General features: G+C 37.6%; 1 protein-coding gene across 2 annotated transcripts; it reads left to right on the top strand.

Moving 5' to 3' along the window:
- Positions 12,803-62,841, top strand: CRISPLD1 (cysteine rich secretory protein LCCL domain containing 1). 2 transcript variants are annotated; one of them, XM_001926603.6, is made up of 15 exons: positions 12,803-13,217; positions 14,199-14,518; positions 38,325-38,443; positions 39,075-39,207; positions 40,882-40,997; positions 42,226-42,326; positions 44,281-44,421; positions 44,855-44,915; positions 45,007-45,073; positions 45,278-45,408; positions 47,363-47,406; positions 47,500-47,572; positions 54,040-54,115; positions 58,145-58,275; positions 61,724-62,841. In XM_001926603.6, exons 2-15 carry the CDS (start codon positions 14,261-14,263, stop codon positions 61,773-61,775), a joined length of 1,503 nt encoding a protein of 500 aa, XP_001926638.1. In that variant the 5' UTR covers positions 12,803-13,217; positions 14,199-14,260; the 3' UTR covers positions 61,776-62,841. The 2 variants fall into 2 exon arrangements, with proteins under 2 accessions (XP_001926638.1, XP_013852122.1); XM_013996668.1 differs by lacking the exons at positions 12,803-13,217; positions 14,199-14,518; positions 38,325-38,443; positions 40,882-40,997 and having other exon boundaries at positions 39,140-39,207.

The following is a 72,089-nucleotide window of genomic DNA, read 5'->3' as shown; positions in this document are numbered from 1 at the left end:
AAATTAAATAGCTTAAAAATTCCAAAAGAATGATTCCTGATTAAATGTATGCCTAAGCTATAAACATATTAATATTAAGAGTAAAATGGAACTTCACCAAAAGAGGTCGCCTTTGAAAAGAGTTTTTTAAAAAAAAAATGAATTGTAGGTAGAATTGTGAAAAGGAAAACAGTGAAAGAAAGGGTATATTGTACAACTTTGAATTATTTTTCTTTGTGTTTGCATTCCTTTAATTCTATTCCTATCCTTTGGTTTAACAAAGCAAGCCAAAGGCAGAGTTAAAACAAATTGTGAGAAGCCAAAAGTGGAACAGGAAACCTGGTTTGATAAAGCAAAGGCAATTTGTTCAACATGTGGGAGCAGTGCTTCATCCTGTTAATAGATGGTCTGTGAGCTGAATTGTTACTAACAGATAAGCTATTAATTTAAAGTAGAAATTGAATCCGTCTTATGGGATTTGCAGAAGTAATGGTTTTTCTTACATATTCCTTTCCAGATGTGCTTTTTATAACTACAGGCGATCTTAATTTTCAAATACTCCAAATGTATAATTAAAGTTACAATTTCACCTCACATTTAAAGTATTAAATCTTGAATAAACTTGGAGAGACTGCTGCTTTGGCAAAGCGAGAAACGTGTCTTGAATTCTTCTGATTCCTTCTTCAGCCGCCCTGCCTGCCATCTGGAGAACAGCCATTCTTCACATCTCAAAACATGTACACCTACTTCTTCCTTCCTGGCACAGGCATGACCCTCCTTTTCAGAACATAACTTCCTTTATATAACATTGTCAAGAGCAAAAAGCCTTTGTACTTCATTTTCTCTTTTTAAGTATCAAGAAATATGCCTTACCTTGGATTTGAGCTTACTATTTGAATGACAGCCTGTTGTTCATTTTGTCTTTCAAGTGAATATACTTTTTTTTGCACCATCAGACCATTCCAGACTTAAGACTCCCACTCAGGATTGAACCCATCTTTCAAGGCTGTTTTTCTATCATGGACAAAACCATGATACAAATATTTCTTAAAATATAACATTATCATAGAATTGACTGAAACAAATTTACTTAGCAAATTTTTAAGTCAAGAAATTATTTAGAAAAGTGATGCAATTCATCTAAAGCAATCTCTAATTCTAGTTAATCATGGAATAACATGACACAGCCTTCCATTCTTATTTACTCTGATTGGTTAGATTGTGTAGACACCACTACTTATGAGTGTTTATTGTTTTGTTAAGACACATCAGTCAGCATTTTGCCAAGGCTCGCAAAAATGTTTTCAAGTGTTAAAAGTCACAAATGAGGGTATTTAGCCATGAGCAAGATTTAGAAACTTCAAAACAAAATGCTTGGCACACATGTTCTCAATTAGATTGCTACTTCTTTTTTTTTTTTTTTTTTTTTTTTTTTTTTTGTCTTTTTGTCTTTTTGTCTTTTCTAGGGCCACTCCCACGGCACATGGAGGTCCCCAGGCTAGGGGTCTAATGGGAGCCATAGCCACAGGCCTATGCCAGAGCCACAGCAACGTAGGATCCAAGCCGCGTCTGCCACCTACACCACAGCTCATGGCAATGCTGGATCCTTAAACCACTGAGCAAGCCCAGGGATCAAACCAGCAACCTCATGGTTCCTAGTCGGATTTGTTAACCACTGTGCCACGACGGGAACTCCTAGATTGCTACTTCTTAACTGCTGTTCCCTACTTCCAATTTTTGCATTCTAAAGATTCTTTTCTTACACCTGAAGGAGAAAGGAGCAGTGGGGTAGGGGCAGGAGAGGTGGCAGGGAGAGACATCAGGGTAAGTACATTAGCTTTGAGGAAAAAATTTAACATCCAGTGGTATACAAGTCACTTTATCTTTCTGAATGTCAGTAATACACATACTTTACAGGATTGGTATAATTTTTTGTTTGTTTGTTTGTTTTTTTGTCTTTAGGGCCGCATCCACAGCATAGGGAGGTTCCCAGGCTAGGGGTCTAATTGGAGATGTAGCCACTGGCCTAAGCCACAGCCACAGCAACGCCAGATCACAGCAATGCCCTGATCCTTAACCCACTTAGCGAGGCCAGGGATAGAACCTGCAACCTCATGGTTCCTAGTCGGATTCATTTCTACTGTGCCATGATGGGAACTTCAGGATTGTTATAATGTTGATATGTTAAATATAAAAGTATGCATCCATGAGTCTCTTGCTGTGGTAGTTCTGTGAGGTACCCAACATTAAAATCTTTGGGGTTATTGAGTATTCAGAAATCTGGCAAGTTGACTCTGGTCTTGGCTGGCTTTAGCTGGAGGAGGTTGGACCCCACCACCTAGACTGGTTGTGTTCTACCTAAACTAAAGGAATAAAAACCATCTGGACATGCTTTTCTCATGACAGAAGGCAGAGACCCCAGAAGGAGGGTGGAAATTGCCAAGGCACCCAAAGTCTTAGCTTTTACTCACATACAATTGAGCAAAGTAAGTTGTATGGTCAAAGTTAAAGTCAATGGCAAGAGAAAGATTTGCAGGCAAATATAGTTGACTCTTGAACAACTTTAAGGCCCCCCAACCCACACAGTCAAAATCCTTCTGTAATTTTCCAGTTGGCCCTTCCAATCTGCAATTCAAACAACCCCAATAATGTGGTACTTCAATACCCATTTATTGAAAAAAAAAAAACAAAACCCTGTATATAAGAGGACCTGCGCAGCCCAAATCATTATTTAGGGTCAGCTGTAATTCAATCTAACAATAGCTGGAGTATGCATCATTTTCAATGAATGCTTTAAGAAATAATGAAAATCCTGGAGTTCTCATTGTGGCTCAGCAGGTTATGAACCTGACTAGTATCCATAAGGATGAAGGTTTAATCCTTGGCCTTGCTCAGTGGGTTAAGGATCTGGCATTGCCAGGGGCTGTGGTGTAGTTCATAGATGCAGCTCGGACCCTGTGTTGCTGTTGCTGTGACCTAGGACAGCAAAACTGTGCTCCAATTCGCCTCCTAGCCTGGGAAGTTCCATATGCCACAGGTGTGGCCCTGAAAATCAGGGGGAAAAAAGTCAAAACCGCTTACTTTAAAATGTCACACTTTTGCACCTAAAACATCACATTTTTACACCCAGGCTCCAGAAAGTATATACTACTTTTAATTCTGCTTATTATGAGCTTCTTCTGAATAGATGTTGCTAAGTATTTCTTTAATATAAAAAAATTCATATTTTAAAGGTCCAAATATCTGGATCACCAGTGTAAGTAACCCTTCTACTTTAAGAATGGTATCTCCTCTGCCCATTTTTTTGATGGGGTTGTTTGTTTTTTTGGTATTAAGCGGTAGGAGGAGTTTATAAATATTGGAGATTAATCCCTTGTCAGTTGATTCATTTGCAAAGATTTTCTCCCATTCTGTGGGTTGTCTTTTTGTTTAGGGGTTCCTTTGCTGTGCAGAAACTTTTAAGTTTAATTAGGTCCCATTTGTTTATTTTTGTTTTTGCTGTCATTACTCTAAGAGGTGGATCTGAAAAGATGTTGCTGTCGTTTATGTCAGAGAGTGTTTGGCCTATGTTTTCCTCTAGAAGTTTGATAGTGTCTAGTCTTATATCTAGGTCTTTAATCCATTTTGAGTTTATTTTTGTGTATGGTGTTAGGGAGTGTTCTAATTTCATTCTTTTCCATGTGGCTGTCCAGTTTTCCCAGCACCACTTATTGAACAAGCTGTCCTTTCTCCATTGTATATTCTTGCCTCCTTTGTCATAGATTAGTTGGCTGTAGGTGTGTGGGTTTAATTCTGGGCTTTCTGTCCTGATCTATATGTCTGTCTTTGTGCCAGTACTATACAGTTTTGATGACTGTTGCTTTGTAGTATAGTCTGAGGTCAGGGAGCCTGATTCCTCCAGCTCCATTTTTCTTTTTCAGGATGTCTTTGGCTATTCTGGGTCTTTTGTGCTTCCAAAGAAACTTTAAAATATTTTGTTCTAGTTCTGTGAAAAATATCCTTGGTAATTTGATAGGGATTTCATTGAATCTGTAGATTCCCTTGGGCAGTATAGTCATTTTGATAATATTGACCCTTCCAATCCAAGAGCATGGTATGTCTTTCCATTTTTTTGTGTCATCTTTGATTTCTCTCATCAGTGTCCTACAGTTTTCAGAGTACAGTTCTTTTGTCTCTTTATGTAGGTTCACTCCTAGGTATTTTATTCTTTTGGATGTGATAGTAAACAGGATTGCTTCCCTAATTTCTCTTTCGGATTTTTCATTGTTAGTGTATTGAAATGCCATCAATTTCTGTGTATTAATTTTGTATCCTGCAACTTTGCCAAATTCATGGATGAGCTCTAACAGTTTTCTGGTAGAGTCTTTCGGATTCTCTAGGTATAGGTATCATGTTATCTGCAAATAGTGATAGTTTTACAAGATCTAAACAGACAGTTCTCCAAAGAAGACATACAGATGGCCAAAAAACACATGAAAAGTTGTTCAACATCACTCACTATTAGAGAAATGCAAATCAAAATCACTATGAGGTACCACCTTACACCAGCCAGAATGGCCATCCTCAAAAAGTCTACAAACAATAAGTGCTGGAGAGGGTGTGGAGAAAAAGGAACCCTAGTACACTGTTGGTGGGATTGTACACTGGTGCAACCACTGTGAAAAACAGTATGGAGATTCCTCAGAAAACTCAAAATAAAACTCCCATTTGATCCAGCAGTCCCACTCCTGGGCATCTATCCAGAGAAAACCATGAGTCGAAAAGACACATGTACTCTGATGTTCATTGCAGCACTATTTTCAACAGCCAAGACATGGAAACAACCTAAATGTCCATGGACAAAGGAGTGGATCAAGAAGAAGTGGTACATATACACAATGGAATATTAATCAGACATTAAAAGGAAAGAAATACCAGCATTTTTAGCAATATGGATGGACCTAGAAATTATGCTAAGCGAAGTCAGTCAGACAATGAGACAACAACATCAAATGCTATCGCTGACATGTGGAATCTGAGAAAAGGACACAATGAACTTCTTTACAGAAAAGGTACTGACTCAAAACTTTGAAAAACTTTTGGTTTCCAAAGGAGACAGTTTGGGGGGTGGGGGGATGTGCTGGGGTTGTGGGATGGAAATCCTATAAAATTGGATTGTGATGATCATTGTACAACTATAAATGTAATAAATTCATTGAGTAGTTAAAACAAATAGCATCTCCTCACGTCTACAATACATTTTTTTTTTTTTTTGTCTTTATAGGGCCACACCCACGGCACATGGAGGTTCCCAGGCTAGGGGTCTAATAGGAGCTATTGCTGCCGGCCTATGCCAGAGCCAGAGCAATGCCAGATCCAAGCCGTGTCTGTGACCTACACCACAGCTCACGGCAACGCTGGATCCTTAACCCACCGAGGGAGGCCAGAGATCGAACCCACAACCTCATGGTTCCTAGTTGGATTCGTTTCTGCTTCGCCATGACGGGAACTCCCACAATACATGTTCTTACTCTCAACCTTGGCTTTCTTTCCATGTTTTAGGGTGTATGGAAATTTAAGAGTGTGGATAGACTAAGTCTATATAAAGACAGGACAATTTCTTGAAAGCGTCATGATTTGAGATGAAACCTTGAAAGGAAGGAGCAGAGAGAGATACATGCAACAAGTGAGAAGGATGTTATAATTTGGTGGTGAATTTGGGCAAAGGGCACAAAGACAGGAGTGTTTAGGAGACAGTAAGATGCCCAGAGTAGGTACCCCAGTGAAGGGAACAGCATGAGGCAAGACAGAAGCAGAAGAAAAAGATACCTTCTGTGAACAATGCATTTGCGCGGTATTGAGGTCATGAATGTTTCAGATCTGTTTGTGAAAGCTGTTTATTCAAGCATGTTTCTATTTGTCCAAGTTTTCTGTTTATTATTTATAAAGTTATTATTTACAAAAAGCATTATTTGGTCATTGTTTCATTTTATTTTCTTTTAATTCCAAAGCCCTTTGGAAATCTGTTAATACCCCAGCTTTTTCTGGGAGAAAACCTAGTAACAACCCATAGCAAACAAAATGTAGCAAATTTTATTCCGTATTTTCAGTGTTCCCCTACAAGTTATCTAATTAAAGTTATGTCTTTAGAATTCCCACGTGCAGAGGTTTGTCTTTGTTGTGGCATGGGCTCCATCCCTGGCCAGGGCAGTGGGCTAAGGATCCAGTGTCACTGTACCTGTTACTTGGATTCCATCCCTGGCCCAGGAATTTCCATACATCCAGGGTGCAGCCAAAAGAGGGAAAAAAATGCATTAAATTAAATTCTTAATCTCTCTCATTATCTAGTGAAATAATGTTCAACATTCAATTACTACCTACACCTATACATATATGTAATTTGTATATCTTAAAATTATGTAGGAAATAATTTAATTGTGCAGAGTATGTAATTGCAGAACATCAGTGATTTTAATTTTTCATTCTTGTTAAATATGATTCTTTTAATTGCCAGTAAAAGTGGGCTGCAGGGTTTTTGCCAAGTGTTTTTTCAGGGGTTAGCTAATGATAGTTGAAAAAGTTTTCATCCTCCTTTCATTAGGATGAAAAGCCTGTCTCTGACATTAATGCTGAAGATAAAAGGGGAGATAATTTTCCTTTTATAGTGCTTGCCTTTCAACAGATCTTCCTGATAAACCAGAAAGGCAACCTCTAGTCCAAGCACATTGTGAAGCCTTTCTGCAGATTTAGAAAGAAAAGTGATCATCAAAAGATGAAATTGCAAGATGGAACTCAGGCCACCCTGAATGGACTTCAGAGATACTTCTTGAATTTAAAAAGTTTTTAGCATTACCTACTGTTGTGGATATTCTGATTTAAAGAAATTAATATACAGTGTTTCAACCAGGATGGGCAGTTTTCTATTAATAAAGAGTTCTTTCCAGTTTTGCATCTACACATCCTGCTGTGATCCACAATACTGCAGATGCTAAGAATACACACACCCCCGGTTCCTCATTAAGGGACTCATGGAAATACAAGCCAACAATAGGTAAAACAGACACAGCTGAACATCAATCAAGTAGAGCAATATTCTGGAATATACTTTTTAAATAACCATTTGACTTCTCTCTCATTTAGGAAACATCATTTTCCTATAAATTTAGAAATGATAAATTGATAAGAGTGAATGGTGTAGAAGTGGATTGCATTCTTTTCTAAGAAAGAAAAGTTTACACACATAAACTCTGTCAATAAATATTGGAGGGCTGTATTCCTCAAACATTTCCACTGAAGAGCCACTAATGGTACTGTGTCTGGATATATTGCAGATAGCAGTTATACTGTGCCTGGTTTTCATTTTAAAATTAATCTGAATCACCTCTCTGCTTTAAAGATCATTTATGACATAAACATCAAATGTTTGTTTCAGTGTAAGATACTTTCTGTTAAAGAAAAACCTCCAGGTCTCTAGAAAGTCATCTCCAGTATGATGTGGAACTTTATTATTGTGTGATTTCTAGTGTTCCTGCCCACAGGCTTGTACAACCAGGAATATATGTGCACTTTTCTGGGCATACAGAATATTCCCAAAGTCCAGATTCAGTTGTTCCTTTAACATATATTGTAAATAATACAAAAGTTACAGAAACATGATCTCTTTTTTCAAGGAGCTTTTAGCATTGTAGGGGAGTTAAGACAAATACACGAATAGCCATAATATATACATTATAGAGATGGATAAGATTTAGAGGAAAATAAAATTGAGAAAATGGTTGACTGAATCAAGGAAAATCTTTGTGGAGAAGGATAGTTAGAGTGTGAATATGCAAAAAAGAATGAATGGAAGAGACTTTAACCAGTGAAAACAGTACTGAGAAAGGCACAGAAGCATGAAGAAAAATCATTGATTTTTTTTTTCAAATGCATAGAGGCAGTGTTGCTAGTAGTAAATAACTTAAAAATAAATCATTGCATTTAGTGATTGCAGATTAGATTTCAAATGGATGACAAAATAGGTCCTCTGAAAATCTAAAAAGAAGCTTAAAATAATTAATTTCCTGTACATCAGAAGACAGATTAAAGAGTTTTCAGGTTATGGCATCAACTTGGATCTCAGCATTTGTATTTTTAAATAATCCGATTAAAGCATCATAACTCTAGATTAAAGAACAAAGACATTTTTCTATCTCTTATTTTGGAAATTTACATTTATTTTCCAGAACAAATTCTCAGAGAGTTTTAGAGTGATGACTATAAGATATGCAGGCTTTTCATATAACCAATGCAATCTTTCTTTAAAAATTCAATTGCTCCCTTCTCATAACATAACATAAAAATCCCTTCCAGATGGATCTAAGACCTGATTGTAAAATGTAAAATAATAAAGCTAGAAGATAACACAGGAGATTTTCCCCATGACTTTGGGATAGGCAAATATTTATCCAACAGATCACTAACCATCAAGGAAAAGATTGAAAAATTTGACTTCATTAAAATTAGGACATTCAGTTCAAGAGAAATGATCAAGAGAATGAAAAGCAAAGAAAGGAAATTTATAATACACTTTATATGTAAAAAGGACATATTTACAACACTTTAAAAAAGATACATACAAATCAATAAGAAAAAAGCATATGACCCAATTTATCCACTCAAATTGTACATAAGTATATGTTAGGAACCAGCAGTTCCTCTCTGAGCTAGAACAGGCAATAAACGGTGTGTGAATAGGAGTTCCCACTGTGACACAGTGGGTTAAGAATTCGACCGCAGTGGCTTGGGTCACTACAGAGATGTGGGTTTGATCCCCGGCCCAGTGCAGTGCATTAAGGATTCAGCATTGCCACAGCTGTCACAGCTGTGGCTCAAATTCCATCCCTGACCCCTGGGAACCTCCTTATGCCATGGGTGCTTTGAAAAAGAAAAAAAAAGGGTGTGAATATGTGTACAAAAATACACACACAGGAATGTCGGGAGGATGCATCAGGAAGGAAGTACAAAGGCATTGTCTAGGAAATAGTTGTGTTCTCTATTTGGATCTGAGCGGTTAATTTTGTAAAGTTTCACTGAACTGCACACTTTAGATTTTTGCACTATAATGCATGTATGTTACATTTCAAAAATAAGGTTTAAAGAATTGATTGCACACGTGTAATTAAAGTAGAAAGCCTTATGTGTGACTAGCTTGAGGCAGAGACAAATGGTTGCTTTGAATAAAAATAGAAACTGTGTGCTATCATAAACAGAACTGAGTATTTCATCAGCTGTAAGAGGAAAATTCACTAAGCATTGCCAAAACATTATAGATTGTTTTATCATGTGTATAGCCAGTTATTTCTATCTTCTTTTTAAAAATTAAACTCCTAAATTGTACAATACTGTGATTAAAGCCCAACGAGTTTATAAAATAGCAACTATAAATCCTGTACTTTAGTTCTTATAATAATAATATTTAACTCTTATTGAATTCTTTCTATTTATCTGTTTTAAGCACTTCCATGGATTATCTCATCTTAATACACAAAGTGAAATAGCTACTAGTATTATTTCCCTTAAATGGAAAAAGATCCAGGGCTGGTAGAACCGAAGTAGTATAATGAAGGTCCTAGGACTAGTGACATTGTCATGAAAATAACTCAAGCAACTTAATTTAAAATTACATGCTTTAAAACATTGCACTACAATGATTCCACCTCCCCAAATACAACATGAATTCTATTCTTACAACTCCCAGTAGAGAATGGGCTGACTAACAATGTGGTAATAGAACAGGCAGTATACCTCAGTTTGGTATTGAGCTTTGGGGTCATGAAACTTTACAGTGGATAAAATACCTAGATATGACTATATACCTGATTTTGGAAGTATGGGTATAAGAAAAACACATTTTTGTAAAGATATTTAAAGATAATTCTTAAGTATGTCCACAAACATAATAATACCATCAGCGTCATGGAGAGAACATGACATTGTCAGAGGCAGATATCTTCTTTGTAGAAATGTATCTGCTGGAATGCTTTGAGCTGTAAGTAACTGAATTCCCAAGTCAGTGTGGCTTAAACAATTAGTCTCTTATGGCTAAAAATGGAGGCTAGGGATCCAATGATTGCTCAGTGGCAGGGAAACTCGGGAACTATCTATCTTTCTGCTCAACCAAGATGGTAGGTGTGACCTCAAGCCTGTCCCTCTTTGCACAAAGCAGGTGCATCTTTCAATTTCACAAACTTATACATCAGTGCCCAAAAGGACATTTTTAATTTTTGCACCTCTTTTTATTATGAGAGAAACCCCTTGCTAACCCTTCTCTTCACCCCTAAACAGATTTCCTCCTTCCTTTCAGTTGCCAGGGTTGCAAGGCATGCCAATCAATGACTGGTAGCAGGGAATGTGATGATTGCCTTTGACCAATCAACATTCACCTCCTAAGAATGCCAGTTTGGCAGGATGCGAGAAGGTAAAACTGGAGCAAATTGGAGACTATGGGCTTGGAAGAAAGGAGGTGGAAGGCTGGTTTTGGGTTAGGCAACCAAGAGTGTCTGCCACAAGAAAGTAGTAATGCTAAAAACAACCATGGTTTTACGAGTAACAGCCTTAGCCACAAACCATAGTGCCCCTTTTACATGAATTCTGTAACATTTTCTTCTGTCTACACACAGATTTCTCAACAAAAAATAAAGTATCCTCTTTGAGTATTCCAGATTATTGTGCTTGATTGCTCTTCAAAATATTAAATCAGATATAACATGACATATTATTGAAGTGTTAATATGACCTGCATTACCGAATTGGCAGACAATAGAAACACTGAGACAAGGAATACCAACTTTTTTTCTTTTCTTGCCTGGAGAAAGTTTTGGAATTAAAACCTTGAAACCAAAGGTAATTTACTTTAACATAAGCCTTTAGGTGTCTGATTTGTATACTGTATGAAAAGTTTTATAATGGAAACGTTCAAGAGTCAATGCAGTTAACTTCATTTTCTTAGCATCTTAACTCCCTTCTTCCCAACTTAAATTCTCTTTGAAAATGTTTTAAGCAATATTATTACTTTTAACCCTTTTGCATTTGATACTCAGTATATTTTCAATACCACATTAAAATTGCAGTAGGGAGTTACCATGGTGGCACAGCGGAAACAAATCTGACTAGTATCCATGAGGATTCCGGTTCGATCCCTGTGCTCACTCAGTGGGTTAAAGTGTGTGTTGCTGCGGACTACACGGAAGATTCCAGAGGTGGCTCTGATCCCGCATTGCTATGGCTGTAGTGTAGGCCGGGAGCTATAGCTGTGATTCGACCTCTGGGCTGGGAACTTCCATATGCAGTGGGTGCACCCGCTAAAAAGCTAAAAAAAAAAAAAATAAAAAGTCAAATAAAATAAAATGAAATTGCAACATATAAATATGCTCTTTATCTGATGTAACAAATGATAGTTCTTTTATTATTAACTTCAGTATCTTCAGTTTTCAGGAAGGGAAAGCCAATGCATGAGAGTTGTAAATAACTATTTGAAACGTACAAATGCAATAGTCTTTTGTGTCTAAACTGCTATAAAATTGCAAAACGATACCTTTTATGAAAGTCATATGTGCACCAAAGCCTTTCATCTTCTCTGCTCTTCTGATTGGTTCTGTTTCCCTTTTGTTTATTTTCTTTACTGTGAGAGGAAGCAAGGTCTCATGTTCACCAGAGGCTTGGATCTGAATTTTGATAAAGTGTAATTGGATGGTGGAAAGAGACAGGTAGCAATTTGGAATGATTTGGGTTATTACTATTAGAATGTTTTATTTTATGTGATCATCTGCTATATACACTAGCATTTAGAGACTACAAAAAATTGAGATCATGGCTCACTACAGAAAGGAAGCAAAGGTCAATGAATTAAACCAATGTTTAATGAAAAACGTACCTGTACGTACGTTAATTAGGGAGTAGCACGTTAATTAGGGGGAGTCTCTGTGAATTTAAAATGAGTAATTTTCCTACTTGGAATTATAGCACATACAACAGGGAAACTGACTTATTTCATTATCAGTTCCAGGTTTAGGTTTTGAATTCCTGTCAAGGTAGCTTTGATAAATTAATTGAGGCTACCCTTTATATCAACCCCATAGCTGTTTACATCATTAAGGAAAAAAAGAGTGCTGTGGTCACCTTGGATGCGATATATCTTATGGATAAAGTGGAGATCTCAACGGTTACGCAATCTTGGGTCACAGATCATTCAACATTATGTGAAGCCCTTTCTCCATTTGATCATCATCATCAAAGTTTTAAAGGAGCCAAAAAGAACTTTCCAATTCAAGGTCTTAGAAACGGAAGTGATCCCCTGGAGAAAATAATAGGAAAAACCTTCTGCTTCCCATCCTGCCCCCAGCCCAGTCCCCCATCCTAGTTCCTCTTCTGAGTCTTCAAAATCCAAGGTGTTAATCCCACCTCCACCCCTTCCGCACGCTCTCTGGGGCAGCCCTTTTCTGCAAGGGCTGTTAAAGTTATTTAGTATCCGTCGGGAAGGAGCCAGCAGAGGATCTCCGAAAGCAGATCTGAGCTGTGAGGGGCGGGAGGAGTTGGGGCCCTCCTTGCATACGCCTCCCACCGGGTCCAGACCTCCCACGTTCGGGTCCCTAAAACCCAAAGCACACGCACAAAGGCCAAGCGTTCCGGCTTCGCTGGGCGGGGGGTTGAGGAGGTGGGGAGAAGCAGGGCGGCCGCTCCTCGCTCCCGCCGCGGGCACGGGTCCAGGGTTGGATCGAGGTGGGAGTGGGCGAGGAGGGGCGCTCACGTCACGTGCGCGCGCGCTGGGACCGCAATAAATGCCCCGGAGCTCGAGTGAGCGGCGGAAGCGCTCAGCGCCTGGCTCCGCGCGCGGCGGCTGCACCGAGCGGGAGCGCGAGGTCGCCTCCAGCTTTCGACGCTCAGCCCGGCCCCTGTCCCCGCCCCTCGCTCCCGCAGATAACGCTCGGGGACGCTCGGGCGCCCACCCCGGCGAGCTAACTAGGCTGCTGCCTTTCACTGCAACTTCAGGCTCTGGTGCTGGAGGCTTTGCCTGCTCCTTCCTCTAGGTCCGAGGGGAGCTGCAGACGCCGAGGTTCGCACGCCTCTGCAGTCAGCTTCCTCGTCGCCCGGGGACGTGCGGTGTCCGGGTCCTGCCTGAAGCGGGCTGTCTTTGCGCAGCCGTGTGTGCCGGCTGCGGGCCGCTGCGGGAGGCCGGCGGTCTTACTCGGCTCCGCTCTCCTAGGGGACTTCACACTGGAGAGGTAAGGGCATTTCTATATCCGCAGCGTTGAGTCGTCAGGCTCCCACCTTTTCCTGTCTACTTTTTCTTTTTCAAAACAAAACCGTACCCACCAACTTGCAGAGAATGGTCAGATGGAGAGGGGGAAGGCGGGCTGCTCAGAACGCCGCTTTGATGAAGATTTGTGGGAGCTCGTGGTTGTTGGTGACTTTGTGAGTTACATCTCCCTCTGTCGCGCGCTTTCCGTTTGGGTTCAGTGAACTCTGTGCGCCTGCGGTGTGTGGGAGGAGAAGTGCTGAAGCTGACCTTGCACTGTTGCCTTTATCGGGTGCGGGACACAGATTAGGCACATACTTTCTAGGAAATAATGGTTGAATTCTTGACGTGTGTCTGGATAAGAAGGACCATACCCTGTCACTCTAACTGTTCACTGGCATTAATTCACTGCTTCCCCTAGAAGTACCCATGGGTATATGGATGAATAACATTTTGCGTTTCTTTAAAACATTCACCCTCAATTTCATAATACTGTGGACGTTCTGAATGTATGTGAACTAGAGGTGGGACACTGAAATAAAATAATACCTTAAAACATGGACCTCTGGGCGGATTGATAAAACATTTAAGGGACATAATATCCTTTGCAGGCTGTATGTGATGTATAACCATTTAAAGCTTTGTAATTCAGAAATTATTTTCAAGCTTTGACTTTTCTGGGCTGCTTTTGCCATTTATTTTTGGCCTCATGTGTATTATCTTGGAAAATTTGTCTATTTTCATTATTATTTTCATAATGCTTTTTGAGAAACAAGACATCATGGAAAGTCCTCTGGAGGAAGAATGGGTTGGCGAAAAAATTATTTCAAAAAGTGCGTGTCCATTTGGTGGCATTATGTAAACAAATCAAACTGGCTCACTCCCTTTGTAACTGTTGTATTATTTTTGTTATTAGAAACAATACCTGCGGGGATTTTCACCCTAATCCCTCTTCATGTCGTTATAGCCAAAAGGAGTGGAAGAGCCTGTCTTGGAGATTTTCCCGAGGAAATCCTGAGATCATTCATTATGAAGTGTACCGCGCGGGAGTGGCTCAGAGTAACCACACTGCTCTTCATGGCTAGAGCAGTTCCAGCCATGGTGGTTCCTAATGCCACTTTACTGGAGAAACTTTTGGAAAAGTACATGGATGAGGATGGTGAGTGGTGGATGGCCAAGCAAAGAGGGAAAAGGGCCATCACAGACAATGACATGCAGAGTATCTTGGACCTTCATAATAAGTTACGAAGTCAGGTGTATCCAACAGCGTCTAATATGGAGTATATGGTAAGGACATTTTTCAAATGGTATGTATATAGAAATGTTGAATGATGCTTTTAGCCTCCATGATTAATTTCGCTCATGCTAGTCTTTCATCTTTTATTGTTTGTTTTGTTTGACATTTAAAAAAAGAATTTCTTTGAGAGTATCTTCCTCTGCATATTTTTATCAGTGCTCCTTTCATTATAAGAGCTCTCTGAATTTCCTAGTAGAATTATATACCACTAGAAGTCATGTTCCTACTAAGTGTTTTAAGTCATTCTTAAGAGAAAGAAATTTGTCTTGAAAATGCTCAACAACTGGTGCATTTACTTTTAAGTGACTTAGTGGAGTAATTGCTCCCTAATTCCTAACTGATGGAACCACTTATAAATGGTGGATCTGAAAAAAATCAAGGACCCATAATTTGAAGAAGCTTCCTGTATGGTTGATATACATATAGATAAATATAGATATGTATCATTTCTAATGGGCCCTTGTTTCTTAGAGTATGTAAATGATATATTGCAAAGTGTACATTTCTGGGGTTTTAGGTTAGGGAATACTTTCGCAATGACTTTTTTTTTTCTTCTGAATTTATTTGGGAACTTTGAGGAGTAGAAATAAGCCTGGGCAAAGGATTAAATAAAAATATGTGACTTATCCTTAATAACCTTATATTCATTCTTAGAGTAAATTAGCAAGTTTGGGAAAAAGAATTACTTTTAAAAAACTATTAGTTATTACTTTTCTAGGAATATAATGCATTAACATTAGGGTACTTCATGCCCTAAATATTTAAATCATTTTTCATAAAACTATTATGCCACTTACATGAATTAGGAATGCGCTAGCAAAGACCAATAATAAATAACCATTAGTGACAGCAAATTTAGTGAACATTAAGGATAATATTTCTCCTTTGGATACATTTCAGGGTGCGGTTCATTTTAATGCATTCTATTTGCATTCTACTTTTTCCTTTTTTTTTTTTTTTCATTTACATAGGTTTTGTTGAGTATTCTCTATTTTGGTAACTTTGATGAAACATGGAAGTTGTAGATTCACATTGCCCATTACAAAACATTTCATTATATTATTTTAACCTCTACAGGTTTTTTTTTTTTGTCTTTTTGCTGTGTCTTGGGCTGCTTCCGTGGCATATGGAGGTTCCCAGGCTAGGGGTCCAATTGGAGCTGTAGCCACTGGCCTACGCCACAGCCACAGCAACGCTGGATCCTTAAGCCACCGAGCAAGGCCAGGGATCGAACCTGCAACCTCATGGTTCTTAGTCGGATTCGTTAACCACTGAGCCACGACGAGAACTCCTTTTTTTTTTTTTTTTTTGCCCTAAAGAAAAGAGAACTCATATCAGAGATTAAGTATCAGCGCCCAGCAGTCAGGCCATCAGGGATTGAATTCTGGTGCTGATGCCCACCAACTGTGTGACTTTGTATAACTTATTGATCTCTCCTTCTGTTTCCTCCTGTCTAGCCCATGTACTCACCTCAGAGGGTTGTTGTGAGGGATTTGTGAGGAATGAGAGGACCTATGTAAAGTTTAGCTCATTAGCAGGAGTACTGTGATTTTGCAGGGTCTCTGTAAATGTTACTAAGACCTATAATTTTTATATCACCTCATATATATATTTTTTTGTCTTTTTAGGGCTGTGCCCGTGGCATATGGAGGTTCCCAGCCTAGGGGTCAAATCAGAACTGAAGCCACTGGCCTACACCACAGCCATAGCAACGCGGGATCCAGGTGGTGTCTGTGACCTACACCACAGCTTACGGCAATGCCAGATCCTTAACCCACTGAACGAGGCCAGGGATCAAACTCGTGTCCTCATGGATGCTAGTTGGGTTTGCTAACTGCTGAGCCACTATGGGAACTCCTATACTGTTTAAATACAATGAGGAAATTGTTAGTGCTTGTCAAAACTCTGTGCAGGATACGACACCTGCAATGCCTACCATTTCTGACTTTTGTATATATATTTTTATATATTATGTATTTTTGTATATATATTATGTGTGTGTGTGCACACACACATAATATATATATATGTTTTTTGGTCATTTTTGGCTGCCCGGAGGCATACGGCGCTCCCAGGCCAGGGATCAGACCCAGCCACAGTCATGACTTAAGCTGCAGCTGCGGTAACGCCTGATCCTTTAACCCACTGTGCTGGGCTGGGGATTGAACCTGCCTCCCAGCACTCCCAAGATGCCATCGATCCCATTGTGCCATAGCAGGAGCTCCCTTTTGTATATTTTAAAGTGTTTGCTCAAAGTACAAAATTCTATGACTTCATCTGTGACTTTCAAACAGAAAGAACCAATTATGGAGCCTTTCCAAGTAGGCCACTGTATGCTTGATCCATGTGGATAGGTATTCAGTTGCTTTTTATTTAAAATAAGGAATAACTTGGGAGTTCAAACCCACAAAAAGAAATCTGAGAATATTTGTGTGTGCTTTAAGTAATATGGAAATAATGAAAGAACAGGTCTGTGATTCCTTTTTATGTCTGACTTCCAAAGAAAATAACTGCCTATTGTGTGATGTCTGGTCTAGGGTATTTATATGAGTTTCTTTTTAGTTTCACTGGTTTCATTCTATCCTTGAAATGTAGATTCAGAAACCAGCCAGGGTTTATGTTGTGTTGCCCTTAGAGATTCAGCGCTGGAACTGTGTCTTGGCCAATAACTAGGCTGCAGAGAAGTCCATTGCCCAACTGTAATACTGGAACGTATTTTCTAGAATACACATTTAAGGGGAAGTCTAAAAGAATAATACTGTTTTACTTGAAACACTGTTGATTTGAATCTTACACAGTAATAACGTAAATGCAGATATTGATCAACCCATGAGAACAAAATTTGTTCACATAAGGGTTTAAAATGTATTTATTTTGATAAAACAAAATTAAAAACTAAGGAGCTATTGCCTATAAAATATGCAATGCCCTATGATAAGTGCCTTTGGCCACTTCTCCTCTCCATGTCATATTCCATTAAATGTTCGAAGAGCCAGTTACCATATTTACATTTGATGCTTATTTTAGTCTAGTCTTTGTCCTTGAACCAACGGCAGACAAGCCACATCCACTTTTATTAACATCACATTCCTACCCATACCCTTATGCTCATTTAGTTAATAGGGTTTAAAAGTGGACGCTGGAAGGCCACATCTCTCCTTGAAGGGTTTATAAGCTGATTAAGAAGAAAGAATAGACACGTTTGAAAATTTTCAAGTCAGCAAGGCCATAAAATTCTTTGTTTACATGTATGATTAGTGCCGAGGGACCACAGAATGGCAGAATATTCCTAATGGAGAGAGTTAATCAGTGGAGATTAGGTATGTTGTTCCTGGAAGGAGGTCAGGACCACCGGTTGTGGCCATGAGTAGCAGGCATATCTCAATTAGAAGAGGAAAGAACAGTCGTGGAGTGGCTGGGGTGACAGGCAGGCTGGTTGTAAGGAACAAGAAGCAGAGTAAGTTGATGAAAGCAAAGGCCAGCAGCAGAATCAGGAAGGGGAGAAATGAGTTACTAATTATAGAAACCAGCAATCCTAAGGAGAGAGATTATCAGCATTTGATTCAGGATAGTTTTAGAGTTCCCTTGTAGCACAGTGGGTTAAGGATCCATCATTGTCACTGCAGTGGTTCAGGTTGCTGCTGTGGCACCGGTTTGATCCCAGGCCCAGGAATTTCCACATGCTGTGGGCATTTCCCCCTCTCCCCCAAAAAGAAAAAAAAATAATTCAAGATAATTTGAAAATCTGGATCTTTTATATCATCAAATGCAGCTGTTGTTGAAGGGGCAGTGGAGTTTTGAGAAAAATCACTGGCTTTGGGCCCAGGTTCACGTGTTGTCTGTGCTGCTTACTAGTATGTGCAGTCTGACAGTCAGCAGCCATTCTAGGCATTATTTTTCTTATTGGTAAAATCAGTGCAGGAATGTAACCACCACCAGCCCCCTCCTTGGGCCCTAGGCTGCAATGAGATAAGACGTTTGATACTCTTGAACCTACTCTTACTTTTCCTCAAGCCGTTCCTTTCCATGGATTTTTTAACTCCATCACTTGGTTCTTTTATTTTTCTGGTTATTTCTTCAGCATGTCCTTGTTTCCTGCCTATCTCTTCAAACTTTGTTCCCCACAGTTTTACTTTTGGCTTTCTCCCTTCCTGCAGCATCTACTCCTTTGACTTGAAATACCGTTGGTATATTGACGGCTCTGTAGTTTATACAGTATCTAAAAATGGCAGGTGTCATTATATATGCCAATTATATAAGCCCTCTTCCAATATTATAACTATTACCGTGTCTTTTAGAGAACTGTTGACAGATACTCTGCTGGCATGGTTGATGGCTGTGCCCCTAGTCATGTGGTTGAGATTAGGGGTAGAAACTTTGCATGGTATTTTTCCAAATGGAGAACTAGATCCATTTGGATACCTGTCCCTTTGCTGAGCAACCAGAGGCTCCAAGCCTCCGTGGTGTATGTTGATGCAAAAAATAACTTACTTTCAATTTGTCACCTATATTCTTTATATGGTCATGCTTATCACTGGAAATCAGGTTTTTTTTTTTTTTTTCTTCTGTGCTTCAGTACTGCAGATAATTCCAGAAATGAGACAGGGAACAAACTAGTTTGCTGAACAGGCTGATGCTGTCTCAGTTCTGCTCTGTTTCTAATCATCTGTAGCTTGAATCCAAGCCTGAAAAAGTGATGTTTAGCTTGTGAGTTGCTCTTACAAAGCACCTCTCATAAGTCCACATTTTCTGGCATCATTTGCCGTCAGTGACATAAATCCAGAATCAATGCAAATAATGAAATGTTGGCCTCATAACTCATTTACTCAAAGCTCAGTGTTTACACATTTCATATCTTGCTAAAAGTGGCAGAAATTCACTGCAAGTAACATTTTATTGCAACTCGATTTAAGCTTGATTTTGGACAGATTAAACTTCAGAGGTCCATTAAATAGCCAAGTAAATTTGCCATCTATGCAATTAGATATAGGTGGTCTATTTTGGAACATAAAGTTCGAATTCATAAGAATTTAGGTGGTATTGAAAGCCATGAGGAGAGTGAGGGAATGAGTGTAGATGGGAAGAGATATTCAAGAAGTGAGTCCTCAGCATACTTTGCAGTGTAGATGTAGGGAAGGTGAGGAGGAAAACCAAAGGGAATTGAGAATTAGGAAGAAAACCAGGGAAGCAAGACGAAGCCAATTGAAGACGGGCAGAAAGGATTATCATCTCTGTTAAGTGTTGCTTATAAAGATCAAGTAAAATGAGGACCCTTGAACTTTGAGATATGGAGCCATACTGGAGGTCCGATGAAACAGTTTGGGTGGCATCATAATGGTCCAAGGAAGAATGGATGGGAGAAATGAGCATGTTTGTTCACCCTCTCATTCATCTAACATGAACCACCTCCTGTGGGCCAGGCGGTGTCTGCAACCTTAACTCTTAACGATTTTCTTTCTTTCTTTCTTCTTTTTTTTCTTTTTTGGGTCTTTTTTAGGCCACACCCATGGCATATGGAGGTTCCCAGGCTAGGGGTCAAATCAGAGCTGGCTTACACCACAGCCATAGCAACACCAGATTCAAGCCGCATCTGCGACCTACACCACAGTTCATGGCAATACTGGATCCTTTACCCACTGAGTGAGGCCAGGGATCGAACCTGTGACCTCATGGCCTCATGGATGCTGGTCAGATTTGTTTCCCCTGAGCCACAACGGGAACTCTCTTAACTCTTTTCTGACCGAAAGTTTTCAACTTAGTTTTAGAAGAGGTAATTCGCTAGGTAACATATCCCAAGTTTGTAATTGTGGTCAGAAGGAAAATGCATTTTCTTTTCTTTTCTTTTTTTTTTTTTTTTTTTTTTTTTGGTCTTTTTGTCTTTGTTGTTGTTGCTATTTCTTGGGCCGCTCCCGCGGCATATGGAGGTTCCCAGGCTAGGGGTCGTTCGGAGCTGTAGCCACCGGCCTATGCCAGAGCCACAGCAACGCGGGCTCCGAGCCGCGTCTGCAACCTACACCACAGCTCACGGCAACGCCGGATCGTTAACCCACTGAGCAAGGGCAGAGAGTGAACCCGCAACCTCATGGTTCCTAGTCGAATTCGTTAACCACTGCGCCACAACAGGAACTCCGGAAAATGCATTTTCTTTTCATAATTGTTTTTGCAGTTACCTTTACTGAATGCCTTCATTAAAAGCAAAATGTTCATTTATAATTATTTATAGTAATTTATACTTACCATTGAGAGTGACATTTAGTTCAAGAACATGTTTTGCTATTGTTCAGCTGTGTTCTCTCACATACTGCTTCCAGGAATTTATACAACCAGGTAATTATTTATGATGTAAAATTCAAATTTTCATATTTTTGATGATTTTTACTAATGAATTAAAGTTTATAAAACTGGCATAAATCTGTCTTATCTATTATTATGTATGATACATACTTATATTACACAAAATATTTAGTTCATTGGAAGAAAATGTGAAAATTTAAGTGGTAATGAATTATGTGGTGAAGGTATTACAATAAGTTTGTTTAACCTTTATTTTCCTAAGTATTTGTTACCTTCATAATTTTAAGAAGTTTCAGAAAGGCATTTGTAATTATAATTTGTTATTCTCATTGAGAAATCTGTAATTAAAAAAGCATTTAAAGGAGTTCCCATCGTGGCACAGTGATTAACGAATCCGACTAGGAACCATGAGGTTGCAGGTTCGATCCCTGGCCTTGCTCAGTGGCTTAAGGATCTGGCGTTGCCATGAGCTGTGGTGTAGGTCGCAGACACGGCTCGGATCCGGTGTTGCTGTGGCTCTGGTGTAGGCCGGTGGCTACAGCTCTGATTAGACCCCTAGCCTGGGAACCTCCATATGCCATGGGAGCGGCCCAAGAAAATGGCAAAAAGACAAAAAAAAAAAAAAGCATTTAAATCAGCAAATACCAATTGACCTTTTATACCAGGCACCATTTATGATGGTAGAGAATACATTAGTGTATAAAAAGTTTTGCAAGTTAATGACAATGTAACAAAGTGAGATGAAAGAGAATGATAGAGGGGGAGCAAGTCCTATTGAGTTGAGGAAGACCTCTTTGAATTAATGGCTTTTGAGCTGGGAGCTGAATTACAGGAACAAATCAGCTAAACAAAGATGCAGAGATACAGGGAGAAGGAATACCAGGCAACAGGTCTTTAAGTCAGGAATGAGGTAGGAGTTTTCAGGAACCACAAAGAAGGCCAAGGTGGCTGAATTTTACTTAGTAATGAGGAAAGTGCTAGAAAATGAAGTAGGCCTATAAGCAGAGGCCAAAATTCCTTTGGGACTGTATTGGTGAAGAGACATTTGGATTTTATTTTGAGTGAGATGGAAAGCCATTGGAAAATTCCTTACAAGGGACTGACCTGGTCTTATTCCAGTTTCTTAAAATTACTCTGTGCTATGGAGAGAGGGCTGAGCAGAGATCATAGCTGAAAGCAGAGAAATAGTTATGAAACCATTTGTATGTTCTGAGTAAGAGATGATGGCGACTGGGGCTGGGGTGACAGTGGCAAAGAGGAGAGGGGTGAGTAGTTTCAGAGTATGTTTAGATGGCATTGCTGATGGGGGTTTTTGATAGCTTTAATGTGAAGGGTAAAGGATAAGGTGGCATGTTCTCAGGTTTTTACTCAAGCAAGTTGGTGGAGAGTTGAAGCATTTGCTGAGACAAGAGGAGGAACAAAAAGAGAAGGTGAGGATGTAATCAATAGTTTCTTTTTATCCAAGTTTATTTTGCAGTGCCATGTTGTCCTCAGTTGAGGTTAGTGGTCAGAAGAGAGCTGGGACTTGAGATAAAAATGGAAATTATGTAGATGCTGTTAGGAACCATCCAATCTTAGATGACCGAACCAAACCATCCAAGGAGAAGATTTTTATGGGTGAAAGTTGAATGCCTTGACTTGAGCCCTGGTCCATCAATAGGCAGAGATTGAGCAGAAAGAAGAAACTAGCAAACAGGAAGCAGAGAACAAGTAGTCAGTGAGGTTGGAGGAAAGGCGGGATAGACTGGAGTCTCCGAAGCCAGAAGAAAGTTCAACAGCTTCTGTATTGCTAAAAAGCAGAGTAAGGTGGAAAGAAAAGCCAACAATGGTTTTGTGGACATGGAGGCTGTTGGTAACTTTGATGAGATAATCTCAGTGGTGGAATATGACCCCTGAAGTGGAAAGAAGAGAACAAGAGGTGGGTGAGTTGAGAAGTAACTGTAAGTAACTCCTCAAAATACTTAACTTTGAAGATCAGAGAAATGGATCTAGCTAGTGCTGCAGGCATATGTGGGCATGGTTTTGGCATTCTTTTTTAGAGAATATGCTTGTAAGTTGATGGAAATGCTCAAGTTGAAAAAGCACTTGTCACAAGAGGGAGAAAATACAACTGCAAAGTCAGTTCATTTATTCTAACAGGAAAGGCTGAGGCTATAGGTTTGCAAGCAAGCAATTTGGTGTATTTAATGATAAAAGGGAATTTTCATGTGGATGCTTCTGTTTTTCCCAGTGTAGTTTGGAGCAAATGAGATTGAGAGGGCAGGAATGAAGAGATGTGAGGGTAGGATATTAGGAAATGGTAATTTTGAAGCTACTACATAGAGATCTGTGAGGAATCAAATGTATGGGATGTTTTGTGGTACTTTTAAGTTCATTTGGTTTGCAGTGCTCTAAGTTACAAAGTCTAATAGATAAGGAGGAGGTATGCTATAGTATGTAGTAGTAAAGTATTTCCAAAAAGCAGGAAGATTTAAATAATATATTTTTTTTGGTTTGCCTTAGGTTATACCACTCTTCCTAGCTGCTTCATGTGGTATCACCTGCTTGGCCTCTGATGACTTGACTAGGCAGCTCCAGGAGATGTGAAAGAGGTTAAAGACATGTTAGCTGGGGGGGGGGGTTTGATTTTTAAAATATTCAGATATTACATAGTATGGATCAAGTATAGGTACAGATACAGACTAGATGATGTGTCCTGAGGTTCAGATTGCAGACTGAAGAGTAAAAGCAAATGGTGTATGGGAACTTGCAAAATTAAATTATGGGAGTGACCCAAATATGTAAGTTGGATTAGTGGGTTATAAAACTCAACAAATATATCTATGATCCAGTGAAGCTTACTTTTATTTTTAACTAAGTAACAGAATCACTAAGGTGCAATTAAGCCAACTGCTGACATATAGCTTATTGGGACAAAGACAACAGGTTTTCTTTATTAGAAGCTCATTGACCTCAAAGGCAGAATATGAAGATGGATAGTTTATTTAGTAAGTTCTCCATGCTTTATATTTTAAGTTTTTAATCAAAGATAATTGTGAAATCAGTCATTAGGAAATTAAGGATAGCAAGTTTTTTTTTTTTTTTTGTGGGAAAGCAACTAGGTATGATTTTGAGAATAGAAACAAGGGGTGCTTTAGTCTGTTGCCACTCAAGCTCTCATGTGCATATGAATTCCCTGAGAATCTTGTGAATGTACAGTTTGATTCAGAAGGTCTGGGTGGGCCCCAATATTCTACATTCCTACCAAGCTCCCAGGTGATGTGGCAGTGGTTGTCTGGGAACCACACTTTGAGAAGGAGGCTTTAGGCTCTCGGGAGAAAGTGAGGTCTAAATTGAGGCATTAAAAATTAACTCTAGAATCCAGATTCTTTCTCTTTCATATCAACTCTCATATTTACGTTCTCCTTTTCGTAAGGTAGCAACTCTATTAATGCAGGAAAATAGAAACTCCTTCTCACTCCCTTTCATGAAGTGCTTGGAAATCAAAAAGGTAAACTTGAATGGTAAGATTCTCAAAGGCTTAATATTTAAATCCATCTCCTTGGAGGAGGGGTGGAAACATAAATCTCAAAATTGTTAATGACACAGTTCTGCAGGATAGCGAAAAGTGAAGTGCGGTCAATGGCAGGATAAACTCTAAAGACCATATGAGGGAGAAGGGAGCAAGCAGAATTTCAAAGTTGGCAAGAATGGGATTTGGGAGTGAGGGCTAGTCAGCTAGATGGGAAAATGAGCTATTAGATCAGATCTAAGAATGAGCATGGGAGTCACTCTTTATAACTCTCCCCTTTGTGTTGATGTTGCAACTCAAACAATGCAAAGTAACCATCTAAATGGAACAATCCGGTAAAGGTGCTGGGAGTAAAATATAAAACCGTATCTTGGAATTCCCATCGTGGCTCAGCGGTTAACGAATGTGACTAGCATCCATGAGGACGCAGGTTCGATCCCTGGCCTCTCTCAGTAGGTTAAGGATCCTGTGTTGCCATGACCTGTGATGTAGGTCACAGGCACAACTCGGATCCTGCACTGCTGTGGCTGTGGTGTAGGCTGGCAGCTGTGGCTCCAATTTGACCCCTAGCCTGGGAACCCCCATATGCTGTGAGTACGGCCCTGAAAAGCAAAAACCAAACAAACAAAAACTGTGTCTTGGAGTTACATTGTGGCTCAGCGGAACTGGATCTCACTATCACCAATGAGGACACAGGTTTCTTACTGGCCTCACTCAGTGAGTTAAGGATCCAGCACTGCCATGAGCTCTGGTATAGGTTGCAGACATGGCTTGGATCCTGAGTTGCTGTGGCTGTGACTGTGGTGTAGGCCAGCAGCTACAGCTCCAATATGACCCTTAGGCTGGGAACCTCCATATGCCACGGGTGTGGCCCTAAAAAAGCAAAAAATAAACAAAAACAAAAAAACTGGGAGTTCCCATCTTGGCTCAGTGGTTAGTGAACCCGACTAGCATCCATGAGAACGTGGGTTCAATCCCTGGCCTCACTCAGTGGGTTAAGGATCTGGCATTGCCATGAGCTGTGCTGTAGGTCCCAGATATGGCTCGGATCCAGCGTTGCTGTCTGTGGCTGTGGTGTAGGCCAGCAGCTGTAGCTCCAATTCGACCCCTAGCCTGGGAGCCTCCATACCCCTCGAGTATGGCCCTAAAAAGACAAAAAGACCAACAAAACAAAACAAAACAAAATTGTTTGCAATTCCGTATCTGAAATATTGCATGATTAAATGATATGCTCAAAAGAGACTCCCCTGAGATCAGATATTGTCTAGAGATGGGAAACAAAAGCAATAAAAAAACAAGGGCATGGGAAAGGGGAGGCACTCAAATGAAGTTGAATAAGAACATCAGATTTCCTATCTGGAAAGAAAGGGCTCAGAGGTTTGTTGACTGAATTCAGTGAATGCAGTGAATACATCTAAACAAATAAAAAGCAGTGCTATTTCAACAGGACCATCCATAATAATCTTCCATCTATCTACCTTGAGATTTTTATTTTGTAGGGATCTTGCCAAGCCCTGTTACCTTTGCACATGTTAGAATGACTTCTGAGTATCTTGTTTTCTCTCTAGTGAATTTATTCTCTTCCTTTAAGACTCACCTAAAGACCAGCCTGCTTTTGTCTAAACCTGCCCATGGTTAGGTACACTCCTACCCCAGTTCCCAGGCTTCCACAGCATTTCATACCTGCCTCCGCCTCTGTTATTTACATCCTGGTCTTTCTCTCTAGCCTTACCTTCCTTTGTAGGAAGGAACTTTGTTTTAGTAATTTTTGCATTTCCCCAGCTGAAAGGCTGACATAGGCCCCAAGGTCAATTTATGCTATTTGGAAAGGGGAAAAATGAAATGAATGAATGAAAAACTAAGAAGGTGACTAGATTTTCAATAGTGAATCTCAAGTAGGTAGAATGAAAAAGGATATGGTTAATTCTGTTTAACAAGAGAATACTAATAGAAAATTGCAAAAGCATTCGTTTCAGCGAAGTAGTGTGTATGTTTTAGTTAATTTTCAAGTACAATAGCTTTTTGGTTAGGGTAAAATCATTCTAATATGTATGTCAAGTGGCTAAATTAGCATTGGATTTTAGTGACTTCTCAGAGTTGCATGGGGTTATGGACATAGTTTTTTGGGGAGTTTTATGGTGTTTATTTTTTACTAAAGTATAGTTGCTGGAGTTCCCGTCGTGGCGCAGTGGTTAACGAATCCGACTAGGAACCATGAGGTTGCGGGTTCGGTCCCTGCCCTTGCTCAGTGGGTTAACGATCCGGCGTTGCCGTGAACTGTGGTGTAGGTTGCCGACGCGGCTCGGATCCCGCGTTGCTGTGGCTCTGGCGTAGGCCTGTGGCTACAGCTCCGATTCAACCCCTAGCCTGGGAACCTCCATATGCCGCGGGAGCGGCCCAAGAAATAGCAACAATAATAACAACAACAACAAAAAAAAAAAAAAAAAAAAAGTATAGTTGCTTTACAATGTTGTGTCAATTTCTGCTGTACAGCAAAGTGACCCAGTCAAACATATATATATATTCTTTTTCTCATTCTGTCTTCCATCATGTTCTATCCCAGGTGACTGGATATAGGCCCTTGAGCTGGACAGTGGGACCTCATTGCTTATCTAAATGTGTGGACATCTCTCTTTCATGAAGTTGGAATGGCCAGGCTCCTCAGCAAGTAGGGATAGAGTCTTCCAGGAAATACAGTGATCAGAATACTCTGACTTTTGCTGGAGAACTGCTTTCAAAATATATATTACAGGGGTTCCCATCGTAGTGCAGTGGAAATGAATCCGACTAGGAACCATGAGGTTGTGGGTTCCATCCCTGGCCTTGCTCAGTGGGTTAAGGATCTGGCATTGCTGCGAGCTGTGGTGTAGGTTGCAGATGCTGCTCGGATCTAGCGTTGTATGGCTATGATGTGGGTCGGCAGCTACAGCTCTGATTAGACCCCTAGCCTGGGAACCTCCATATGCCGTGTGTGAGGCCCTAAAAGGACGAAAGACACACAAAAAAATGTACATTGCAGTGTGATAAGAAGTGTAGATTACTCTAATTTAAACTGTTAAAATCCAGAAGTATTTCAGTATAACGCAGTAACCAGGAAAGGCTTCTTAGAAGAGGTACATTTTGAAATGGTATTTGGAAGAAGTTATAGTCATCGTGTGGTAGGGACTGTGGTTGAGGATATTGGGTGATGAGAGCCTTAACTGATGAGATGGTGAGATCAAAATATATGTCCAGTTGGTTCAAAAGCGTGGATATGGCAGCCACGATCTGTGAGGACTAATGAAAAGACGAAGATAACCTTGTTCTGTCAAGTGCAATTCATGGCTGACTTGAACAGCACAGCCCCATCCATTTTCCTTCTCTGCACACCTATGAAGAAACATTTTATTTGGCATAATTTGATATTAGTTTGACTTTGTTAAAAGTTAAACAGTTATAACAAAGGATTTCCAAACTTGGAGTTTACTAACACTTTTAAAACTATTCCTCCGTGTGTGTGTGTGTGTGTGTGTGTGTGTTTATTAATCTAAACCTAAACCACATGGGTTCTTACTTGGAGGCTTAAATGGAAATATCATCCTGGAAATTTATGTGAACAAAGATCCTACATTACAGAGTTTATTGCCAAATAGATTCAAAGCAAGACTTGAAATTCCTTACTCTAAGCTTTGTTTTATCATAAGTAATACTGTGTTAAATTTTAATTCTAAGAAGTTCAGTTTTTCTTTTCTCTCTCTTTTTTTTTTTTTTTTTTTTCTGCTTTTTAAGTCTGCACCTGCGCATATGGAAGTTCCCAGGCTAGGGATCAAATCTGAGCTGCAGCTGCCAGCTACAGCCTCAGCCACAGCAACGCCAGATCCGAGCCCCCTCTGTGACCTACACCTCAGTTCATGGCAACACTGGCCCCTTAAACCACTGAGTGAAGCCAAGGATTAAACTCTCATCGCATGGATACTGGTTGGGTTCGTTACCACTGAGCCACAGTGGGAACTCCAGAAATTTTTTTTTTTTTCATTGAAACTTTAGGTGACAGGAATTATCTTATTTTTCAATCATTCAGAATTTTGGATTTGAATTTCTTCCTCAGTTACATGACTTATTTCTGGTGTTCCGTGAAAAGGCTTTGTGAATCACAGCAAATTAAGCAGATTCTTAGAGGAACAGGGGAATAAGAGAACGTTTATTAAGATATAGCAGGTATGAGGTAATCAGACAAATTCTGTGGGGTGTTTTTGTCGTCAGATATTCTTTCTTCTCAGGAAAACAAATGCCACAACAACAAAGGTTTAACTGGAAAAAAAAAAATAAGGAGGGCTCTACATGCAGAGTTGTTGGCGAGGCGTAGGCCAGCCATGAGGGATGGTATCACAGCCTGGTGAGGATTAGAACCTGTGAAAGAACGTAGTCCCCACCACCAGAGTACCAAAGGGAATGAGTCGGATTGAAGAAGGAGTAGTATATCCTTAAATTCACCTCTCACTCACTGACTTCCTGTCTATGACTTCCATTGGTCACATTCCACTAGAATAAGGAGCCAAGGGGGCCTGGAGAATTCAGGGTGCACAGTTGAGCTTTTTGAGACCTAGAGTATGATATCAAGTGGCTGAAAATGTCTGTATGGGAAAAATGAAGAATATTTAAAGCAGTATTCTAAAGTTTTCAAATAAAGACTTTGGAAAAACCTGTTTTTTTATATCACCTTCTTAGGCATTGTTTAGTTATTAAAGACAAATCTATAGGTATTATTCTAAGGGACATCTAAATATCTGATTGAGCATATGGTTACCGAATTAGCTTTGAGTTTCCGAGCAGCCAAGGCAAACAAAACCGTATGGTTTATGTAGCTCTCAGTGACTGTTTGGAAGCATAACAATTTATTGTTCTTGAAGCAGGAATTATTAGGGAAACTTAACACAGAATTCTCAATATATAAACAACGAGCAGCTTTATATATATAGCAGTTTCATTAAAAGTAGGTAAACATGTTTTAAGTGTTTCTTATATTAGCCTTTGTTTTAAATTGAAGTTATGGCATTAAACTTATATATTGTTTACTGTATATTTCAGTTTCTATTTGTCTATAAATTTTGTTACTAACTTTTCCAAAAAGTTTTAGTTTTTTAACTTCACTCTTTTTTTGGTTAAAAAGACATCCCAAGTATGATCAATAAAAGCAATTGCTACTTTATTTACTTTCAAAATCTGTTTCTTTCATTCTGAATTAGTTTAAATATATAAACTAATGCATGTAGAGGGATTTATTATGAGTTTATTTTTCTTTGCATGCATTTTTTTAGGCTTGACTTTTAGATCAATCATGTATCTGTCTAAATTTATGAGCGGTAAATAAACTGATACGTGGGTGTTCATTTTTATAAATTGACCCAATATCCATAGATCAAGACTTAACGAACTGGCCGATGGTACTGTACTTGCTCAGTTACTAAAGGATTTCCTTAAATACTGAGGTCTTCTTAAACATTCAGAGCATAGTCCTAAAGATTAACTATTACTCTCCTAAATGGCAACAAAAATAATGGAGGATTATAGCTTTGAAGTTATCACTTTCTGTTTGACCTAGGAACCTATGAATACCCTTTCACCTGAGTTTATATCACACATGTATGTTTAATGAGACGAATTTAGGTTCCTGTATTCCTGATCCAAGTTATTGCTCAGGCCAGGATAGCTGTGAGGCTAGAGATAATTGATGATTACATATGGCAACGTAGTATATACCTAGTTTTATATTAGGTAACATGGAAAACACAGAAAAGATATGCGGCAACAGTTTTTGATTTAAAATTCCAGTTTGAGAAGACCCAAAGCAGCAGAAAAAGATCTAGGAGAACATAGAGTAATTGGTAAATTATGTGTTTAAGAAAGTTCAGAGCAGGGTGAGATAAATGGAGTATGTTTTGTGGTTGGAATGACTTCCAAGAGGAGAGAGCATGTGAACAGAACCTTGGTAAAAGGATAACGTTTGAGTCGTGAAGGAGGGGAGGAAAGAGAAAGTCCTGTAGGGGAAAATTTCTGATGGATTCAATGGCCAAGGAAGATGAACATCTTAAGGTGTGATTATTCAGTGTATGGTTCTGGCACCAAGTGTTAGAAATATCATAGCTTTGATTTCTTTCCTGACCTACCAAGTCAGAATCTGCATTTTAACAGGATCTCCTTGTGATCTACCTGCTCTTTAATGTTCCAGAGAGTCAGCAGTAGAGGCCCATGTTGAGGAGGGGTGGGCTCTAAGTGAGGCAGGTAAGTTATGGCCAGACTTGGCAGGGAGATGAGATATGAATCATTCTACAGACACTCTGTAGAAATGTAAGGATTTTGTTGAATTCATGGCTCAGCTGCCTCACAAGGACAGTTTGCCCTACATCATGCATTCAGTCTATCTGTATAATATCCAAACAGTGGGTTATCTTATGAGTTTATCCACATATTAAATTTCCACTCCAAAAATTATTTTAATTTTAATAAAATGAAGAGCCAGTTCCCTAAATTATGAAGTTGCTTCTTTTTAAAGACTTTTAAGGCTTTCTTTTGAAGTAGATTTTAGGTAAAACACTACACATCTGCCTCACATGTCTGTAATTTCCAGGAGACCCGAATATGTGCATTGCCCTGAGGTAATGCCACTTTCTCAGTACCTGGCAAAGCCTCTATATCAAGAAACACAGGTGTTCTCTTTGAAATCTGAGCCTTGTGCATTTTCCCTGTAACTACAAAGTCTTTTCGAAGCAGCTGAAGCACAGAAATTAAACACCTGAGGTAATTTCCGAGTTGTAAGGAATGCACTACTAGTGTTTTCCGTAGTGCTTTGTGTAACAGATGGCTTTGTCACAAAAACCTCATACATTCTTTTAGCGTAGACTGACTGACTGATTGATTAATTGCATTGATGTCTGTATTTAGTTCTGATAATACCACCAACGGGGAGAAAAGAAGGTGGCTAAGATTTTACAATGAGGCAACATATTTGGAATTTGGTTATGAAGTCTTGTGAACTGTCAATTGTGTTGCTTCCATAGAAACACAAATTCTTTCCTGGAGGTCAAGTTATTGCTATTGAGAGCTCACACTGATAGCTTATTCCATCAAATTTTGGGGTTGTACTTCCTGATTTAAATGGGGAAACACAACAGTGATTTGGGAGGGATTTTGTTTTGACATATGATGGATATTTACAAACCTGTTTTTCCAGAAGGTATGGAAGGGCAAGAATTATCTTTTAAAGGTGATGTTTAGAAAGACATGTCTTTGATTTTCTTCAGCTGCTTCGACATTCATGAGCTGACTAAAAATCCTGGGGTTCCTTTTAGCTGTATAGAAAAATTACTTGTGGAAGTCTGTTTCAGAGATTTCCAGGATAAAAGCCTCATTTCAAAGATTTTACCATTGGGTTTTCAAGACTAAGCTGAAGAGATAGCTAGTTTTCACTTTTTACTGAGAATATTTTCTAGTCTTATTCAGTTATGCTGAAGTTTTACTGGGATGTTTTACTGAAGGTTTTCTGTTGTATTTATTTGTTTTGGACAATATTAAAACTTTCTCTGCTAAAAATGATTCAGAATCAGTTCTTCTCTAGACTCATAATTAGAGGATTTGAAACTTTTTTGGCTTTACAGTCTTGAAAGAAATCACAAAACAACTTTTGCTTCTTAGTTAAGAAATACCTTTAATTGTCATCAGCAATATTATATTTGTAAATTTCTACAGGCTTCTACATGCAATATGGAATGCTCTAGAAGAGAGTATAAGTACAGAATAATAGAATTCAAAAGCTAAAAGAAATCAAAGAGACTTACTCCAGCTTATGAATGTCACAGACAAGGAAACAGAAGCCAAACTTGACATAACCAAAGAGATAAATTTGAAAATACACAGTTTAAATAGGAGAGAAGAATTTTCCGGGGTGTATTACGTACTTTAATTAACGATAGTTTGAGTAATTGGAACAAGTGTAACCTTAGTTTTATCTGTTGTATAAAAAAGGGGAAGGTCATCGCTAATGACCTCACTTGCATGTGTCTAGAAGACATAGCGCCAGGGAAAGAGTATTTTCAATACTCCAATGTAGTTTCAACATTTTGAAAGCTAGATATCATTACTTCTGACCGTCAGTGACTGCTCAGAATCAAAGTGGGCTTAGAAATGCAAGGGTGGTTTTCTGTATGCAGATGTGCATTGTTCAAAAGAAATATGTTTGCGGAATGCATTTTCAGAATTTATTGCAAATACTAGTATGTCTTTAAAAAATGATTTCATTATTATTTATATTTTTCAGCAGGAAGGTAAGACCAGGGCTTCCAGCATAGATGTAGATTTTCAGTGTAACTATTTTCAATACCACTATGCTTTCATGGGGTTATTACATTGCCAAAAAGCAATGCACGTTTTAAAAGTCCGTATTAAATTGCAAATTGTATCATGGACTGATATTTAATTGTCATTTAATTAAGATACCTAATAGTATGATAGTCAAAGACCAATTATTTTTTGCACTTAGCTTGGAAATCCATTGAAGTGGTATTGATTTTGCAAAAAAAATTGTAGCCAATTAAAGCATTATTTCTAGATTATTTAGATACTCTTTTGAATAGTTAGATAATAATATTACCATTTTATTTTGGGGGGAAAAAAAGTTTGTCTTAACTACTGAAAGATGTTTTTCTCACCATTGTAGCTTTAACCCCTTAGGTGGGGTTTTCTAGAATGGTAGAATATCTCTCAATCCTTTTGCTCCCTGCTTAGAATGACATTTAACAATTATTAAATTATGTGAGAGTTTCCTATCAGTAGATTATTTCTGTGTGCATTTAAAGCTGTCAAACCTTGCTGGTCAGTTTCCTGTTAAAACTTCTTTACTTATTTATAAGTGAATGAACTTTTCGTTGGTGAATCTAACTATATAAAACGATCTACTGGGAGTTCCCATAGTAGCTCAGTGGTAACGAGCCGGACTAGTATCCGTGAGGATGCGGGTTTGATCCCTGGTCCAGCTCAGTGGGTTAAGGATCCAGCGTTGCCGTGAACTGTGGTGTAGGCCATCAGATGAAGCTCCAGTTCGACCCCTAGCCTGAGAACTTCCAGATGCCACAGATGCAGCCCTAAAAAGCGAAAAAAAAAAAGAAAATATATTTGAAAGTACTTGATCTTTTTAAAGAAATAAACTATTCTCAGTATCAAAGGAGGAAGAGTCACATTACTGTTGACTGTTTTTTGCCTAATGTATAATAATGATATGAACCTCTGGTAAGCTAGCAATACTAACTCTATTAAAAATTTTATTTCTAAATTAATTGCAGCTGTTGTTGTTTTTAGACTAGGATAACAGGTGTTCTGGTAGGAATATGATTGTATATGCTCACCTATTTCACAAAGGACAGCATTTAGCTGAGTTTTCTGTACATGTCTAAATAGCTACATAATTTTTTATTTTTTACAAGTACAGTATTTTAGTATTAAAATTACTGTATATTTCTAGGCTTACTTTTGAAAGTCCTTTGTCAAGGTTTAAGGTTTCTTATATACACATACACACAGGAAATGATAGAGCCTGTATGTTGAACTGGTTTAAAAAATATTACTGGAGACGAAGTATGTTAATAGTATTCTAAGTATTTCTTTTAGTAGTAAAACTTCATTTGAAGACTTTACTATGTTCTCAGAAGGAATAGCTTACTCATGTAGTTGGAAAATAAAGTGGTTTTTATTTCTGCACACCTCAAGTACCCATTCTATAAAGAAATGGTAATTTTAAGTGTGGCTTAGCTTTAAATTAGTCCTGGGTGAATAGTTCAAGAGAAAAAATGAAGCTGGTTAGGCCATCTTGATTTAATTTACAATCCTGAATTTAAATAGAAATGTATAGCGAGTAACCTGCATTTAAATGGGATGGGTATGAATTATTGCCAGTCTTAAAGCCTGAAATATTATGTTGTAGCATAAAAATACACATCCCATGCTGTTGTCATGTTATGATAGCATTTCTTCCAGGACAGCTATAGTTTCAGTAATTTTCTTTTCAAGAATGTTCTAGATTTGCATTATTTAACTTGACCTAAATATCAATGTTTGATTATATTTTCAAATAATTTTTGAATTGTCACTAATATTTATTAAATATTGATAACAAATTTTAGTTGCATGCCCTTTGCCTCAGTTCTTATATTAATACAATATATATCCCTATTTTAGTATTATCATAGTTCATTTGATATGCTCCCACTCTCAGTTTTAATGGATTAAAAAGAAAACAAGTCATGCTATAGGAACAGCTTATCCATAGTTATACTCAGTAATTGAATTTTAGTCCTCAAAGGGGCCTGAGTCATCTTTTATTTCAACTGATATGTTTTAGAGATAAAATAGCCGAAAGCATTTGGAAATTCAGCATGTTTGTGAATTTGGAAATGATCGTATATCTTCTTTGAAAAGGATCGATCTATTTTCAGTTTCATAGGCAAAAATGACTTCTCAGATTGTAGAATTGTGTATGAAACAAGAGTAAACTGACCTTGAATTAGGGCCTTAAGAACTTGCTTAGTTGGATGCTTCTTGCTCTGGTCTCTCACTTGTTTATAGTGACCTGGACATGCAAACTCACAGGTCTCATGAATGGGCTAAGAAAACTCAAACAATGGAAACTCCTCCTGCATCTCTCTTTGTCTCTGTGTGGTCTCTCCGTAATATTTTTCCAGCTACCTCTTCAGGGTAGCTGAACTCCTAATTTGTTGGTCTGTTAAGATGTGTGCCTTGAAAGAGAAAGAATCAGATAACCTGGCCTGGGAAGTCTCAGTGCCATTCTCTTTATCAGGAGGGGGTCCCTGTTGAGCTCAAATTAGAGGGGAGAGGAGGGACTTCAGTGCCACCCTTTGTGGGAAGAGTGTTTTAAAACCCTCCCAGTGGTGCTAAGGCTGTTTGCTTTTGCCCATCTAGGAATGTTTGTGTTTATCTTCTGGTTCCTGGCTGCTCTTTGAATATGAGGTTGCTATGTTGCTGGTTTAGAAATCTAAGAATAAGTATAGTTTCGCTGTGCTTATGACTATTATGCAAAAACCTGGTTTGCAAAATTGAAGACAAAAATTTGTCTCTTAAAGACAACTCGTATTCCAGGGAACTCTACCTGGTACCGTGCATGCTTTTGAGAGATAACCATCTCTCCAACCTTCTGGATACAAAAGGAGTGAAATATCTTGCTCGTTTTCTGGGATTTTAGCCAGATTCTTTGTTTCTTACCTTTGGGTAAATAATGACAGCAACCTAAAATATGCCTTTGCATAATTATATAATATGTAATTATAAAATTAGGTCTGATTTAAGTAATGGATTTAATTAAGAGTATGTTTATATTTGGCAAATGAAGTGCTTACCTGATAAATAACTTATGTGGAGCATACATTTCTGATGTCCATGTCACAAAACCAGTCATCTTGAACATCTGATATTAATTCAAAGTAAAATTCAAGTTTTTGTGAAAACTGGGGAGTTACCGTTGTGGCTCACTGATTAAGGAACCTGAGTAATATCCATGAAGACGTGGGTTTGATCCCTGGCTCTGCCCAGTGGGTTGAGGATCTGGTGTTGCCATGAGCTCTGATTCCAGCCCTAGCCTGGGAACCTCCATATGCTATGGGTGCGGCCCTAAAAAGCAAAAAGACAAAAAAAATAACAACAAAAACCAACTACTTCTGCTGCTGTTAGTTTTTAGCGGCCTGGCTAATAATGCTTTGTGTTTTTCCTAGATAATAAAGATGCATTTTAATAAAAATATACTTTTTCTACATTTGTATACATTTTGCTTTCTTTTGACTTTAAAACCATGGTTTTATATATTTTAGATACACGATGAGGAGGAATGGTCATTATAAAAAGATTACATGAAGCATGAAAAAAATCACCCTACCCCACATATCCCTCTTTTTGTGTGTGTGTGTGTTTTTCCAGTGTCTTGTCCTTGAGGCCCATCATCATGGTTAGGTTTCTTCCATCCTTTAAAAATCAAAGCAAGTAAAATTCTCCCTGGAGGCTGGCATCCAATCTTTTAAGGCTTCTGCCCATCTGGCTTCTTCCCCTCTAAAGTATTAACAAAGTAACTCACACTTGCTTTCTCTTTTTAGTCGCTTATTAACCCTCTGTGTTGTGGTTTTCTACCTGGCATGGATCTGAAACTGCTCTTTTTATTTATTTATTTATTTTTGTCTTTGCCAGGGCCACACCCTCAGCATATGGAAGTTCCCAGGCTAGGGGTCAAATTGGAGGTGTGGCTGCTGGCCTACACCACAGCTCATGGCAACACCGGATCCTTAACCCACTGAGCGAGGCTAGGGATCGAACCCACAACCTCATGGTTCCTAGTCGGATTCATTAACCACTGTGCCCCAAAGGGAACTCCTGAAACTGCTCTTAGTAATGAGTTAGTACCTAGCAGACTTCATCTTCCTCGACCTCTCTGTAGCATTTGACCTTGTTGTGGAATCTCTTGTCCTGTCACCTCTATAATTTAATCCTCTTTCAGTTTTCCCTTAGCCTTTCTGATTTTGTTTTCCTTAGTGTATTTTACCAGCTCAGTTTGGATAACCCCAGAATTTTCTGTTCATTTCTCTTCTCATTCTGCATCATCTTCCTGTAGAGATTCCTCTTGGGTAAATTACTTCAAAATGCATATCTTCAAAGCATATTTCTCTCCCCAGAACCCCAGGCATGTATCTCCACTCTCCACTTGACATGTCTATGGTATGCATCACAGACACTTCACACATCACCCTTAAAATATGCATGGATTACATACGCTTCTATTACAACAATCTGTTTCTCTTTCTGTATTTTCTTTCTCACAGTTTGGTAACCTCATCCGTCTTCACCTCCTCCCACTGCCTACATTCAATCATCCATCACCTTCTAGGAATTTAAATTCCTAAACATTATTAGAAATAGTGTCTGCTTTCCTTCAGTCTCATTGCTATCACCTTAGGTTGTGTCCTCATTTTCTAGTTCTAGGACTATTTTTCTATCCTCTTATCATGCCCTGAGTCCTGTAATTGTGCCAGGATTGCACCCGGTTCTACCCAACTCTTTCTCTTCACCACCACGCTTAGTATACTGCCTGATTTTCACAATAACAAACTGAATATTAAACCCAGGACATATGAAGTTATTTCAGTAATAATTCTGTAATTTTAAATATGTCTTGATAAATTATTTTAAAAGTCTGAATTCACCACTTTCATTGGATTTTATATACAAAAATGCATTTATATTGTTTAAGATTCAGATTCATTCATCATTCATGTATTCAGCAAACATTTATTAACCACCTTGTCCACTTGGCAGGCACAGGCGATAGGCTGGAGATATCAGCATGAGTTAAATAACTGCCTCCATGCAACTCAGAGTCCCATGAAAGAGACATGGAGACAAATACTAACATAGCAGTATAATTTGTTTGCTAAACAAAAAGCTTCAAGAGCCCAAACGAGGGAATAGCTTACATCTAAAAGAATGGAAAATGTGTCACGAATATGTAAAGTTGGATTGTGAAAAAGAGTAAGGATCTGTCTGATGAACAATTGGGAGAAGGATGTTTTAGGCAGAGGAAAGAATGCCAGAAAGAGCAAGGACTAGCATATTTTATTACAGGGAACAGTGGGACCAAGGATGCGGAACTTTATGTAAAGGGGAAATCTGAAGGATGAATTTAGACAGATAAATCACTTAAGCATGGTTTTGTCCACTTAGGCAATTCTAAACACTTATATAGAGTAAATGGGAGGAATGAGAGATGGATGCGAGGAGATTAATTTGGAGGCTAGTGCAAAAATCTGAGATATGGAGAGAACACAGACTAAGACTCTGACTTTGCACAGAATTAAGAAGGGGGAAACCAAAAGAATGGAGTAAGACTGTATCCTAAAGAAAGGTCCAAACTCTACCTATACATTAACTGTTTGTGTCTGTATTTTGTTTTTTGCTTCAAATTGTAGACATGGGATGTAGAACTGGAAAGATCTGCAGAATCCTGGGCTGAAACCTGTTTGTGGGAACATGGACCTGCAAGCTTGCTTCCATCAATTGGACAGAATTTGGGAGCACATTGGGGAAGGTAGCTTAAAACACTACTTTCTGTTTCTAAAAATAAGTGCTTGCAATGAAATACTTACTAATTCCTCATTATCAGTTTTCAAAGGATTAGTGCCTTAAAGGAAACTGAGATAAAAAAATAAATAAATAAACATCGTTCCAGAATGGTCAATAGTATTTTAAACTTATTTGTGCTTTGTTTAGTTTCTTCTGCTTTTTTTTTTTTTTTTTTTTTTTTTTTTTTCTTTTTAGGGCTGCACCCACAGCATAAGGAAATTCCCAGGCCAGGGGTTGAATTGGAGCTACAGCTGCCAGCCTATGCCTCAGCCACAGCAATGCCAGATCCAAGCAGCATCTGCGACCTACACCACAGCTCAGGGCAATGCTGGATCCTTAACGCACTGAGCGAGGTCGAGGATTGAACCTACATCCTCATGGTTAGTAGTTAGGTTCATTACCCCTGAGCCACAACAGGAACTCCTAAACTTATTTTTGTTTTAAATCATTGGACACAATAGTGATGTAATATGCAAAAGTATTTAATATTACACACAAAATACCTCTGTACTAAACGTTATCAGTCATTTCTGCAATATTTGGTTCTATGTTTTCTCCAACTCAATTTGCTTTTTGTGTTATTTCCTTTTAAATAGATATAGGCCCCCAACATTTCATGTACAAGCCTGGTATGATGAAGTAAAAGACTTCAGCTACCCCTATGAACATGAATGCAACCCATATTGTCCATTCAGATGTTCTGGTCCTGTATGTACTCATTATACACAGGTAGGTTTGGGATATATTATACTTCATTCCTTTAAGTTGGGTTCCTTTAAGCTGACAGTGTGTGGGGGGGTGTGTGTGTGTGCATGTGAACTTAGGGTACTGAACATTTGTTTGTCTTGCATTTTTTAGTGTGGTTATTAAAAACATACAGAACAAGTATCATGTTATTTCTCATATGTAGAATCTTAAAAAAATAATGCAAATGAATTTTATAAAACAGAAATAGACTCACAAACATAGAAAACAAACTTACGGTTACCAAAGGGAAAAGGGGGGGAAGAGTAAATTAGGAGTTTGGGTTTAATATATATATATGACTACATATAAAATAGATAACCAAACAAGGGCCTACTGTATAGCACAGGGAACTATACTCAATATCTTTCAGTAACCTATAAATGAAAAGAATCTGAAAAAAAATGTGTGTGTGTGTGTGTGTGTGTGTGTGTGTAACTGAATCACTTTGCTGTAAACTTGAACCTAACACAACATTGTAAATCAACTACATGTCAATTAAAAAATGTATGTAATGATTTATGAAGAGTAGGCTTACACACGTTCATAGAAGATAAAAATAATTATCAGAAAAAAGCCCAGACATTTCCTTAAAAATATTTTATTTCAATGATTTTACATATGAAACATTTTTAATATGGCTCCGGTAAATGCAGATGGGGACAAATTTACCATCTTCTAGGTCAGATGGCATTATTTTTTTTCCCCAAAGAATGAAAACTGGTTTTATTTACCATAGCCTTCAGGATTTACATGTGTGCATCATTGCAGCGTATATCTTTTTATATTCACTGTTCACCTTGGATATGTTCTAAACTTCAAATTCGTACAACTAATGGCATACCTGACTAGACAAACTTCACCACAGACCTCACTTTCTAGAATGCCTAGAACTGATTATTAATGAATATAGAACAAAGAAATGGTTCTGTATACCTTTCCACGGGCCAAGATTAAGGTTGGCATTGAACTCCCTCACAGCCAGCAGCACAGTGAAAATGTCACATTGTATAAAAAATTTGAACATTTGAACTTTTGCTCAGTACTTTCTGTTTTAAGATGAGAAATTCTTTTCCTTTGTTAGATAAGCTTCTGCACAGAAAAATTAATATGACATTTAGGTTTGTGAGGATATAACGGTTGAATTGCTTAGTAATAAAATGTTTTTGTTTTATATCCAGATAGAGTTATTTACCTGTAGATCTCTTTTTTAATTTAAATTTGGAGAATAGACTCGTGGCCAAGGGGGAGGGGGAGTGAGTGGGATGGATGGGGAGCTTGGGGTTAATAGATGCAGATTATTGCCTTTGGAATGGCTTAGCAATTGAGAGCCTGCTGTATAGCACTGGGAACTATGTATGTCTAGTCACTTATGATGGAGCATGATAATGTGAGAAAAAAGAATGTACACATGTATGTGTAACTGGGTCACCATGCTGTACAGTAAAAAAAAAATAATGTATTAGGGAAATAAAAGAAAAAAAATTAAATACTTGCCAAAGTCTTAGGAAAAATATCCTTTTTGCCATTTCTTTCTTTCATTTTGAATGATGTGTTGTTTCTCAGAATTCACTTTTATAGATTTCTTTTCTCAGATATGTTGTTGTCTTACTTCATCTCAGCCTATTTTTTTCTGAGCCTTTCTTTTTTCTAATGTAGGTGGTGTGGGCAACAAGTAGCAGAATAGGCTGTGCCATTAATTTGTGCCACAACATGAACATCTGGGGTCAGATATGGCCCAAAGCTGTCTACTTGGTGTGCAATTATTCCCCAAAGTGAGTAGACAAAACACTGCTTTCATATGTAAATGTTTTAACAACATAAAAAATAACTTTATATTCCTGATTTTTTCCTATTTTCAGTGTGTATTATTGAATAAAGTGCCTTGTTTTAACTCAGTGTATGTACTATGGTAACAGTATATGGTTGCCTGAATCATAAAATCAATGCTTAAAAGTATCGTGAAAACTGAAATTATAATCTTTGTAAAGACAGGGATCACATTGTTAGGCCTTCTGTTCTATTTATTGCAGTATTATAGTATTATAACATTTATAATTTGGATTTATTAGAGATGAGACTCTATAGACTGAGAAATGTATTTTCACCTGTATAAACACCCTTCAAATAATTACACTGAAAATATTATACACCTGAACTCAGGGTCAAGTCTAAGTCTAAAGTCTTTTTTATTAGAACAAATGAATAAAGAGAATATCCCATAGCAGAGTTTTAGTGATTTGCAAAAGTTTCGTTTTGTGATTTTAAACAATGTACATAATACATTATTTAGAGTATTTTCCAAAGAATGGGGTACCTACCATGGCTCAGTGGAAACGAATCTGACTAGTATCCATGAGGATGCAGGCTCGATCCCTGGCCTCTCTCACTGGGTTAAGGATCTGGTGTTGCCATGAGCTGTGGTGTAGGTCGCAGATGCAGCTCGAAACTGGCTTTGCTATGGCTGTGGTATAGGCTAGCAGCTGCAGCTCCGATTTAACCCCTAGCCTAGGAGCATCCATAAGCTGTGGGTGCAGCCCTAAAAAGACAAAAAAAAAAAAAAAAAAAAAAAAAGAATAGCGTAGCAGTCTGTTTAAATAATGAGATATCACCTCACACCTGTTAAACTGGTTATCGTCAAAAAGAACATAACAAATGTTGGTGAGGATTTGGAAAAAGGGAACCCTTGTACACCATTGTTGGGAATGTAGACTGATGAAGCCACTGTGGGAAACAGAATGGAGGGTTCTCAAAAAACTAAAAACAGGGAGTTCCCACTGTGGCACAGGGGGTTAAGAATCAGACTGCAGCAACTTGCAGAGGTGTGGGTTTGATCCCAGGTCTGGTGCAGTGGGTTGAAGATCCAGCATTGCCACAGCTGCAGCTCAGATTCGATCCCTGGCCTGGGAACTTCCATATGTCATGGGTACAGCCATAAAGAGGGAAAAAAAAAAGCAAAAAACTAAAAATAGACTGCTTCTTAAGAGTGGATTTTTTTTTAAGGGGAAACTGGTGGGGCCATGCCCCCTACAAGCATGGCCGCCCCTGTTCTGCTTGCCCACCTAGTTTTGGAGGAGGCTGTAGAGAAAATCTGTGCTATAAAGGTAAGTGCTATTGTGTTATAATATTCAATTTGATTTATGTTTCAGTCCTACTTCTGAATTAATTTGTGTCTCAAAAGCCAAAAGCACATTTAATTATTGCATGAACAAAGTTTCCAGAACTCTATTTCAAATATTTTGAAGAAGCCATTTAAAATATTTAAAAATATATTTATAAGATCAATAAGTCTATTATACCAATATGTATTTAAAGTTTCGTGATTACTCCAGATAACCACTTAATTCTGCTTTGAAATTATCCCAGAGTGACAAATACATTAATATCCTTAAAAGCCATCTTCATATAGTGTTGACTAGGATTAGTTCCATAAGTTTCATTGTTTTTGAAGAATTTAGCAGTGTAACAATTTATTTTTAGCACCTTAAAAATTTTTGCCTAAATACCTATCCAGGACTCTTACTGAGTGAAGCCCAATGAACTATACTAATTCTCTCCTTCTTACTACAGAGTATAAAATTTCTCATGCCAAAATAACAAGAAAAAATTATAATAGTCTTATAAAACGGTGGCGAAAATATTTCTCAAATGCATTTAATATCCTCAAAAATAAATATAAATATGATGTCCTGTTTATAGCATATGGAGATAAAACTTACATGATAAAGCTTTGTGAAAGCCATGCTCTTCTTGGGCATCCAATGAATATTGTTCCTTCCTTGTATTACTTTTTTTAAAATGATAACTAAATGAAGATTAATGCAGACTAAGTGTATTAGAAAATATAAGTAAATGCATCCACTTTTCAATATTCATAAAGAATGTCTTTTTTTAATGATTATATTCTCATTAGCTGTAATAAGTAGACAAGAGGTAACTGTGTATTTCACTCTTGTTATGTGAGCCATTTCTAACTCCTGGCAGCATTTTCCATTGTGTGAGAATCTGTTTTCCATCCACTGTACCCCCAAAACTTCCAACTCTACTTGCTCCATCATCAGGGACCACAATATTTTACTAAAGCTAATTTTCCTCCAAATTCATGCTTCCTTTTTCTGGATTCTGAGTTCTTGGACGTACATGAAAATGAGCACCTTTCCATAATGTGCCCCTGTCAAAGCCTTGATATAAGGCCACCTGGAAAAAATATTAAATTCAATGTTTGCATATTTTCCATTGTTAAGTTTAAATTTCTGCCCATTGAATTTTCTTCTACAATAGAAACTTTTCCACAGAAACTGATATTGTAAATAACAAGGGCATGTCTGTCCTGAGGCAGAAATTTTTTTCAGGAGAATTTTAAATGTGACCCTTTTGAAAATTTTAAGTGTGATCCTCCTGAAAATATGATTTCAGTTGTGAAAACAAATTCAAATTCACTAAGCCCTGACTTCATTAGATCACTGTGTAGATGTCATAGTGTCATTAAGAAAGTCAATCATTGATGTCATTGATGTCGCTTTAAAATTTAAGTGTAGAATTGACTTAGCCAAAGGGTGGCATGGATGAATCAAGGGCTCAAAGGTTTGTGCATGTGCTTTATGTACTTTTTTTTTTAAATTTTTTTTTTTTTTTGGTCTTTTTTGCTATTTCTTGGGCCGCTCTCATGGCATATGGAGGTTCCCAGGCTAGGGGTCGAATCAGAGCTGTAGCCACCGGCCTACGCCAGAGCCACAGCAACGCGGGATCCGAGCCGCGTCTGCAACCTACACCACAGCTCACGGCAACACCGGATCCTTAACCCACTGAGGAAGGGCAGGGACTGAACCTGCAATCTCATGGTTCCTAGTCGGATTCGTTAACCACTGTGCCACGACGGGAACTCTGCTTTATGTACTTTAGTGAAGTCTGTTAAAATCACCACTTTAAGCCAAAACTTGTGTCAATATCCAGTACTGGTTTTTTAGTGTTAAACAGGCTTATAAAGGTACATTGTTATGGACAATCTGTGCACATTTAAAATGGATCCATATTTCTTAAATCCATTCTTTCTAACAGAAGGCTCAGATAGCTATTACCCTCCTCGAGAAGAAGAAACAAATGAAATTGAACGACAACAGTCACAAGTCCATGCCACCCACATCCGGACAAGAGCAGATGATAGTGACAGAAACGAAGTCATAAGCACGCAGCAAATGTGTAAGACCTCTGCATTATTTACAGAAACCTTAAAGTTTACATGGCTGGCATATTCAACTATATTTTTTTTTAACTTTTTTATTTTTGTCTTTTGTCTTTTCAGGGCTATACCCAAGGCACATGGAGGTTCTCAGGCTAGGGGTCAAATTGGAGCTGTAGCTGCAGGCCTACACCACAGCCACAGCAATGCTAGATCTGAGCCTCATCTGCAACCTACACCACAGCTCACGGCAACGCCAGAGCCTTTACCCACTGAGCAAGGGCAGGGATTGAACCCGGGACCTCATGGTTCCTAGGTGGATTCGTTTCTGCTGTATTTTTTTAATTTGAGCATTTTTAGAATGGCAAAAGTTTGGCATTGGACTCTATAGAGTATTAATTAGAACAGCTGTTGCATCCTCTAAATTATTATTGTTATTTTTTTAAATTTTAGCTCAAATTGTTTCTTGCGAAGTAAGATTAAGAGATCAGTGCAAAGGAACAACCTGCAACAGGTAATATTTATGATGATCCTCAAAATTAATATCCTCATTTCATACTGACATCCAGAGAAGCTAAAGTTTTTCTCCTGTTCCTTTCATTTAGATATGAATGCCCTGCTGGCTGTTTGGATAGTAAAGCTAAAGTTATTGGCAGTGTACATTATGAAATGGTTAGTATTATCAATGTAATTATTTAAGGATAGAATCCTTTCATATAATATTTTACTTTTTTAATGTGAAAAATAACAATGTTTATAGGTACAGATATTTTGCTTAGAAACGTTTGTTTAATTTTAAAGTCATATTAATAGGAATGGGTTGTGTCCTGTGTGGAACTCTTCTTATTGTAACATCCTTTTCTCTTTTTCTTCAAGCAATCCAGCATCTGTAGAGCTGCAATTCATTATGGTATAATAGACAATGATGGCGGTTGGGTGGATATCACTAGACAAGGAAGAAAACATTATTTCATCAAATCCAATAGAAATGGGATTCAAACCATTGGGTAAGTACCCAAATAATCTTTTGAATCAGAGATTTTAAGTTGTAACAGGGAGTTACATTCTTTTAGGACAAAGCATGAAAGAATTTAATTTCTAAAAAGAGAAGGTAATTTTCAAGGCTCTTTTTAACTACATAATTTGCATGGGCAAAAAGATAGAAAAGTATTTAAATTCAGAGTTGGACCCTTTTGCTTATAAAGATTGTGCTGAAATTAAATTTTCTAGTTTCATGAAGAATGTGCAAATTTATAATTTTTCCCATTGTGAAGCAATATATTGTTCAGCTATGATAGAAAATGCCCAAGAAGACTAATTGATTTGCATGTTCTTCTTGCCTGTTTAGGACAAATTATATATTTCATGCAACAGTAATTTTGATAATGAGGTAAATTAGATTACTAGGTAAAAGAGCATTTTGAAAAATCTCTAAATATGTAATGTGTCATCTTTCTTTTGTCCGTTAAAATGTAATTTGATCCAGCAGAAAAATGGAGACCAACTTTTGAAATGTTTGTTATATTAAACATACTAAATATATTATTCTAAAACATGTTTTAATGTATACTCTATGTAGACTTTTGAAATATCTTTGTAGTTTCACTTTCTCTTATGTAAAATAATGAACATTATTGAACCCCATAATGGAATGCCTTTTCTTAGGAAATATGACATAGTTTTTCTTCCTTTGTAACTGTGCAATTGCATGACGCTCCACAGTAGGGAATTCATAATAAGAAAGGATTTATTTAAAAAATCCCTGACAAATCAGTGAAATGACATCCAAGTGTTGTTCAAAGGCTTGTTATTTGGTTTTCGGCTATTAGTGACTACTCTCTTAAGTAAAAACTTTATAGAAACACTTATTGATCAATTTATTCACTTAGTAAATATTTATTAACTACCTTCAATAAATAATAAATATTAGTTATTAGCTTTAGGAAGCCAAACACTGGATGTTGTATTAAAGAACATTTATCCTGTTATTTACTTTTTTCTCCTAACTTGTTTTTTATTGTTTATTATAGAAACTCTTTTGAAATTGTAGAGTATGTCATATTACAGTACTGAAACAAATAAGCCTTACCTTTTGTTTTTTTGCTTTTTAGGGCCACACCCTCAGCATATGGAGGTTCCCAGGCTAGGGGTCCAATCAGAGCTACAGCTGCTGGCCTATGCCACAGCCACAGCAGCACAGGATCCGAGCCATGTCTGCAACCTACACCACAGCTCACAGCAACACCAGATCCTTAACCCACTGAGTGAGGCCAGGGATCAAACTTGCAACCTCATGGTTCCTAGTTGAATTCTTTTCTGCTGCTCCATGATGGGAACTCCAACAAATAAGCCTTACCTTTTGCAATAACTGATTTTATAAAAATCTGAGTATAGATAATCCAATTAAAATTTTCATATTTAATGGTATACCATTCTTATATTCCTTCTTTTTAATGATACATGTAAAGAGGAAGGACTCATTCATTTGTTGTAGGCAAATTTTACTAGATTCTAGGTTGAACAAAACAATGAAAAAGGCACATTTCTTTAAGGCACTTATTATTTAGTAGTCTTTTTATACTGCCTTGTGTTGACTATTTTGAAAGTTTAAATTGGTTCTCTGGTGACAGGGAATGAGTATATTGAGAATTTTAATTTAATTATTAGGAAACAAATACATATATACAAGTGTGTATTATTTTATGCTGTTATCTGTAAGTTTTTGAGATTGATAATGAAAAGAGATCATTCTCTAATACAAGAATGGTATTGATTTTGTTCATACTTGAAGGTAATATGTGTTTAGCATGAAATTGTTGATGAATTATTATACTAATACATGTCTAGATACTTAAATAAGAATATTTAAGAAACACGTATTCATAGACCTAAAAATATAAGAGTTTATGTTGATGATGATACATATAAGAAAACAATTGACTTTTTTGTTTTTATCTTCAGCAAATATCAGTCTGCTAACTCCTTCACAGTCTCTAAAGTAACAGGTTAGCACTTTTTTCATCTTATTTTCTTACCACTCTGTTGCATGTTACTGTTTCCAAAGGATTTGCTTATTGTTTTGTGTTTGAATTCTTCAGTTCAGGCTGTCACCTGTGAAACAACTGTGGAACAGCTCTGTCCATTTCATAAGCCTGCTTCGCACTGCCCAAGGTACTGTTTTCTAAATTTTCTCATTCCTTTTTAACCAATGAACCAAGAGCTTTTACCCTGGGTACCCATTTTTGCCTTAAATGGTGGTGTCTCTAGGACTCAAGGTCTTGAATTGATAAGTGGCAGAGAGCAATGCATCATCACAAACTACATGCACTCCAGGCATCCTGGTGTACTTTCTCCAAAAAAATGTGCTTTTTGTTTGTTTTTATCTATCCAAAAAAATTGTTTTAGCATTTAAAAGAAAGGATCATGTGTTCATTCTGACAGCTTCAGGAGGCTTGGCTACCTTGTAAGTTATACAATCAGGTCATTGCCCAGCTCTATGACGGGTCACATCAGGGCTATGCAGTCCCCTTCCCCAAGATTAGACTCTGACTGGAGTGCATCATTCACAAAGACGCCTTCCCCAAAAGAGTCTGTGGGGTGTCTGCACTTGAACTTTGCCTCTGGATTACGAAACCAGTAGACTTAACACAATTCTTGTCACTAACTTCACTTATGAGTGTCATGTTTATTGAACTTTCTTTTCTTTTTTCTTTTGTCTTTTTAGGGCTGTACTTGCAGCATATGGAAGTTCCCAGGCTAGGGGTAGAATCAGAACTGCAACTGCTGGCCTACACCACAGCCACGGCAACACAGGATCCCACCCGCATCTGCGATCTATACCACAGCTCAGGGTAATGCTGGATCCTTAACCCACTGGGATTGAACCCATGTCCTCATGGACACTAGTTGGGTTCATTATCGCTGAGCCACAACGGGAGCTCCTGAAGTGAAACTTTCTGAATAGGGAGGCTGGAGGTACTACTTTCTCAGTTGAAAAAAAAAAAAATTAACATTTTCTATAGTGCTGCAGATAGGCAGCAGTAGAATAAATTACAGTAGCAAGTACTTTCTGCTGTTCCTTAAAAGCAGAGCTCATACATATACTCTGTATGTTCACATGCCTTATAAAAACTGCTGTCTAAGTCTGCTTGGGCTCCTGTAACAAAACACCCCAGACTGGGTGGTGTAAACGACAGAAATTTATTTTCTCCAGTTCCAGAGGCTAGAAGCCTAAGATCAGTGTGTTGGCAGAATTGGTTTCTTTTGAAACCTTCTTCTTCTTTTTTTTTCTTTTTAATGTTTTCCCTTTTTTATTACATTTATAGGTGTAAACAATCATCACAACCACATTTTACAGCCATTTCCATCTCAAATCCTCAGTGCATCCCCCCACCCTCCAACCTGTCTCATTTGGAAACCATAAATTTTTCAAAGTCTGTGAGTCAGTATCTGTTCTGCTAAGAAGTTCATTGTGTCCTTTTTTTAGATTCCACATGTAAGTGATAGCATTTGATGTTGGTGTCTCATTGTCTGACTGACTTCACTTAGCATAATTTCTAGGTCCATCCATGTTGCCGCAAATGCTGTTATTTCTTTCCTTTTAATGGCTGAGTAATCTTCCATTGTGTCTATGTACCACATCTTCTTTATCTACTCCTCTGTCTACGGACATTTAGGTTGTGAAACCTTCCTGAAGCCTCTGTCAATGCACGTGGCTCACTTTTCTCTGTATCTTCACATGGCTGGGAAGTCAGGGAGAGAATGAAGGGGGAGAACCAGAGCGAGGGCTATAGAGAGAGAGAGAGATGAATCCTTTCCTCTCTTCTGGGATCAGGGCCCCACCCTTATGACTTCATTTAACCTTAATCCATCCATGGATTGGGGTTTCAACATAAGAATTTTGAGGACACAGATAGTCAGTCTATAACGAGGTCTTACAACAGAAACAAAAATGGAATGACATTTTTAAGCAGTGTCATCTAGTTCCTAAATTAGATAAATCTCACTGTGGTGAGTTAAAAATCTGTCTTCTTTTGCTGCCTTTTATTTTTGTTTTGTGGTCTCTCTTAAAATATCATAAATTATCTACTATAAAATAATAGAAAAAGGCTTCATATGTTGAGAGCGAGATCCTGTGAAAGCAGTTAGAAGTATGGCCATATGCCATAGCCATATAGGAAGAGTGGAGTATGTCTCTGCCCATCTTGCTCCTATCCACACTACCTCCATGAATGCCAAGAAATTCCATTTTAGGGTGCTCCTGTCATGGCACAGCAAAAACGAATCTGACTAGTATCCATGAGGATGCAGGTTTGATTCCTGGCCCCGCTCAATGGGTTGGGGATCCAATGTGGCCCTGAGCTGTGGTGTAGGTTGCAGACACAGCTCAGATCCCATGTTTCTATGGCTGTGGTGTAGGCCAGCAGCTGTAGCTCCGATTCAGCCCCTAGCCTTGGGACTTCCATATGCCACAGGTGCAACCCTAAAAAGCAAAAATAAATAAATAAAATAAAATAAAAATAAAATCCCATTTTAATTCCAAAACTAGTAATGAGATTTTGAGATGTCATTGGTAAACTAGTGTTATAGAGATTGAGGGAGCTCAGTTTTCATGGGAAAGTTTATTTACTTGGGAGAAGTTTCCTCATTTACACTTTGGAAAATTAAAGCCATGTTTCACTGCAGCAGTGAGGTTGGTGGTTCATAAAGTAATAAAAGTCAGTGATATTGATATAAGGAGTAAGGACTTTATTTTCTCCCAGTAGGGAGTGTCTCAGTTACAGATGTGGTGATATAAGCAATCAGGTTCTTTAGGCAGGAATAGCTGACCTGTTTCCTTCTAAAAACCAAATGTCTCTAACTCTCTTGTGAGAATTCTGTTGTAATATCTTTGGTCAGCTGACTGGTATATGCTGATTTGAAGATTTTTTAATTCTTCAGCAGGTATTTTTATTGGTATCAGCAGATTACACAGTGCGTAGGATAATCTGAGGATCACCTGCTCTTTGAGATGCATTATATATATTTTTACCATCTGATCACAGATAAATTATATGCCAAATACATTTGTTATAAAAGTACGCTCTCCTTTTAACTGGCGATTCACAAATTACGTTCTTATAAGGATCACAGATTTCATTAAAATCATGGCATGTTTTATAATCTTTAAAATTTTTATAGAATTTTTTTCAGATTTATCAAACCCCTATATTTATGGGTTATACTTTTATTTGTATTTTTTTATAAAGAGAATAAGAAACATGCTGCTACGTGAAACTGGTAAATTTTATCATTGTGATATGGTGAAAAAAGCAAGAATTTTAAAATTATCCACTTGTAAATATTTATTAAATACTTACTACATACCAGTATTAAACTAGGCCCAGTTTCAGCCATCTGGCAAGGTTTATGATATGGAAATAGTAAGGATAATCTCTGTGGAGCATCCAGCATAAAGCCTTCCTCTAGTATATGTTTGATAAATAATAATTTTATATCTAAAGAACAATCTATAGCACTACTATTGCCTACCCAAAGTCATTCAAGTAAAGAATTAATTAATAAGTTTTCTGTTTCTTGGCTTGAAGGGAAATATCCCCCAAAAGGGAATGATATAAATTTTTAAAATTTAATTTTAATTTTTACTATCACTAACATAACAAATTAGTGGAAGTAATGATTTGCATATAATTTTGACCTTAACTCATCTGGATAGCTACTCTCCTGATTTATTTTGGAGACTGGTAGTACAAAGTGTGTCTTTCTCATTTAACATTTTTTTTTTTTTTTGTCTTTTTAAGACTGCACCCATGTCATATGGAGCTTCCCAGGCTAGGGGTCCAGTAGGAGCTGTATCCACTGGCCTACATCACAGCCATAGCAATGCAAGACCCAAGCCATTTCTGTGACCTACTCCACAGCTCACGGCAATGCCGGATCCTTAACCTACTGATCAAGGCCAGGGATCGAACCTGCATCCTCATGGATACCAGTAGGGTTCATTAACCACTGAGCCACGATGGGAACTCCTTTTTTTTTTTTTTATGTCTCATATAACATTTTTAATAGTTTAGTAAATTAGGTCATAATTGTATTATTTACATGACAGTTTATAACATTTCAGGAACCGTATGTTTGGTACATCTGTTTTAAAATTTCACATCACTTAACGAAGTTGAGGCATAAATCCATTCTAGAGAAAAATGCCAGGAGCAGATAAACGAAAGGAAATTAATTGAAGGCAAGCACGAAAAAACAAGATTTACCCGCACAATTATGTCCTTGAGAGGTTCCATAGCAGGCAGAATGGCACCAAATAAACTACCTTTATTATTTAGTACCATAACCTTGTAGGAATAAAGTGTCTATTATTGAAAATTTTATCCTGCTGTACATATGTCTATAAACAATTAGATCTTTAAAAGCTATTGCAGAGTTCCCGTCATGGCTTAGTGGAAATGAACCCAAGTAGTATCTCTGAGGATGAGGGTTCAATCCCTGGCGTTGCTCAGTGGGTTAAGGATCTGGCATTGCCGTGAGCTGTGGTGTAGGTTGCAGACGCAGCTTGGATCTGGCTGTGGTGTAGGCTGGCAGCAGCGGCATCTCCCATTCAATCCTGAGCCTGGAAACTTCCATATGACACACTTGGAGCCATAAAAATAAATAATTAAATAAAATCTATTGACTACTCAAAATGTAAAAGCAGGTACTATTAAGATGTGTCAGTTTTTATTCAAAGCTTAAGAGCAAGTGGTAGTTGAAGGAATGTTTACTAGATCACTGTTTATATCCTCACAGGTATATGACAAAGTGTTAAAAGCAGAAATTGGAATATAAACAAGCAAAACGCTCCTGTAGTCCTTTGACCTGAATTTACCTAGGCAGAAACTAATTCAGTTCAGAGCTACTGACCTTGGCCTTCCATAAACCAGGGGCTACCTATGGTCAAGGTAGAGCCTGCATAGCATAATCCTAAAGGCAGAGCAGGTGGTTTTACCACCATAGGGTGAGCACTTCTCAGAAACAAAAAGAAAATTTTGTAGCCAACAGAAGGCACACTTTATAAAGATCAACCCTTTCATTCAAAGTTAACAAAACTTTAGATCATTTATTATATTTAAATGGCTCTGGTTTAGATGCCAAATGAGGTATATACACTCCAGAGTGCACAGTGTTATGAAAATTTAGGAACTAGGAATTTAAGTATGAAATGTAGCCATTTCTTAAAAAATGTTTTGAGGAAGATCTGCTTCGATTGTTAAAGGTAGTTGCAATTGAATTTTTTTTTCTTTTAGAATACTTTTTCGAAAATAATTGATGCTTTGATCAAACCATGATTTTTATATAGTCATTTTGTTGAGACTGATTTACTGCGTCAAAAGAATTATGTTTTTTCCAGGCTTAGCTTTGATTTCCTTTTAATGTGATTGTGTGTAAATTCAGAAGAGCCAGTCAGGAGTTCCTGTTGTGGCACAGTGGTTAACGAATCTGACTAGGAACCATGAGGTTGCGGGTTCGATCCCTGCCCTTGCTCAGTGGGTTAAGGATCTGGCGTTGCCATGAGCTGTGGTGTAGGTTGCAGACGCGGCTTGGATCCCGAGTTGCTGTGGCTCTGGCATAGGCCGGTGGCTACAGCTCCGATTGGACCCCTAGCCTGGGAACTTCCATATGCCGCGGGAGCGGACCAAGAAATAGCAAAAAGACAAAAAAAAAAAAAAAAAAAAAAAGAAGAAGAGCCAGTCAATTAAAGGTTTATCACTTGACATTTTCTTAAACTTTGGGAGTAGACTTTTTAAAAATGCCATGTGACTGACTGAACATTGATAATTGGGTTATGTTCCCAGATACTGAGAGATAGATACTTCCTGATGTTTCTTTCTGCCTTCAATCTCCAAATTAGAAGCCTTCCTTGCTAAATTAAAAGAGAGAGAGAGAGAGAGAGAGAGAGAGAGAGGAAGAAGGAAAGAAAGAAAGAGAAAAGAAACATTTGTGCTAAAAATAGGAAATAAGATAAAGTTAGCAGAAGCAATTGTGTCTGCCTGGTTTATACAGTTGACCTATTTCAGAAGGAAAAATGTGTATATATTTAGATATATACATACATACACACTGAAATGCTACTCAGGTATAAACAAGAATGAAAATTTGCCATTTGCAACAACATGCATGGACTTGGAGGGTATTATGCTAAGTGAAATAAGTCAAACAGGAGAAAGACAAATACTGTACAATATCACTTATATGTGGAATCTAAAAAAATACAAGCAAATGTATCAAAAAGAACAGGCTCACAGATGTAGAGAACAAACAAGTCGTTATCAGTTAGAGGGAATGGGAGATTCAGGCATGGGGTAAAGAGATGAAAACGACTGTGTATAAAATAAGCTACAAGTATATATTGTAAAAGATGGAATATAGCCAATATTTTGTAACAACTGTAAATGGAGTGTAACCTTTAAAAATTGTGAATCTCTACATTGTACACTTAGAACTTATAAAATACTGTACATCAAATATATTTCATTAAAAATGGTTAGCTTTTAGAATGCTGAGTTTACTTTTGTGTGTGGTCTTACTGTTAAGAAAGAGTGAAATGAATAGCTACTTAATATTTATAAATATATGTATTTATTTTTCAGAGTTTACTGTCCTCGTAACTGTATGCAGGCTAATCCACATTATGCTCGTGTAATTGGAACTCGAATTTACTCTGATGTAAGTATCCTCGTTTATGCAGCTCTCACTATCTGTATGCACGCTCACATTTGTTTAAATCTATATATATACATTTATATATAGAAAAAGGAACAGATTTTGTACTGATACACATTTTCTCAGAAGGGTCAATCATCAGTAGCACTAAAAATTTATATGCCTATACAAGTATATATGCATAATCATTTATTTTGACTAAATTTTTCTTCACAACCTATCCATATATCTTATATCAGGTACTAAATGAAAAAATAGCTTGGATGTATCCTTGGGAAGGAAAAAACCATTTTACTTTTCTTTAGCCTTCTTTTGAGTTCTTCTGTATTTGAAGTATAAAGTGGTTGATTAAGAGTTTGTCAAATGTATGAACAATATCTCCACTGTCAAATGGGCATTTAAAAGATAGCGTACCTCAAAAACAAGTCATCATTAAAATACATACAAATGGAAATCAGTTGAGGGTGCGTTGTTACGGATGATAGGACTGGGGTTGGACCCGGAAGATTAGCCGTGATGGCTTCAGTGTGGATAAGTGCTTTTTCATCCAGGTTTCAAATGTGGGTTGGTAAAGAGGATTACTGCACGTTCTGGGTGGGGTGAATCACATCTACAAAGACATGGAGTGAGCTGAAAGTGGGTATAGCCTGTAGGTTTACTTGTATCTGAGCTGGTGAGAACTGAAGTTAAAGGGGCTGTAGCCACTTTAGTGTGATGGATGGGGAAAGGGAAGGGGTCCAGCTCTTTTTTTTTTTTTTTTTTTTTTTTTTTGTCTTTTTGTCTTTTTGTCTTTTAGGGCTGCACTGATGGCAAATGGAGGTTCCCAGGCTAGGGGTTGAATCAGAGCTGTAGCCGCTGGCCTACACCAGAGCCACAGCAACGTGGGATCCCAGATCCTTAACCCAGTGAACGAGGCCAGGGTTGGAACCTGTGTCCTCATGGATGATAGTCAGGTTCGCTAACCACTGAGCCACGATGGGAAATCCAGGGGGTCTGGCTCTTGAACCATGTGACTAGAGGGTCTAAATACATACTGATAAGTTTAGATTTTGTAGTAGACAGTTGGAAACCATTACCAATATCTTAATCCAAAGAATTACCAAAACAAATTTAAGTAATATATTCTCGATGCACTTATTCAGTAGAAATACTATAGAAATATGATTGTGAAAAGAGGCCTGAAATGTATGTATTAGCACCCTGTTTCTCTTGCTGAATTCATTTAGGTCCAGTTTTTTGGTTTTGGGTTTTTTTTTTTTTTCCAGTTCAGCTTTACCTTTAAAATTATTCTCTGAATCTAAGTCTCTCTCCCAGCTCCAGGTTTGCAGGATTCTTATCTGCAACTTAAATGTCTTGCTGGTATCTTAATTTGGTAGTCCTCACAATTTTTGCTTATTTTCTTGTCTCTGTTTGAAGACATCCTTTTCCTAATTTTTTTTGTCAAAATCATGGTCATTCTTCACATCGTAAATTATTGCCACTCTTTGTGAAGTATTGTGCTGGGTCTCCTAATCTAAGTATGATGTTGCTTTTCTTTCAACCATATAGCTTTGTTTTTTTCCTTTTATTATTTATATTCTTTTTATTATTTTTCCTTTTTATTTAGCACTTAGCTGATTCTAAGTTAGGCATTATGATTTCTCCACCACTGTTATTAATTTTTAAGTTCCTTGAGGGCAGCAGCTGGGCAAATTATGCATCATTTTTTCATTGGCAATTTGACGGGTGCCAAGCTGTGAACAAGACAGGCGTACTTCCTGCATTAACAGACCTTAGAGCACACAATGATATCAGACATTCAGCAAATACCTTGCACATAAATGCTTGTTAAAAAAATAAATTAATAAATACATAGGAATGAACAAATCTAGACTCATCAGACATTTCCAAAGAAATCATTCTTGCTGGGTTGTCCTTTTAAGTAAAAACTTTTAGTTTTATTCATGTCTGGTGAAAAATCTGTCAGGAAGTCCTACACACTTATGTACCTATAAGCCATCTCTTTGCCAGAGTTAATGTTTTGTTAGAATTTGTATCCTGAGATCATTTTATCTTCCTATCTTAGTGAAATGGGGTAAGAAATTATGTATTCCTATATAGAATAAGTTGGAAATATAAAGATTTTTTATGCACAAGTACAGAGATTCAACCATTAATTAATCAGTCTTCCCACTCCCTGAAAAATATATTATCTCTTTAAATACAAGATATGGAAAGATGAGAAGCAAGCTACCGATCTCCCCTCTCCCCCATCTCTCTCTCTCTTACCATTTATAGAGCTACAACTTGTACATTCCATTGCTTTGAGCTTTTGTTTCTCATTTATTACAGATGGAGTTAACTTCTGCATTCATTAAAAATATTCTACTGTTTTCATAGATAATATTTTTTTCTTTCTGTGATATATTCTTATAATGTGCAAGTAGGAAAAGAAAATCTCTTCTGACCTTTGAACTCAAATTGGAATGCCTGCTGACTGCAAAACAATAGTTTCAAACCATATTAAGTGCTTGGATTTAGTGAATGTTATATCTAAGCACTTTTATTGCCTTGGGAAAAATGCTGATAACACCCTTTTAACAGAATAGGATAAATTCTGAAATGTGTACAGAGTTATTTTTAATTCCTTCTATTATGAACCCACATTGGACACAAATATTAATTCAGTGAGAGACTTTTCAATGGTGAATAAAATTTTCCTCAGAATAAGGATATTGGGGTTTTAGATGTATGGTATTTTGTGATATAGCAAAAAAACATGAAAAGGATTAAACAGCTTGGCATTTGCTCTGTTTGATCTAATAAATACTGACTGATGCTACAGAGTTCAGAGCACAGTAATAAAGCAAGGTCACGTAAGATGCACATGCCTATGTGAACTTAAAAAAACACATTAAGTCACTCACATGTGCACAGAGATAAGAACACACCAGTGGGATCAGAAAGACCCCATGTCATGGGGATATGAGGTGGATTGCTTTTTACTGAAACAGTGCAAGTGTTTCATTTTGTGGGATTTCCTCAGGCTATACTCAGCTATTGACAAATTTTGGTAGAACATCTGAATGAAAGCGTATGTTAAAATTGACAGAAGACTTTAATTGGCCAAAAGAAGAGTTGCTTTCTAGAACTCAGTCGTGTGAAAAAATGAAAAGGGTTTGTTGGAACTGAAGCAATTTTCTCCTTTACAGAAATTCCATTCAATTCAGGTTATGTAACTGGTCCAGTGCAAAAATAGAACTTTCTTAGGACCTCATGTCAGAGTGTTCAAACCAGAGTTGACAGACATTGCAAATTTAGGTAGACGCTATGATTGCTCTTCATATTTTTTCCTTGGGATTATTCTTTTGGGCAGGTTTTCTCTGCATAGGTTATGTTATCTAATAGGAAAAAACCTCCCTATTTAATGTATGCCTCTATTTTGGAAAAGGGACTGTAGAGGTATACAGAACTATGTTTGTGTTGTTTAAAGTCAAAACTGAATGTAAGTGAGGTCCAGATAATCCAAGCTGTGAGTTTTTGGTCAGAGTGACTGGAGTAGGGACCAGCAAAGGCTGAAATTTAAGAGTGGTAAATAGGCTCTGGAAGAGATAAAAGGAGCTAATTTGCATTTTATAGCAATAGTAAAAGTTTGCTGTTTGGTCAGATTAGCTGGTGAAGGGATCTGCTTTGCTGGTCCGGTGTTGCCTTGAGCTGTGGTATAGGTCGCATAAGCAGCTCAGATCCCTTGCTGCTTGTGTGGCTATGGTGTAGGCCAGCAGCTACAGCTCTGATTTGACCCTTAGCCTGGGAACCTCCATATGCTGCGGGTGTGGCCCTAAAAATACGGAAAAAAAAAAAAAATCTGCCTTGCTCAAAATCAGCTTTAACTTTGTGACTTTTGAAACATTCCTTTATGCACAAGATATCATCCTGCTCACGGGGTACCCATATAGAGACAGATGGCAGGAACCTGCTGTGCAATAGAAGAGTGGTAGGGATAAGATCAGCAGGCATTTCCTAACGATGGCGGGTTTTTTCTTGCTCCCTCAGCTGTCCAGTATCTGCAGAGCAGCGGTACATGCTGGGGTGGTTCGAAATCATGGTGGTTATGTTGACGTTATGCCTGTGGACAAAAGAAAAACTTACACTGCTTCCTTTCAGAATGGAATCTTCTCAGAAAGGTAAAGAAATGAATATGTGTAATTTGTAAATTTATATCTAAGTATGTATATTTCAATATATCCTCAATTCCTTTATGCTCGATTCCTTTATTCCAACTCGCTTTAGTATGAGTTTGAGGTTTCGTGACTGAGCCACTGTGCTTCCTTTGCACGCTGTATAATCATAGGTCTTCCAGGGATGGGAGAAGCTGCAGTACCAGAGGTGCCTGTCTCCTCCAGGCTTATAAAAATCAACATGAAAATCGGATTACAAGTCAGAACCACTCTTTTGTTAATTGATCTCATAATAAGGAAATTTCTTTCATCCTCTTTTGGATTTTCTAGATTAGTTTTTACATGTAATTCTTTCTAGGTGAGCAAGGCACTGAATATTTCTCTAATCCAGTTGTCTGAAAAAGTATTTGAGGGAAACAACAAGTCTGATTTTCCCTGGAACCAAATTCTCTTTTTGACTGGAAGCTGGATGCCCAGTATGGTGTTAATGAACTCTTTCAGGTCATCTTGTGTTTGACTCATTAGTATTATATATTTCAGTGGTTTGAGAAAACTTATATGATTTACATTTATCAAGTAATAAAGTTAAGAAAAAAACCTTTAGTGATTTTTCAAATCCTTGGTACTTATGGAAGTAATGTTAAGCCCCATGTATTTTAGATAGATATAGAAAAAAGCCCTAACTTTTTAATTTTTTTATTTTTTTGTCTTTTTGCCTTTTCTAGGGCCGCTTCCCACAGTATATGGAGGTTCCCAGGCTAGGGGTCGAATCGGAGCTGTAGCTGCCAGCCTACGCCAGAGCCACAGCAACACAGGATCTGAGCCGTGTCTGCGACCTACACCACAGCTCACGGCAACGCCGGATAAGGCCAGGGACCGAACCCGCAACCTCATGGTTCCTAGTCAGATTTGTTAACCACTGCGCCACGACGGGAACTCTCAAAAAGCCCTAACTTTTAAACATTTACTAGATTCCTCAAAGTTGCCAAGGAGGGTTGATATATGTGCTAAAGTTTCTTCAAAGGACGCAAACCATGCAGGGTATCTAGATCGCCTTACACGTAAGCATCTGGGTGTCCTTTTCATCAGATGACAGCTTTGTATTTAGCATCTCCTTTCAGACGAGACTGTATCAGGGGGCCAGTGTTAAGAGCGTGACTTCTCTCCAACCTGGCTTCTCTGACTCATGGTAATTCTCTAGAATTAATAAATACATAGGAATGAGCAAATCTAGACTCATCAGAGATTTCCAAAGAAATCATTCTTCCTGGGTTGTCCCTTTAAGTAAAAGACCTTTTAGTTTCACTCGTGTCTAGTGAAAAATATGTCAAAAAGTCCTACACACTTCTATACCTATAAGCCATCTCTTTGCCAGAGTTAATGTTTTTTGTTAGAATTTGTATCCTGAGATCATTTAATCTTCCTATCTTGGTGAAATGGGTAAGAAATTATGTATTCCTATGTAGAATAAGTTGGAAATATAAAGATTTTTTTATGCACGAGTACAGAGATTCTTTTTACCCTACCATTTCCTAAGTCTGACGGCATTTAAATTGTATTACCATCGTAGTTATGAATATTTTTAACATCTGTGGTTTCAAGAAAAATTTTAGTGAGGTAAGGTAATGGTCAAATCTGTAAGATCCTAAGAATTTCTTCACTGAAATGTAAACAGACACACATCACTCACTCTCCACACCCTTCCCCATCTCTCTCTGTTTATTAGATACAACATATAAAATTGATCTAATATGTATATTAGATATAACATATAAAATTGATTCTAGAGTTGTAAAGTATGATATGCAGTTTTATAAGCTAAACTGAGTGTTGTGGTTTCATTTACCTGTCACCTTTCTTAAATTTATTTTAAAACCATAAGATAGGTGATATTTTAATAAAACCGAGAATAGTAATTATTTTTGAACATCTACTATGAATTTTCCAGATGCTGCTGGGCCCTTTAAACATATTAACGCAGCTCTACCAACTTCCTTATAAAGTTGGATCTGGAAACTCTGATTTACAGACATGGTAACTAAGGCTCAGAGAGGTTAAAGGATATGCCCAAGGTCAGGTAACTAGTCAGTCCCAGAGCTCAGATTCAGCACTAGTTCTCTAGTTTCGGAAATATGTATTTTACGGTGTATCATTTTGTGCAAAGACACTTTCTAGAGCATTTTGTTAATGTGTTTCCTACAACAAAAATGGCTTTCAATTGACCATTTGCTTATACGAAAAACGTGTGTGTGTGTGTTTACTGTGCAATGTTATGTGTGCCTACTTGTGACATTCTCATTTCTTCTTCATTCTGAAATTCTCCCCTTCCTGTGACTCAGTGGCTTAAAGATCCAGAGTTGTCACTGCTGTGGCTCTGGTTACAGCTGCGATGCGATTTAATCCGTGGCCCGGGAACTTCCACATGTCATCAGTGCCACCAAAAAATAACATAAATATAAAATCAAGTAGAATAAAATAAAATTCTACCTTTCCTTTTCCTGTACATGAATAAGTATGTAAAAGAAATTGCACTTTGTCTCCCTCTTAGCATTTATTGTATTTATCTCTAAAAGCCTTTATGTATTATTAAGAAAATAAAACTTTATGCAAAACTATAGACATCAAAAGTTTATATTTGATTAGAATAAATGATGATTAATGACATTATCAATTGGCTTTAACCAGAGGCATTTAAGCAAAACGTATCTTGATTAATAAATAAAATATTAACAATTTATAAGAGTAAAAGAAATAACTCCGCATTACTTTAAAGTTCTGTTTTAGAATACTTCTGATGTAAGATTGAGTGCATTGTGTGTGTGTGTGTTTTGTGTGTGTGTGTGTGTGTGTGTGTGTGTGTGTGTGTGAGTATGCGTTTCCATTTCAGTGAAGAAATTCTTAGGACCTTTCAGACTTGACCATTAAACTCCTCACCTAGATTTTCTTGAAATTACAGATTTTTTAAAATTTTAAAAAATATGCTGGCTATGTAGTTTAAATTTTGTCTGATTTAGGAAATAATAAGTTAGTACTCTTGAGTATTGCTTAGGTATTATCATATTTTTAACTTGCAGTTAACTTTTAACCATGGCGATCAGTTGTAAACCTGAATCTCGGTAAAATCGCATAAGAGCTGCTTAATTTAACTTTATTGGAACCAAAGGTGGTAATTTATGAAAACATGACCTAGGCTCTGTGACGTTCTAAATAAAATACTATTATTACCACTATGCGTCTGAAATTTCTTTAGTCAACTTGTAGGCAGCATACAACCAAGATTTAAAGAATTATGTCATCCTCACTCAAGCTTTCCAGTAACTATAAATTATAGTAGGCTAAGAAATTTGACCATCTGGATTCATAGGGCTGCTTTCTTAACTGTCATAAGAAAGCTTGATTTGTTTGAAGGATTATGTGTGGAGATGACATCAATATACTTTGTGTATTTTTGCAGTTTACAGAATCCTCCAGGAGGAAAGGCATTCAGAGTATTTGCTGTCATGTGAATTGGAACACTTGGAAGAGGATCGTAAAGACTATTCCAAATGCCAATGCTTTCTGAAGTTTGTATAAAACTGTAACATTACTGTACAGAAGATATCAACTATTTTCAGCCCCCGAAAAGTGCCAAATGCATATAAATCTTGATAGACTACGTCTGTAAAATAAAACATGGGACCATTGTTAGCTTCAGGAAAAGTAATGAGTATGTAATGGTTTTAGAAATCCTGTGTTAAATATTGCTATATTTTCTTAGCAGTTATTTCTACAGTTAATTACATAGTCATAATTGTTCTACATTTCATATATTATACTATATGGTGCTTTGTATATGCCACTAATAAAATGAAACTAAGCATTGAATGTGAATGGCCCTCAGAAAATCATCTGGTGCATTTTAAAACAATAATAATGAAAATAGTAACTCTAAAAACAACGTAAAAACATTACATTTCCTAGGTTCAATGCTATGATTACCTACTCCATATGATATCAAATTACTTTCCACATAATACCTGTATAGTTTTTATCTTCTATCTGTTTAGGCATGCAGAATATTAAGTCCTGACATTGCACTTATTTTGTATAAAATAATTCCTTAATATCCAAGTGAATCTGTTAAAATATTTGATTCCTTGGGAATGGGCTTAATAGTAAATGGAATTAAGCCAGAGTAGTGGTACAAAAACGTTTCTAGTGATCATATAATAAATATAGAGTTAAGCATGGGCACCAGAGCTTTCTATGTATTGTTCAAACTGAGGTCACACATTTTCTTTTGTATCCTGGCAAATACTCCTGCAGGCCAGGAAGTATAAGAGCAACAAGTTTAACAAAGTTGAACTAATGTATTACATCACCATTGCCACTGATTTTCTTAATGGTAAATGGCCTTGTGTATAAATGTTGCCCTATTATGTTACCTATAATGGTGATATGTTTGTATGAAAAATGTATTGTGCTTTAAGACTAAAAATCTGTAAAATGTTACTTTGGGTAATTTTTTTTTCTGCTGTTGAATTTACTCTTTCCTTGTAAACATATTAAAATTAATCATGTTTCAAAGTATTACTTTCAGTCCCTTTTGTATCCTTATTTTGACTTAAAAAATCACTTTCAGTTAACAGAATTATTGTAAGTCTTTTAAATTTGGGTTATTGACATTACTATAAGCAACACCCCCTAATACCAGATGTGGGCAAGTCACCCTGATTATCTATGTATTTGTGAAAGAGAAGACAGAAACCCATATATTTAGAAGCATGCTATTAAGGGAAATTAAAAAGAAAAGATTGTAAGTTAGAAGGAAAGAATGTGAAAGATACAAAGCGATTATAAAATAATTGGTAACAAATTCTTTAAATATTTTTAGAAAGTAAGTGAGTAAGATGTTTTGGAGCAGATAAAAGAGAGAAATTCCACCAGAGAAATCAGGGAAAGCAAGAGAGCTGGATAAGACCAAAAATGGAAAAAGTGGAGCTCACATAAACGGCTGCTGGAGAACAAATTGTGAAGAAACTAACATTGTGACCAGTTATCAAGTACTGTCTGGGAATTGGTTCAAAATATAGGAAAATTTCAAAACTAAAAGCAATTTTTGTGGGAATATCTTTTTTCCAAAAGACTCATACACTTTCTTTCTTTCTTTCTTTTTTTTTTTTTTTTTTTGGCTTTTTCTAGGGCCAAACCCATGGCGTATGGAAGTTCCCAGGCTAGGGGTCAAATGAGAGCTACAGCCACCAGCCTACACCACAGCCACAGCAATGCAGGATCCTTGACCCACTGAATGAGGCCAGGGATAGAACCAGAATCCTCATGGATACTAGTTGGATTCATTTCTGCTGTGCCACAACAGGAACGCCCTCTCATACACTATCTTAAATACCGTTATTTAAATGTATACTTTAGTCAGATTCACCTTCTGTTCCTCACTGCTCCCCTCCAGTAGGAAAGACTCCTTAATTCTGTCAGAATAGGGATTCTAGTTTGGCTGTTTATTATCAGTTTTCTGTATTATGGCAATTAATAATTGTTTCCAACTGGAGCCTTTTCATTTTGTTCCTCTTCATTCTTTTTCAGTGCATCATTAATTTTTTTACTGGAATTACTCTGTTCTGTAAGTCTCCATTATTTAAGAAAACCAACTCATCTCATAAAAGCATTTAAGAGCCTGCATAGCCTTGCTCCATATTGCTTATCTATGCTTTTCTACACAAGGTATGGCCTGGTGTAAGTTACACAAACTCCTGTGCTTCAATTACCTGACCTGAAAAATGGGACAAATAATACCTCATAGGGATTGTGCTAAGAATTAATTGAGGTATTATGTATAATGTACTTAAAAGAACATCAGACACACTGTATGTTGTCAATATATGTTAGTTCTTATTAGTAATATCTTTATGATCATTTTTGTTGTTATTTACCTTGAGGACACTGCACATCTGTCATAACATACTACTTCTCCTTCAGCACTTACATAAATGTGAAATCCTCTAGGAATTTTTCCTGGTAAGAATAAAATAATACTCTCTAATATGCCCTTTTAGTTTAACTATATTAATTTAAAAATTTTTTCTTATAAACTTATACATAACATAAATAAACTTATAAACTTAGAAATAAGCTCTTTGAGAATGGTAATACTCTTAACTAACACAGAGATACAATAAGTTTTATCCTCTATAAATAGTATTGAGTGAATATTCCAACAATTCCTAATTTTATTCTTTAAAAATTTTTTTTATTTTTATTTATTTATTTATTTTGTCTTTTTAGGCCTGCACCCATGACATAGGGAGCTTCCCAGGCTAAGGGTCCAATTGGAGCTGTAGCCACCGGCCTACACCACAGCCACAGCAACGCGGGATCCAAGCTGCCTCTGCGACCTACACCACAGCTCACGGCAATGCCAGATCCTTAACCCACTAAGCAAGGCCAGAGATCGAACCTACAACCTCATGGTTCCTAGTCAGATTGGTTAACCATTGAGCCACGACGGGAACTCCTGAGATTTTTATATATCCTGGATACAAAGCCTTTATCTCATATATGTGTGTGTGTGTGTTTTAAGCAGTATATAAAAATGTATATATATATTTTTTGTGGTGTCTTTTGAAGACCAGAAAATTTAAATTTCATGGATTCCAACTTAATTTTTGTTTTGTGATTTATGCTTTTATGTTATATCTAGAAAATCTTTGGCTACATCAGGTCAAAAAGATTTGCTCTTATGGTTTCTTCAAAGAGTTTTATATCTTAAGTCTATGATTCATTGAAGTTAATTTTTGTGCATTGTATGATGTTAGGGTAGAAGTTTTTTTTTTTTTGTCCACACAGATACCCAGTTTTCCAGGTACTGTTTGTTGAAAAAAACTCATTTCTCATGCAGTTACCATAATACCTCTGTCAAAATCAATTGATCATGTATATGTGGATCTATTTCCAAACACTCAGTTCCAGCAACATGTAACAGAAATTTAACATGAGCCACATATACCATCTTAAATTTTAAAGACCATATTAATAGAAGAAAAAATTAAGTTCATTTAAAAAATACATTTAACCCAATGCACCCAAAAGATTATCATTCCAACATATAATCTCTATAAAAAATCTGGTAAACATTTTGTTCAATAATAATAATTTTAGGATTCTTGTAACACTGCCTGAATGATTTTCATTCAACTGTTCACTTGAAAAAAATTCACTAACAAATTTATTACAGGTGTTCTTGAAAAGTCTATTTTGTTTTCGTTTTTGAAAACTATTTTCACTGGATTTAGAATTCTGTTTGACGGTTGTTTGCTTTTGACATTTTAAAGATGTCATTTCATTGACTTCTTCTGGCTTATGTATTTCCTGAAGAAACCTCTGCAATCATTCTGTTTGTATCCGCCTCTACATAATGGTTCTTTTTCCTCTCGCAGTTTTTCAGATTTTCTTTTAATCGCTACACAGAGATTGTTTAGTCTCATACTAAGGTTTGATCTTTTGGGGTCTATATTAAGTGCTCCCAGTGATAAGCAAGGAATCTTCAGTTCCAACTGATGAGAGCTTGATTGTTTCCTGGGTCCTGGTGAGCTCTGGAAATGTTTCAATGTGTATTCTTTCACTGTTCTTTTTGAGTCTCCTAGTTTTCTCCTTATGTACGAATAAGCTAGTATTAAACAAATACTCCAGGTGACCCCATGAATCTGTCAACCTGGGCCGACCCTGCCCAGCAGGCCACCTTCCTGGGGCCAGCAGTTGCCCCAGCTGCACTGCGGAAGAGGAGCAGGTAAGGTCCTTGCAGCCAGACAACGCCCAGGGACCTGAAGGTACCCACAGCCTCAGTCAGGCTTTCCACATGACTCTCATCAGCCTACTTCGCGGTACAAGCTGGGATGGCAAGACTAAGAAGTACCCCTGAGATCAGGCCTGAGGTCCCTGCCTACAGCCAGCACCATCCTTGCATGGCCTCCACCCAGACGCATTTCAAGAAGCCTGGAGGCGGAAGCGGGCAGGAGGCGCATGCGCAATTCTGCACTGCGCCCCCCTCCCCAGTCCGCCCTCATTCTCACTCTCACCCTCAACTGGTCCCCAGTGCTAGGTCGTCGGGGAACTCTAGGCCCTTGCAAACCCGGCTGATCCAAACCCGTCGCCCGTCTTCCTGGGGCCAGCAGTTTTCCCCGCTGCTCCCCTGAAACGGAGCAGGGACACTCCTCGAGCAGGAACCCCTGTGGACCTGTCTCAGAAAGGCCGTCAGGGACTCCGTGGGAGTCAGGCCCCCGAGGCGTCAGCAGCGCTGGATGGCAAGACCAAGGAGTTCCCCCTGAGACTGGCTTCAGGGCAACAGGCATCTCTTGTTTGGGGGCGGGCTGGACCTTGGCAGCACCGTTTTTGCCCTTGAGCCCCAGCCTGTGGCCCGGCCTATCCCGCCACTGCCCAGACCCAGCTGGACCTTGCAGTCTTAAAAATAAGCCAAATCCTGTATTTGCACTTAGGCGAAAGGTGAGTGTTCTTTCAAAGCTATTAAAGACAAATAACCTTTACTTTAAAGAATTCCGCCAGAAGTCTTTAATGGACTTAAGTTATCATACCTCAGAGAAAAAAAGAATTGGAGGCTGTTGTTATTGCTTAATGAGATTTTTGCTCCTACTTGGCTCCTTGCTCTGGCACTAATGAGATATTCAATGGAAGGAAATAATTATGATAATATCCCGAACAGATGTGCTGGAGGGTGTCCCATAACTTTGATGCAGTTTTAATCTACAAAACAAAACCCAGAATCTTAGGTTTCTTTGAGAACTATAATTGGACAACCTGTCTGTGTCATGTGTGAATTAATGTGTGTATAAATTTACATTTTTCATAGCTCAGTGTGGTGTATTAGGTAAATGTCTTGGTGTTCATGTAACTCTTCATTCTCTCAGTTTGCAGGTAGAAAAATTGAATATGCACTGACTTGGCTTGAGTCATGTAGAGGGGTGGCTAATTTTAAATAAGTTCTTCAGATTTCCCATCATATTTTCTATATTTCCCTGAGATAAAACCAGAATAAGCCCAATGTTAGAAAAATACTTTGAATACATCTTTGCAAACTTAAAAGTATCAAGTCCAATCACTATATTACAAACACTTTACCTATCAGGGTTTTCACCATACTAATAAGGAATAAAGCTAATTAGGTGGTTCAGTGTGTCAACTTAGAAGCATATTTGCTTGTTGCATCAGAACTTATTTTTTAAAGAAAAAACAAAAAAAAACCTTTTACAGCATAAACACTCAGTCTCTAAGACATTAAAAAGCTACCAGGAGTTCCTGTCATGGCGCAGTGGTTAGCAAATCCGACTAGGAACCATGAGGTTGAGGGTTCCATCCCTGGCCTTGCTCAGTGGGTTAAGGATCCGGGATTGCCGTGAGCTGTGGTGTGGGTCGCAGACACGGCTCAGATCCTGTGTTGCTGTGGCTCTGGCGTAGGCTGGCAGCTACAGCTCTGATTAGATCCCTAGCCTGGGAACCTCCATATGCCGCGGGAGTGGACCAAGAAATGGCAAAAACAAACAAACAAAAAAAAAAAAACAAAAAAAGCTACCAGACATCTGAGATTTCGGTGTAAAATACTGAGGCCTATCAGATGCTTTTATAAATAGTACTGGTAATAGCCATTTTCATAGAGAGCGTATTTTGTGCCAGGCACTGTCCAAAAAAGTCTATACATAAACTCACACAGTCTACAGTATAATCCAGTGAATACCATTATTATCACATTCATTTTATACATAAGAGATCAGTAACTTCCTCAAAATCACTCAGACAATAGCTATTGGAGCTATGATTTGAACTCCTAAAATAAGGCTCTAGTCTGTCGTTCTTAGTTATTTCCCTCCTACAGCCAACATCTTTCATGAGGTGTATAGACAGCAAAATTTCTTTATGCAGATACACTTTTCAGAATGGGTACAAAATGTGAAGATATTTTTGTACTAAATAAATGCCTGGAAAAGGCATCTACTGCACAGGAGGCTTTAGCTGCTAAAGGACATCACTTAGACCAGTTGTCTCCTGTTTTTCTCTCCCTCGTTTTAGTCTCTGATCAGCCTGCTGTTGGGAGGGATTTGCCCACCCCATGCAAATATGTCAAAGCTTTGCCCAGTAAAGTCTGTGCATGCTCCTGCCACCTTGTGGTTATGTATTGTTCCTTGATCTGCTCTGAAATTCCTTGAGCCCCCCCACACTTGATAGGTATTTTCCATGTGGTCATCTGTTGTTTATTCCTTGTTTGCAACTTTGTTGTCTTCTTTTGGATGAGTTGGGCAGATTTAATTATTCCATTTTTTCCTTTTCTATTCACTTTTTAGCTCTATATTCATGTATTTTTTCTTATGGTGGTAATTTATAGGGACTATAATTTGCATCTTAAAAATATATTGGGGGTTCCATTGTGTCTCAGTGGGTTAAGGTTCTGATGCTGTTACTGCTGTGGCTCTGGCTGGAGTCTTGCTGTGGTGCTGGGTTGGATCCCTAGCCCTGAAACTTTGGCATGGTGCTGGTGTGGCCAACAATATAACTGTTACCTTAATTTAGCATATGTATCACTTCTAAATGCAAACATCTTCAAATAGTTTAACTTGATTGACTTAACTCCCATTCTTGCCTTTTGTGCGTGTTATCATATATTTTACTTCTACTTTTGTGATCTGCCTTACAAGACACTACTGTTGTTCACTGAAGTAGTTAATATTTATTTATATTGACTTTTTCCAGTGTTAGTGTTTACTTCAGAAGATCTGTGTTTCCATGTATTGTTACATTTATTTAACATGAAAAAAATATAATATCCTGTAGTGCAGGCCTACTTCTCATGTATTTGCTCAATTTTTATTTATATGACATACCTTTATTTCATTTTTGAAGGACATTTATGCTAGAGAGAGATTTCTAGGGACCTTTTCTTTTTCTTTTTGATCACTTAAAAGCTAATTTGTTGTCCTCTACCTTCCATAGTAATGATGAACATTAAGCATTGTTTTATTTCTGTTCTTTTGAATGCAAAGTGTGATTTTATTTGGCTGCTCTTGAATTTTTCTCTTTAGTTTTTGGTGTTCGGACTGATGACTAACTGGTAACTAAAATATCTTAAGTCACCTATGGATTTCTCTTCTTCTTTCTTATTTTTCTTTAATTTGGGGTCTTTTTTTTTTCTTTTTGCATATGTTTGGATTGAATGAAAATTATAGAGATTCTAAATGATTCATTGCTGTTTTAGCATTTTAACATCCCAGATGCTATTTCTAGTAAGTTAAAAATGTTAAAAACATTTTTTGAGACACTGGGAGTGCACAGTTTAGAAGACAGCCAATGATTTAGGGAAGATTTGTATAGTCATTTTTGAGCCCTAACTCTGAGGTTTCCTCCTCTCCTGGTGTTTGCCCATTAAATCCCAACCAATATGGCAGCCCTAGCATCTGGCCGGAGTCTTCTCTGCACAGTAAGACTTGCACTCTCTACTTATGCTCTATCTCCCTTGTTCAATATTTCATTATACACTTCCCTTCTCTCAAGGAGTTTAGCCCTTCAAGTCCTGCCTATATTTGATGCAAAACTTCCAAATCCATGTTTTATAGATTTTTTTCAGCTTTTATAGTTGGTCTGTGCTGGAAGGTTAGTCCAAAACAGGCTATTATACTCTGGCTGGAGCCAAAAGATTACATATATTTATTTTTATAAGTTGTATTTTATTCAGAAAAGGTAATATAACCCATGACAACAATACAAAAATTTAGAACTTCTAAAGATATATCATGAGAAGTATATTACCTTGATTCCCAGGTCCCCTTTAGAAATTCACCCAAGCCTCATGTGGATTTACAATCATAGATCAGCATGTCTTTGTAGGTATTTATGAATTCGTGCATACATGCATGTGAACTCTTAACCATTATGCTACTCTAATTAAGAAATTAACACTTCTTTGTTAATTTAAAACGTTTTATCATTTTTCTTTTCATTTTTAAACTTGTATTTGTATGTTGTTAAATTTGTTCGCTCTTTTTTCTCAATAATTTCTGATGTCATTCTGCTTAGAAGAGCCATTCTTACTCTAAGCATACATTAAAAAAATCATGAGTGTTTACTTCAGGCACTTTAAGGTATTCATTTATTATGTTTAAATGCTGGACTAATCTAAAGTTTATTTTGGTATAAGGACTGAGGAAGGAGAAATCCAACTATATTTTTCCAGATGGCTATCCATTTTTCCTAACACTGTTGTTTGAATAATTTATCTTTCCCACCTAAATTTGAAAATGCTGCCTTGCTTGAACTAAATTTCCATAAATATTTGATATAATTATTGGCTCCATTTTCTGATCTATTAATCTAGCTATTTATCCAGTACTAACATGGTTAATTGATTTGCTTTGTAGTATGTTTTAGAGTTTGGTGAGGCTTAATACTCATGTTTTTGAAAAACTTCTCAGCTAGTCTCACATGTTTATGTATATATTTTTTTGTTTGTTTGTTTTTGCCATTTTTTGGGCCGCTCCTGTGGCACATGGAGGTTCCCAGGCTAGGGGTCTAATCAGATCTGTAGCCACCAGCCTACGCCAGAGCCACAGCAAAACGGGATCCGAGCCGTGTATGCAACCTACACCACTGCTTACAGCAACGCCAGATCCTTAACCCACTGAGCAAGGCCAGGGACCGAACCTGCAACCTCATGGTTCCTAGTCAGGTTCACTAACCGCTGAGCCACGATGGGAACTCCTCACATGTTTATATTTTTATAGGAAGTGTGAAAAGTCACTTTTTTTTTTTTTTTTGGTCAGTTAAATAGACCTGTTTGGGAAACAGGTATATATTGGATGTCTTATGGTTTTGGTTATAATCACAGTTGGTGCTACCCAAACTTCTACTCTTTATTAAACTGGATCCATGATATCCTGAGAGCCTAAGCTGTGAGGTCATATGTCACATGCACGTCATGGTGTGGAAGCACGTTCCCTGCTCCCCTCTGCACATTCACATTGCCCAGCAGAATCCTTCTGGGAAAGTCATCATTTTCTCTTTTCATCTTGTTACAAAATAACTCTAATCCTTCTAAGTAGGACTTAGATGACAAGAATATATAAAACATATCACAAAGAACTACTCGATGTACATAGGCAACACGTTTTATTCGACACCAAAAAAGAATAACATAACCAAAGATCTTTCAATATTGAACTGTGCATTGAATTTATTTATTTATTTTGTCTTTTTTTTTTTTTTTTTTTTGTCTTTTAGGGCCGCACCCATGGCATGTGGAGGTTCCCATGCTCGGGGTCCAGTTGGAGCTGTAGCCACCGGCCTAGGCCAGAGCCACAGCAGTGGTGGATCTGAGCCATGTCTGCAACCTACACCACAGCTCATGGCAATGCTAGATCCCTAACCTACTGAGTGAGGCCAGGGATCGAACCTGCAATCTCATGGATTCTAGTCAGGTTCATTAACTGCTGAGCCACAACGAGAACTCCAAGTACACTGAATTTAGAGAATGTTTTCACTTAGTTCCTACCTCTCATTCTATCTGCTATAAATAAGCATTGCATTAGAATATACACAAAGTCTAAAACTTTGTAGCTCATATCTTTTAAGTTATGATTCCACCCTCTATTTTATGAAAGTAATAAATACTATAAAACTCATTCATATTAGCATTTTTCTTTTATGTCTTTTACTGGAGGAAAATGATCTTAATTTTTGTTAGTCTGATGAACATGTTAATTCCTCAAATTCCAATAGTGTCTTAAAATTTACAGATTTTTTCACATAAAGCATTTGAGTTTGAAAAAGAC

This window comes from Sus scrofa, chromosome 4, assembly GCF_000003025.6.
Source record: "Sus scrofa isolate TJ Tabasco breed Duroc chromosome 4, Sscrofa11.1, whole genome shotgun sequence".
NCBI classification, from domain to species: Eukaryota; Metazoa; Chordata; class Mammalia; order Artiodactyla; family Suidae; genus Sus; species Sus scrofa.
This window is presented reverse-complemented; position numbering and strand designations above follow the sequence as displayed.

Bases quoted from the DNA above. Each gene is read 5' to 3' on its own strand.
- CRISPLD1 (XM_001926603.6), top strand. From the start codon at position 14,261: ATGAAGTGTACCGCGCGGGAGTGGCTCAGAGTAACCACACTGCTCTTC. The intron at 38,444-39,074 runs GTAGCTTAAAAC...CCTTTTAAATAG, and splicing joins TTGGGAGCACATTGGGGAAG to ATATAGGCCCCCAACATTTC. The intron at 42,327-44,280 runs GTAAGTGCTATT...TCTTTCTAACAG, and splicing joins AGAAAATCTGTGCTATAAAG to AAGGCTCAGATAGCTATTAC.